The sequence below is a fragment of the Lontra canadensis genome, unplaced genomic scaffold (assembly GCF_010015895.1).
Source record: "Lontra canadensis isolate GAN:19392208 unplaced genomic scaffold, GSC_riverotter_1.0 scaffold27, whole genome shotgun sequence".
Lineage (NCBI taxonomy): Eukaryota > Metazoa > Chordata > Mammalia > Carnivora > Mustelidae > Lontra > Lontra canadensis.
In genome coordinates, this window is record NW_022631021.1 from 12,511,014 (window position 1) to 12,583,102 (window position 72,089).

The 72,089-nt window shown below is 37.3% G+C and overlaps 1 protein-coding gene across 4 annotated transcripts; it reads left to right on the plus strand.

Annotated features, from left to right (window-relative positions):
* The first annotated feature begins 12,626 nt into the window (after positions 1-12,626).
* LGSN (lengsin, lens protein with glutamine synthetase domain) lies at positions 12,627-41,142 on the plus strand. Of its 4 annotated transcripts, XM_032864458.1 has the most exons (6): positions 12,744-12,813; positions 25,475-25,600; positions 26,253-26,379; positions 27,083-27,280; positions 33,458-33,624; positions 39,554-41,141. In XM_032864458.1, the coding sequence occupies exons 3-6, from the start codon at positions 26,292-26,294 to the stop codon at positions 40,751-40,753; spliced, it is 1,653 nt and encodes a 550-aa protein (XP_032720349.1). In that variant the 5' UTR covers positions 12,744-12,813; positions 25,475-25,600; positions 26,253-26,291; the 3' UTR covers positions 40,754-41,141. The 4 variants fall into 4 exon arrangements, with proteins under 4 accessions (XP_032720346.1, XP_032720349.1, XP_032720347.1 ...); XM_032864455.1 differs by lacking the exon at positions 25,475-25,600 and having other exon boundaries at positions 12,627-12,813; positions 39,554-41,142; XM_032864456.1 differs by lacking the exons at positions 12,744-12,813; positions 25,475-25,600 and adding an exon at positions 12,822-12,923 and having other exon boundaries at positions 39,554-41,142.
* The last annotated feature ends 30,947 nt before the right edge of the window (positions 41,143-72,089 follow it).

The following is a 72,089-nucleotide window of genomic DNA, read 5'->3' on the forward strand; positions in this document are numbered from 1 at the left end:
TCAAACTGTATTCTTCAAATGCTTACCTAATAGTGAAAGATCAACTCATTTAAGTTTCCTTCTATTTTTTTTTAACTAGAGAAATTTTTTTTTGTTGTTTAAATTTAAGAAAACTTTCAAGAATCAGAAACAGATCTTATTTTCTCATTCACACAGAGTTAACCGTTATCTAATATTAGTAATATTTCTCTACAAGTCATTCCTTGACTAGTGGGCTCTGATATATGAGTCATGCATGACTCAGCGATTATTCTGGATTTTTAAATGACTTACCATTTATTTAAGTGAGTTTCAGAAACATTATTAGTCATTCTGAGATGCAGCTTGCACATTTCCAGTTATGATTAATTAAAAATAAGAACAGAACAGATATATACTTGGTAACTTTCTGCATTTTCAAAGGACTTTGGCATAATTATCTAATTTTATTTCATAAAGCATATAACTCATCAGCTGTAAAAAATGGCACCTTGGTTTAGAGATCCCTTTTAGGACATACTGGAATAAGTTATTTTGGAAAAAAAGAATTAGTTTGTGAATGAAAAAAGTGAATGAACTTACGGGAAAATGGATTACAAAATAAACCGAAGCAGTCTCAGATGTGCTTCCATCTGAAACGGTTTCCCTTTGGGCTTTGGGTACATTTGGGAACTCTGTACCCCTGCCCATGTTTGAGATCCTCTGCTTCTGAACTACATCGTTTCTTACTTCTAGTTTACTTTCATTGTGGTAAAGTACATTCCCGGCTAGTCTCTTAAGAAAGAAGGACAATAATGAAGAATGCTATTGCACTCTAAAATTGCATATTTGAACAACATTCAAAACCTTACAACTTAGCTAACCACCCCCCCACCTTATTAAAACATGTTAAAGAGGAAAGAAAGAGGAAAGAGGGATGAGCCTAGGTTTCATCTCTTGACTGCTGATGTAATAATTCTTTAATTTTTGTGGGATAATGGTATATGTTCCAAAAGTTCATTTGCAAGTTTCTTGATTAAGATCTGGAATATATTTTCGCACAGAAGCAAAGTTACAGATGATGGTTGGATTCCCTTTAAGCCAGTTGCTACAGAGGACCATCGTGTGTTTTGATGAACACACTGGACTTTGAATCAGAATACTGACAGTAGTGTGTACTTTTAGTCTTCTATCTTTCTAATATAATCACATTGGTTAGTTTATAGTATTATGTGTTTTTGTATTATCATGAATGCAAGTGTTATTGATTGCTTAGCCAAATATTATACTATCATCATTTTTCCTTTACTAAACTCTTTGTTTTCACTGGGGTGAATTACAGTTTACTTCTTTCATTTGCTTATCTCTCTGTAAGCTAATTATTAATTTAACCCTACTCTCAATCAATAGTCTGAATCCCTTAATACATTCAGACCCACCAGATATTCTTACAAGGCTCATCCTTTTGAAGAATGTCTCCCAGATCTTCAGATGTGCTTCCATCTGAAACAGTTTCCCTTTGGGTCTTGGGTACATTTGGGAACTCTGTTCCCCTGCCCATGTTTGAGATCCTCTGTTTCAGAACTATATCGTTTCTTACTTTTAGTTTACTTTCATTGTGGTAGAGTACATTCTCGGCTAGTCTCTTGAGACAGAAGGATGAAAATGAAAAATGCTATGTTTTTTGAATGTCTTAGTATATCATCACACGTTCTCCATAGTTTGACTGGGTAGGAGATTTTAGATTTCTTTCCCTCAGAACTTCAAAAGCACCATTCCATTTTCTTCCACATTATAGCTTTTCTGTTGAGAAGTTCGAGTCACTCAGAATCCTTAGTCCTTTTTTCGTAACTATATTTGTTTTCTACTGCTGTATACTAAATTACCACAAATTTTAGAGACTAAAACAATGTCTGTAATTATCTCATAGTTCTGTAAGTGAGAGGTCAAAATGCTTTTGGCTGGACTCTGCTTTTAAGGAGACACAGGCCAACACCAGCCTGGGCCCTCAAATGGAGGCTTTGGAGAAGAATCTACTTCCAAGCTCTTTTAGAATTTTTGGCTAAATTTGACTTTCATTCGTAGGATTCAGGCTCCCATCTTCTTGCTAGAGCTCAGCTGGGGGCAGCTCACATGGCTTGTCAAGTGGTCTCTTCTATCATCAGTGAGCAATGAATGGTGTCTTGAATCTTTCTGGTGCTTTCCATTCTGATTTTCCCTTCTGCTGCTGGCCAGAGAAAATTCTCTGCTTTTAAAGCGCTGATGGGATTCGATTACCCATTTGGATAATCTCCATATCTTAAAAATCTGTGATTTGGAATTTTAATTGCATTAACAAAATTTCTTCATAGCAGTACCTAGATTAGTATTCAATTGAATAACCTGATGATGGAAATCTTGGGGGGGCCATCTTTAGAATTCTGCCTACCACAGTAACTCTGTACTTAGAAGTGAACGAATTCTATAGTTGCATAAATGAGTATGTATCAGGTAGGGTACTTAGTAATGGAAGTCAACTCTGATACGTTTAAACAGAAAACAAAATTGTAAATACATCAGACAGCTTTCAGAGTCACCAAGGGAGATGATACTGGCCCCAGGAAATGGAGAGAAACAGGCTATAGCTGGAAGAATAGCACCAAACTGACCCTACAAAGGTATTTGCACCACTGAGCACTAGGTGATGTGGCTTGTCCCTGAATCACTCATGGGACACCAAATCCTGCCCCTTCTGCCTCCGGAAACTGGATCTTTCAGCTGCTGCTATCATGTCCAAAAAGAAGTCTTCCCTGTCCCTGCTCCATTGCCCAGTAGCTTTTGACTGAAAATCCTAGCAGCTCTGCTTGATTGGCTGAGTAGAGGACCAATCCCTGTCCCTAGATGAGGTGCATGAAGGTTAACTGTAGGGTAAGAAATGTGAGAATCTGATATTTTCAGCCTCTGTAGTGAGAATTATTCTATTGTTTCCACGAAGACTCTCAAATAGGTCTTTTTCCCCGACACAGGAAGGGTTCTAGATTCTGGGCAGTAAACAAAATGAAACAAAACAGCACTGATATCCATAATGGGATGAGTGAACAATGCTCATTAGGAATCTAATTAAATTGATCAACCAAATCGAATATTTGTACTTTTAATATTTTATTTGTACTTTTAATATTCCCTGATGACAACATTTAAATTGCCCTAGTTTTACTAATTTTTTTCTTACAGTTTAATTCCTATATGGGTCTCACATCATGTTCTGAGATATCTGGGCTACTTCTTTTCTCTTTTGGACTGAAAAAATGATTAGGAGATAGTGAGGGCCTGGAGAACTGACAGCTGCTCTGGAGGGATGGGAAGGTCCTCTCTATCCCTCCCCCTCCTCTCACTCACAGTAATATCACAGTGCCCTCAATGTCATCTTGCTTATTTTTTTGAGATAATTTTAAACTTACAAAAAAGTTTCAAAAATAGTACAGAGTTCCAGTAGGCTCTTCTACATTCTTCTTCTTTTTAAAAAATTATTTATTTAAATTCAATTAGCCAACATATAGTACATCATTAGTTTCAGATGTAGTGTTCGCTGATTCATCAGTTGCGTATAACACCCAGTGCTCATCATATCACATGCCCTCTTTAATATCCCTCTCCTGGTTACCCCACCGTCCCACTCACCTCCCCCTCAGTAATCCTCAGTTTCTTTTTCCGAGTCAAGAGTCTGTCATGGTTTGTCTCCTTCTCTGATTTCTTCCTGTTCAGTATTCTCTCTTCCACAATGATCCTTTGTGCTATTCCTTATTTTCCACATATGAGTGAAACCATATGATAACTGTCTTTCTCTGCTTAGCTTATTTTACTTAGCATAATACACTCCAATTCCATCCATATCAATGTAAATGGTAGGTATTCATCCTTTCTGATGGCTGAGTAATATTCCACTGTTCTACATTCTTCTTAAGTTTGTATCTTATGTAACCACAGAACATTTACCAAAACTAAAAAATTAATCTTGGCACAATACTATTAATTAGAGAATTTACTTGTATTTCACCAGTTTTTCCAATATTCTATATTTGTTTTAGATCCCACCTTGTGTTTAGGAATGCCATCATTTAAATTTTTATTCTATTTTATTATTCCTGATACTCTACACACAGGAACTTTACAATTCTTACCTGGGCCTGTCATGCTAGATGCTTAGTTGGAATTAATGTGTAAGGTCAGTTTTCTAGAACAACAATTACAGCCCGGAAGTGAAAGGGTTACATAAAACTTGGGATATACCACAGGGAGCATAAATAAGTGTAGGGCACCCCCCCAAAAAAAATAAATGTAGGGGACCCTGGGTGGGTCTCTTTTCTTTATTGTATTACATAATCACGGAATATTAGAATTGGGAAGGATCTGAGAAATCATCTTACCTCATCCTCATTTTGCAAAGGAACCGAGATCAAGAAAATTAGGTGATGTGCCTTTAAGGAACAAGGCTTCATCCAGAACTCGGGTCTTTAATCTGCTGGCTGTTCCACTACAACAGGAGTTCTCAGTGTGGTCCAGGGGCTCCCAGGAGCCCCCAGACCCTTTGAGGAGACTATGAAGTCAAAGTTATTTCCATCCTCAGATGTTATTTGTTCTTTTCAGGCTCATTCTCCCACAACATACAGTGGAGTTGCCCAGAGGGCTGCATGGCATACAGTACAGTAACAGAATGAATGCAAAAGCCGAGATGAGATTCTAGTGATTTTTGACTTCTAGATATTAAAAAAGATTTGCAAAATGTAAAATGGTGTCAAGCTTCTATTACATTTTTATGCTTTGGAGAATAAAATATATTATTTATATTAACATATACTAGGTTCATTACTATTCTACTTTTAAATATGGTAAATGCTGATTGACATATTTACATAAATGAAAAGTCATGGAATTTCCAGTCATTTTTGAGCACTGTCCCAGTATTTGAGCACTGTCCCATTAGTAAGAGAAGAAAACATGGATAATACCAACTAGCAAAGTTATTAAATTAATGGTGTCTTAACAGTGTATTCTGTGACACTCCCCTTGTTTTTTTAAATAGAGCTCTGGCTGTTTTGGAGTAATTTTTAACTCATTTCATGTGACTGCAAGCTCCTTATGCACCTTGGAACTCAGATTTCATGCTCCTACATTCATGATTCACTTGATTTAACTTTATAGAGTTTGGCTAAATATATGAATAATAATTGAGAATGCTGTATTAAAACGATTTTGAACTAGTTTTTTACTTTATCAACTCTACGTAGTTGTCAGGTCCTTTTTTCAGGGAGTAGCATTGTTTTGTACTTATTACTTAATGGAATTTGTAGAAGGGTCAGATAACAGGAGAAATTCCCTTTCCAGAACACATGAAAAACCAACCACAAAAATCCCCCATTCCCTTCCTGTGTGTGTGTGTTTTAAGATTTATTTATTTGAGTAAGAGAGAGAGAGAGAGGGAGAGGAAGATAGAGAGAGAGTATAAGCCAGGGAAGGGGCAGAGGGAGAGGGAGGGAGAGAATCTTCAAGCAGACTCGTGCTGAGTGTAGATGTGGACACAGTGTGGGGCTCAATCCCAGGACTCTAAGATCATGAACTGAGCCAAAATCAAGAGTTAGCTGCCTAACTGACTGAGCCCCCCAGGAGCCCCCCACCCCATGTGTGTTTCTGCTTATTCATGAAATCACTGATCCTCTACTCAGCCCTACCCAAAGTATTTTTTTAATGATAGATTTAAAATCTCAATCCTGTAAACAGATCTCTTGTTTCCTTAGAAAATGAGATGTTTCTGGGCAGAATTGGGGAGAGGAGACGTTGGGTAGGTGGAGGGAATTACCGGAAGCTGTTGTGATCAGGAGTTCCAGAACTACTGAGAGAACCCAAATGTTACTCTTCACAATGTTTGGCCACACTCTCCGCGACTGAGGGTGTCAATGGCAGGTTCTCTGCTTGTCTGTCACAACTGGATACATGTGAACGAGGAGCAAACCCAACAAACTTCTAGAACGACAACAAACCTGGAGAAAGAAAAAGTGGGAGTATCTTTCTGTCCCTGTTGTCAAGGCCTCCCGCTGACCCAAAACTATGATTTTGTCGGAGGGGAGATGTTTAGAAAGACAATTCTCTCCTTCGTACTCATTTATTATTCTCACAAATCAGTTAGGCCCTTAGTCACTTTGGGCATGTTTTATCCTATTTCTTTAGCAGTCAGTGCTGGGAACTTTGGGTTCTCATGCATTGTTTTGTAACATATAATACACACAAATATGAAATAAAACCAGAATTATTGTGGTTTCATTTTCTCCCACTTTTCTTTTACAATGAAAGAATGGGTTTAATCTTGTACTCAATTTGCATCTTTTTCTCCTCCAGTCCTGTTAAATGATTCATCAGAAGGCGGTAACTTAGTGGTAACAACCCACTGCTTCCCCTTGGTGGTACTTAGTAAACTTGAGCTGCTGCAATCTGTTCTCATAAAATGAATCCCATCATTCCTTTAATCATTTTAGCCACTGTCCTCTTGATCCACTCAATTAGATCACCTCTTTTTGGCAGAGAAGTGCTGGCGTTGAATAGTCTTCCCATACGTAGTCTCAGAAGAGGGGCAGCAGAAAGACTTGAATCATAGATTCATGGCTCAGTGGCTGTAGTCATTTGCCTGAAGCAGTCCCTGAATATAGTAGGTATTGAACAAGTGCTTGTGAATGAGAAATGTTGAATATGGACTTAGGATAATTCACGGTTTCTTCCCATCTATCTCTTCAACCCTTTCTTAACATTTGGTTTCTTAGACACTGATTTTTACAACAGTAAGACCTTTAATGTATCTCATGCTAATATCACAGATTTGGCTATATACCATTTTTCCAAGCACAACAAGTGATCATGGTAGCTGCCTACTGAGTTGCCTGTGATGGCAGCTCTTCACCACACAGGTGCTGAACTGTATCAAATAAGGGGGTGAATAAATGGACTTGCAAAACCCTGAGAATTTCCTAGCGTGACTTAAAATATATACACATGAACATGTGTGAATGAAATAGGGGATACCGGCAGAGTTTCCTTTAACCTCTATGGCTCCTGATAGGCTTGCGTAATTGCAAAGGGACAAGGGTAATTAAAGTTTCCTCACTTTACATAGATGCATATATTTATGCTTTCTTGGTTCTGTGTTCTTTTAAGCTTGAGTCCCTTCCCATCTTGCCTTTGTGGTTAAGGGTGTGGATTTTGGGGTCAGGCTATCAGAGTTCAGATGTTGCCCCGCCCCGCAACCTAAGCTGCAGGGCTTCAGCAAGATTTCTGTGCCTCAGTTACTTCATCTGTAAAATGGAGGTAATAATAGTACCTCACTAATTTTGGGGAGATCAAATGAGTTAGTATCTGTGAAGCACTTAGACGTTCACCTGTACACACAGAGAACTATGTAAGTGTACTTATTTTATCTATTATAATATTGCAACAGTGTTAAACATTTGTAAAATTCCTAAAGGTTTTGTCATAATTACAAGCTTTTACAACTAGAGTAGAGGAAGCATGTGGATACTCCAGCTTCATCTAGATCACAGTTCCAAAGTAAAGAGATTGAAACCCACTATCTAGGCAAAAAGGCTTTCATTGAAGAAGCTCAATTAGTGGGCCAATGAAAAAGGTATCCTTGGAAGGTTTTTTTTTTTTTAAATTTTCTTCTTTTTCTGAAGTATATTTGCCTCATTAAAGACACATTACTTTAAAATGTAGGATGCTATCAGAAATTTGTTTGTGATAATAGCATGAAACATACTCATGGACTTGAGATATATACCATTTAGATTATCACTTACCATCTTTCATAACAGCTAGCGCACAATGGAAGTCAAATTTTTCAAATGAGATTATGTCCTATTAGAGCCTAATATCTTTATTTTTAAAAATATTTTGTACATAGATTACGATTCTAATTTGTAGAAAAAATTATTCATAAGTCATCTAGATTTAAGTTAGAAGGTACAGCTTATCCTTAACTCTGTCTACTATCTAGGAGGCAATGTGGTGGGAATGTTGCATTCAGTTTGTGAATCGTCCTTAACTAAACACCGCTATAATGATTCTCAATAAACCTGAAATAATATATGTTATTTTCTAAAGTAGCAACCCGGTCAGAGAACACTCAAGTGTTTGGCATGTAAATTGTATGAAGGGCTTTGACTTTACCTAAAACATAATCATAATCATGAATACAAATTGTCGCTTCTGGGTGAAGATGTCTGAAAATGGATGTTTTTAGTCCTTTATCTAATGGAAATGAAGCACTCGTGATAACTTCAGTAGTTACAGTGAAAGACTGGAGAATGGAGGTTCTCACTTGAGACTAAGTCATCATAAAATTTTGATTTAGAAAAGCACAAGAGACAGTTTTTTGGCAATATATACTTAATTCTCATAACAGAAGTGTGGTGTTTTTTTCCGTAGGTAGTAAATTCAGTGTTTCTCATACCCCATTTATTCATTCAACAGAAGAATATTGATCTCCTATTATGAAATAGGCAGTGTTCCAGGTGCTCGAGTTACAAAATAGAATCGAAACCCTCTAGAATTCACAGCTTAGGTGGGAGATATAAAGGCAGGTAAAATACTCCATGATATGATAAACACTCTATAAAATTATGCAAAAAGATAAAGTGACTAATTGGACATAAAGAAATTACATAATACCTCTTAATCCCCCTCCCCCAAAAAAAGAAAGAAAGAAAAAAAAATCAGGTAAAAACAATTGCAAGAACTGATTTTTGAAGAGAGAGAATATTAGCAATTCATCTCCCCCAACACACTAATTTTCAGTTTATTAAAGACACATATGCCATGGTTTAAAGAGTCAAACAGTTCCTCATCCCACTTCTGTTCCCCTTCCCAAGATGTCTAGTCCCAATTTCTCTAGCTGGATCTTTTTGTTTTAACTCAGTATCTCTAAAAATTGCACTTATCTTACTATTTACTCATCTTTAATTTTTTGGCATTAACTATGGACTTCTCACATTGGATAAACAGCATTTAGCTCTCTTTCCTTGATCCTCCCTAAATACACATGCACAATTCCAATTCCACAGTTGTTCTAATAAAACACTGAAATTTTATTAGGATCAATATTTAGTATTTACATTACCATGAATATGTAAAGCTGTCCACAGTTGAGCCATGTGGGTATTATTACAAGATTATTTTTCCTGGCCCATATCATTTTTTCTTTTCTGTGAGGTTATTGTCTTTTTTTCCCCCCAGTTGCTTATGTGTAAGGATTCTATGTATACATTAAAAATTCAGTTTCAATTATTCCCCATTCAGACACAAGAGTTTTTTTTTATGAATTTGTCCTTTTTGAAAATTATTTCTTGAGCCTTTGTTGTGAAGATATCTGACAGTACTTTACTCTTGGTATTCAGGTATCATTCTGAGATTTTACCTTATCAGTTTCCCAGGGATCCCTTTATTCTCCCCCATGCTGGATCTGCTGTTACTTGGAATTCTGGTTTTCTTCTGTATTGGTTTCCTATTTTGGAAAATCATATGCATCATTAGTATTCTGAGAAAGGGTATATGAGTGGTATGTGAAACATATCTCTATTTTGTTCATTTGATCAATAGTTTTGACTCAGTTTAGGACTATGGGTTAGGTATTTTTCCACAGAATTTTGAAATCTTGTCTTCATTGTTTTCCAGTTTCCAGTGCTGCTATTAAGAAGTCTGGGGTCTCTTGTATGAAGAAATACATTGTATGTGTTAGAGTTTTGAAATTTTATAACGAGCCTTGATCTGTATGAATTTTAATCCATTTAGCTAATTTCCCAGTGTACCCTTTCATTCTGGAAACTCATGCCCTTCAATTCTGGGAAATGACTATTTTTGAAGATACTTTCCCATATATTTTTCTCTATTTCCTTTTTCTGAAACTCTTATTATTCATATGTTGAACCTCCTAGAGTGGTCATTTCTTCTTCTTTTTTTTAGTCCTTTTGTTCTTATTCTTTCATTTCCTTGCCTTTTTTTTTCTTTCTTCTTTCTGGAAAGTTCTACAATGCACATTGCATTGTTTCTTGACTTTTTTCATTGATAATTTAAGATTAGCTTTTGGAGGTTTGTTAAAAGTTTGTTACAATTTGTCCATGTGCTTTCTACCACTCATATCTTTTTTCTGTTGTCCCCATTTCTATTTTCTTTTTCGCTTATGACCTTTGGTTAGATTTTCTTTTTCTTTTTGAACAAACAAAAGTAAATGCATATATTATATCTGATATGTCTCTCTAAACGGTCTCATCCATTTTTTAAAGAAAAGTTTATAAAGATAAAGGAGATCTTTTATCTTAAACAATCAAGTAAAAAAATTGGTTGGTTAACCAGGAAAGTCAGCTGAAGTAAAGTATCCTAAAAAGGAGTACTTATTTAAAGACATTCTTTTAACCTAAGTCATGTAATTATACACTTATCAACCAATCTATTGCTTCTGGATCAGTACTTTGTTTTGGATCAATACATTCATTGATTTGAATCTCATATTGTCTCTCATAGTGCATCATGTAAGAATAATATAAGATTATTTGTTTATTTAGTGATGTAAGATCTTAAGACAAATCAAAAGAAAATTCTATATTTTAATAAATTAACTTTTTACGGGCATATTACTTAAACAGAATTTAGCAACCATTTTTATTAGACATGTACTGCTATTTACTGAATCTTTCATGAATGGGATTTGTATCCTTCTGAAGGAGACTCCAGAAAGCTCTATGTGAGGGCACAGTGAAAAGACTGCTATTTTTGAACCAGGAAGTGGGCCCTCACCAGACACTGAATCTGCTGGTGTCTTATCTTGGACTTCCTAGCCTCTAGAACTGAAAGAAATATATTTTTATCATTTATAAACTACGTAGTCAATGGTATTTTTGTTAAAACATAGAAAACTAAGACATATAATTTTCAAGTCCTTCTAAAGCATTTGTCTTAGTTTTGAAGCAATGTTAAACATCTTCCTTTGAGTTAGTTTTAATTAAACTGCGCATTTGCAATAACTAGTGCAATTTGGGTAAGTAATTTTGAAAATAACTATAACTAATTTTAGTAAATATAGAATTAGACTGGTGGAAGAAGTCGTGGAGGGGACTTGTTCAAGTAGCTTATCTTGAGGTTTTGAGTGAGGAATATCTAAAAACTATTTGACTGGGAGATTGGAGATGACGTGGTACAAGTCTAATGAGTACAACAGAATTGGATAGATGCTCAATGAATAAGTTGTCACCGGAAATTAGAATCTCTGAATTGAGATTTCACTGACTTTTGGTGTGCAGCTCATGCCATTATTGTGCAGATAAAATTGCTCTGCATGTGACATGAAAACTCTTACAAATGAATAATAAAGGAGTTCTAACAGCTTAGTTAGACTTAACTATTGATCTGCCCTATTTTCCAGAAATGTACCAACTCCCTGTTTTATGATATGACAAAATTTTAATTTTATCTTGCTTATTAGAATGGGATTTATGAATTAAGGAGGTTAAAGAAAGAGGGTATGTTTATGGGTATAAATGGTATGTAGGATGTTATATTTTATATAAATAATATTGATTACCTGAAAACTTCAGCTATGTACTTTTTTTACTTTGTCCTGATTTATTGAAGTTTTTAAAGAAAATCAACATTTGGATTTGGATGAGATTACAAAAAATCAACTGAAAGTAATTAAACAGGTCCAATTTGATTTTTTAAGTTTTAAGAGAGAAACAAAAAGCTTTTTAGATACTAAATTTTGTAATTAAGAACAAAGAACGAAATTTGTCAGCGGTATAGCAACTACTGTAAACAGTGTGTTTAATTCTGTATTATGGCTTGATTAGAAGTAGACACAGAGGGTGAACTGAAATTTATAAGGTAAGAAAGAGACCCAAAGATGGAGACAGGGGAAAGATGAGCAAAGATACAAAGGGAAGAGTGGAGTTGATTACAACAAACAAAAATAATAACTATGCAACTGTGGAAATAGAACAAGAGAATCAGGCCTGGCTGATGGGCTGGAGTGCTAAGCTGGACAAAGTCCAGGGTGGAAGTGATCAGCTCTGGAGAGTGTACACTCATACATGGAAAATACTTAGAGAGGATTTGATTTGATTTAGAAAAACCGTCTACCCTCCCCCAACAACTTGAAGTGACAATTGAAGTCAGCAGAAGCATAATTTCAAATTCTCTTTGAGAAAGCATTCCCTGTTCCTTCCAACTGAGCTGGGGTTGTTCCTGGGACCACGTGGGGCAACCTGTAGATGGTTCTATGTTCCTTGTGGCCAGCTGGAAAGGCTTGGGTTTTGTCAGAGACTAACATTTGTAGAATTAGAAAGGCTAAAGAGAGATGGCTGTGATTATATAACGAACGACCAGAATTAATTTAGAGGCGAGAAGGAACCCTAGAAAAAAAAAGGAAAAGAAAAATGGGAATTACAAATGAGTGGGTCTTTGCCATTGGTACAAATCTGGGTCACTGACAGCTGTATTTTTCCATTTGTGCTTTGTCTGTGGACCGTGATTGCATAGTTGTCTAATAAATGTGTCATCATCTAAGTCTAACAATAGATTCATTCTAGAATACAATTGTTATATAACAAAATTCAGTATGTTGGAGAAAAAGTCAAAATCAACACAGTTTTAAGCATTGTAATGTCCTTTGTTTGTAGGGATTCAGGCATAAATGAGCATTTGTCATTTGACTCTTCTAGTGCGTTTCCAGCATACTGTGCCTTGGGCGTGACACATCAGAGTCCAGTGTTTATCTTTTATTACGTGCCAGACCCCTCTGGAAAGAGCCTCCATGGAATTCATCATCTGCAGTGTTTGGTTCAGGTATACATATAAATACATGTTGAATGCATTTGTTGGGGATATTGTGGTTTCCAAAGTCGACTTAAATAAAAAAGTGTGAGATGAATGATGAAGGGGACCTTCTGCAGGAGGTATGAAGTTAATAGTTAAAATGTTATTTACCAAAATACTGACAGCAAAGCTTTTTATTATTCTATGTTAACTATTTGAGTGCCAGTATGAATAAGGGCAGCATGATTATACTTGTTTTATGTCTGCTTTGGAGAAGTTTGTGAAGAAACTCTACTAAGCATTGAGTTTATAAATATAATAAAAGTGAAATTCAGAGTTTGCATTAGAACAGCTCACTTAGTTTGAAAGATCATTGAAAATAACTTCATTAGGCACTAGGTTTCAGAAGCATAAGGATGCTATAAAATTCTTTTATGCCTATTTTGGTTGTTACCAAGAGCATGATCTTTGTTTTTCTCAAAGCTTTTGTCTCATTGTATTAAAAATGGTTTGAGGTTAAGTGGCTAAAGGTGAGAACCCATTTTCAAATTATAATCGAAACTCACGGCATTTTAAATAGTGATAGCCTCTCATCTGCTCTTGAATATATTAAAACACTCAGTTGTCAACATGTAGCATTTCTTCCTAGTTTTTAATGTGTATGTACCCAACATCTACTCTTATATTTCTGGCAGACCATTCTGCAAGACTGAAATGCAGACTGCGAGGCATGCTGTGGTCAAGTCTGGGAGGATGTGGGTTTTCTTTAGATGAAATTAAGAAAATAAAATACAAGAAGCAAAACTATTATGTGCAAAGCACAGTGGTAGACCAATGCCCTGTGTTTGAAACAGTGGCAGAAAGAGAATAGACCTGATCCCTGCCCCTCCATCTCGTGGAGAAGACATCTAGAAGATTAAGGAAGAATGGGGTCACTGCTATGTATAATGAGTACGGGCAGCTTGAGATGGAGACAACAAATGTACTTTCCATAAGGAAACTGGGTAACAGTAGGTAAAGAAGGGACTCACTGGGGAGTAGCTGTGGCTCGGCAAGCAGTGTCCTGTCATTGTCAGAGGCATCAAATGACAGACATGTTTGTTTCATAGAATGAATTTATCTGAAAGTAAATTTGTAGCTTCAAATGATGGCTTAAAGAAAGTAACTAGTATGTACATTAGTACCTTTTTTTTTTTTTTTTAAAGATTTTATTTATTTATTTGACAGACAGAGATCACAAGTAGGCCGAGAGGCAGGCAGAGAGAGAGGAAGGGAAGCAGACTCCCCACTGAGCAGAGAGCCAGATGCAGGGCTCAATCCCAGGACCCTGGGATCATGATCTGAGCTGAAGGCAGAGCCTTAACCCACTGAGCCACCCAGGTGCCCCTGTACATTAGTACCGTTTTGAGATACTGGTGTCTAACTATTCAATGTCTTCTTGGTCTAGGTTTTACTACTGGTGAGCCTATGTCAAAACTGTGTTTCCTATCTCCACCTCCTATAGTTTTAGCCAAGGATTCCAGGTGACCCAGATTTTGTGAAAATCTTTGAGAGTCACAATCTCCCAAGACCAGTCTAGACCAATGTTGATGGGAGAGTAGAAAAACTAGCAGTATGATTTGAAAGGACACAATTTTCACAGCAAAGGACAAACCCTGTCTCTTGGGTAGAAGTTCCTTGATAACTGGGATGGAACATTATATTTAAGAGATACAATAAAAGTGAGACTTGATTGACCCAATTCTCCATTGAATAGCCCCTGTGCTGCCCTGTGTAGGGTTGTATTCTCAGGAAGGGAAAGACTATGGGAGGTGGGAGGGAGGTGGTGTGTGACATTCCATTTCCAGTTAACTAATATCTGGAAAGGATGATGGTTTTGTTCCATACCAGATGCTCTGGTAACGTGAGCAGCAGCAGCATGAGGTTAGCTGCAAAAAACACAGCAGCTGAGGAAAGGCTTGATGAATCAAAAGGACAGGTTGTATGCGTGAAAAAATATCCCAGGATGATTACTTCCCCAACCGGAACAAATTCCTCAGTAGAAGCTTCAGTGAAAATGAATAGTTCCTAGTCTCAGATTTGGCATTTCCCTAAAGAATATTTTACTGAGGGACGCCTGGGTGGCTCAGTTGGTTAAGCAGCTGCCTTCGGCTCAGGTCATGATCCCAGCGTCCTGGGATCGAGTCCCGCATCGGGCTCCTTGCTCTGCAGGGAGCCTGCTTCTCCCTCTGCCTCTGCCTGCCATTCTGTCTGCCTGTGCTCTCTCCCTCTCTCTCTGACAAATAAATAAAATCTTTAAAAAAAAAAAAAAAGAATATTTTACTGAGATTCTCTATTCAAAACAATGTTATAAAGTCATGTATTCAGCCAAATTCTTAGCCGTAGTAAACAGAAAATAGATCAAAACCACATTCCTATTCCCCAAAGTAGACCCTATGGGTGTATGAAGTTGCAAATTGAAGAAAATGGCAGCACATCATGATAATTAAAATCTATTTATCAATAAAGCCTTGTGTGTGGTCCTGAGCTGATTGATACACCAAGCAATTTGGGGAAGATCTGTTCTCTGCCCTGTGGCTGATGCTCATGCCTCAGTATCTGTGAGGTAGACACAAAGGAAAACATCTGCACAGGTAGACGCATAGAGGTGATGTTTCCATATTGCAGGAAGAATGGATTCCATCTGGGTGAGACCAGAGGTTCATTCTGCTCTGTAGCCTGTATCATCTGTGTGTATGTCTACGTGTGTGTGTGTGCGCGTGTGTGTGCGTGTGCACGCATGCGCATTGTGTTGTTAAGTGCAGCTCTGTGGGAGGCTAGGACTGACTTTCTAGAAGTAGGACTCAAGGCTAGGGTTTTTCCTCCGGCAGCTTACCCAAATGTCCCCTGCTTTATGCTTGTCTGTGGAACTCTATAAAGATCTCCCGATTCTATTTTTATATTTTAAATGTGTTTGTGGTCTCTTAAAATTCAGTTTTGTTTTTAGATTCCAAGGTTTTTAGTTCATTTTATATTTGTTTTTATTTACCTCAAATTTATCTCCCTTTAAGTGCCAAAATTAGGTCTGTGCTTCATTCACGTGCAGTGGTTAAGAGTATATTCCTTGAAACCGGGATGCCTGTATTTTAGTCTTGGCTCTACTACCTATTGGCTGGGTGAGATGGGACAAATCATTGGATTTCTCTGTGCTTCATTTGGACATTAATAGTACCGACCGCAAGAGATTTTGTGGAGAGATTAAATGAATTAATGTGTGTTCAGTGCTTAGAACATAGTGAGTAACAGGAGTTCCTCGTCACATATACTTCATTATGCTGTGGATACCAGTAATCTCTCCCCTAAGTGTTCATTTTTATAGCCTTGTAGAGTTTTGCACCTTCTTTTACACAGTAGAATTTTATTTGCCTTTCTGTATGATAATAACTATTCTATGCGGTGTACATGTATATAAATAAACACATATTGATCCACTTCTAGACCATTAATGTTTTCCTGGGGACAGTAACTAGAACTATATTTAGTATTCTAGCCCTAAGCACATCATATTTTTTTAAAAGATGGAACACCTTCCGCTGTCACATTTAAAATATTCTTTTTGATGAGGCCCAATTTTTTTTAAGATTTTTATTTATTTATTTGACAAGAGAGAGAGATCACAAGTAGGCAGAGAGGCAGGCAGAGAGAGAGAGAGAGAGGGGGAAGCAGGCTCCCCGCTGAGCAGAACCCGATGCAGGGCTTGATCCCAGGACCCTGAAATCATGACCTGAGCTGAAGGCAGAGGCCTAACCCACTGAGCCACCCAGGCGCCCCGAGGCCCAATAATTTTATCTGCAGCAGCATATTAGCTGGTATCTTCACTGACAGTTCTATAATGTTCTTGGATCTTATTTCATACCATATTATAGAAATCATGGCCATAAATATATATTATATACTACATGTATGTTTAAATTTTTCTACAAATCTCTCCCCATTGAAGCAAATTTGTTGCTTTTCTGCCCATCACAAAGCCTTCAAAAAAAGACTGATCTTATTTACACAGATATTTTTGAGACAAAATCTTCATTTCTCTGGAAAATACAGAGATTTCTTTTTCAGTAAAAAAGAAAGCCAGTGCTAGCACCAAGTTCAGGTAATAACCAAATTCTTGATCCTTAATTTTTTTAGCTCCGTTTATTGTTTAGCTTCATATTGTGAAAATGACATGGTGTTGGATGTTTATAAAGTCATTTTTCCTTCTCTGAATCTATTGGCTAGGTACACTTGTCTCATATGGAATGTTCTGTTGCAGATTTTGCATTGCCTTACTCCCAGAGGCGAGATTTGCTCGAGGTTGCTGCTGCTGTTGCATATTTTGCCGTCTCGCTGGGAATGGAAGTGAGATTCAGAGCTTTTTGCATCATTTACAATGTGACATTTTGTTCACATAGAAACTTTTTACAATGATGGTTTCTCTATAATTCTTGGGTGGAGGTGGATATATAGGTGGAACAATGTTCCATCTAATCTACTAACTTGGATCTAGGCTATTTTATTGCAAAAGTGGTGAGCATATGTGGTGGAAGAAATGGAAATTCTCTGGGTCATTCCTGACATTTGATTATCTAATCCTCCTATTCCTTCCACAAATATGTTCGAGGATGAGAAACTTGACACATATCCAAATAGCCCATTCCATTTTTAGCCATGATATTAAGTAAAATTCTGATTCTATGTAACTTCCAAGAAATTTATCTGTGTTTACCTTCTGTGCTTAATTTTACTTCTAAAGACAGGGATGCTACTGAACTCTATGTTGAATTGTGAAATTAAAAAAAACACACAAAAAACCCACTTGAATTTCCCTCTGTCTTTTATATAAAACTGCTCAATATTTACTTTTTAGGCAATATTTTTGGTTTTCAATATTTTGTTGCCTCTAAATTTTGTACGTAGGATGAAAAAACAAAAGAAGTGTTTCCAAGTACACATTTGGCTCCTGCTACTTTCTAGGTGTGAAGTCAGAGGAGTTACTGCAACTTTGAGAGACTTAGCTGCTTCCTCAGGAAGATGGTTCCACTAGTACTTTCCTCATTCATATAGTATACCTATACCACTTTTTATTATGTATTGTTTTTATGTTCAATGAAACAACAAGTAGCTCATCTTTATTTCTTACAGAGCATCCAGACTTATACCTGGCCTCTTTTAGATATTCACTAAGTACTTGCTGAGTAAATGAATGAATTTCATACAAAGGGTGGCCCCAGTAGGTCGCCTGTCAACAATGGGTATGAATGTACTATTCCTACTCTCTTTAATTTCTCTTTTTGGTGTATTTCAATATGTGGCTAGTCCCAATCAATATTGACACATTAAATCATTACTGGGAACAATTATTAAAGAACTTATATTAGAAAATGAACCATTATAAGAATTATTTGGAATAGTAGAAACAACTCTTTCTGAAAATATTTGCTTGTCAAAAATATAAAGGTTAGAGGGAAACAGAGGACTCGTATTGTTTTTTAAGTTTTCCATTTTACTTTATGAGCTTCTGACCTTTGAATTTTTATAATGAAGAATATTACATTTGTAATAAAGAACAAATTACAACAAAACCCTCAGAGATTCTATGTATTCAGATGAAATCTCCTAAAATGCAATAGAGTTTAAGGATTAAAATTCTTTACAAATATACAGATGAAGGTCCAGTGTTAAGGATAAGTAGATCTGTGATTAATGTCTCCCTAAGAGTGTTTCATTTTTTAAGTTGGGAAAGGGTGGTCATTTGGGTCCTTGTCCTTAGTGATCTCAGGGACTCTAATTTAGTGTAAGACTCAGGTGACTTTGCAGAAACAGCTTGGTTGAAGGAGTGAATCACTTACTAGGCCATAAAGAAGTGCTCCAAGTTTTCAAATAAGTTTCCAAATGATGCTTATTTATCTTGTTGGTGAACCAGAGAACTGAAAAGGAGAATACTTTGGTCTGGTCTTGAGTAAGACAAGAAACAGGACAGAATCAAAGAAAACATATTTAACTACCAAGATAATAGAAAGCAAATATTTTGTCGTTTTGGTTCTTTTAAATTTTAGTTTATATTTTCCTTAGTGTTTAAAAACTTCTTTTGAAATATCACATGTTTTAGTTATGCTATGAAGAAGCATAGGAAATAAGATTTTGTTTATGTCTTAAAGGGAGTAATCATAACTTTGAAGATAGGTGTGGCTTTGAGAATAAATACAGTGAAAAAATCTTCAAAGAAAGGTGGAATTAATGGGGTAAAGGGACAGAGTCATTGTGGAGCAGCTTGTCACCAGCAGAGCTTCTCTTCTCTTGGCTCTTCAGAAAACTGAGGGAGTCCATGTAATACTTTGTCTAGGGAACGTGTTTTGATTACATCAGCCTACTGAATTATCATCAGGTTCTATTGGACATTCAAAGATATTTCATTTTGAATCATTTATGAAGGAGAGATGTGAGTCAAAATTTCCTTCTGGTCTTATACTTCAACATGGTAGGCATTGGTTGCCTTTCATTTATCAGAAAGTATTTCTTGATTCCTAGTTTATTCTAGCCAGTATATTTAGCTCAATGCTACATCTAAAATGCTAACTTATAGGGATCTCCAATCCCTTGTCAGTCTTTCTTGGTCTCGTTTTCTATTCCATCTATCTTGGATTCCATATCTCATTATTTTAGTCTTTCTTGCAAATATCCTCAACTTATTTTTGTCATTGTCTTCCTAAGTTTGTATCCTTACAAAACCTCTATCCTGTGTTTTTCACTTCTCTGAAAGAGCTTTGCTGGAAGAAAAATAGTTTACCTGTGCAGATTTGATGCCACTATAACTTAAAAATCTCCGGTTTCTGTGGGGCACTGAACAGTTTTGTTCTTTGAGGGTTTTTTTTTTTTTTTTTAACATTCTCTGCTATGACGATGGCAAACCATTTGCATTCTCTTTAAATATTTAGTCTTCCATATGTAAACTGTCTGAGCATCTCCTAGCAGAGAAAATTGGAAGTTCTGCAACTGGCTAAGAATAGATAAGAAAGATCAAGGGTTTAAAATTAGTTTCATTTAAAGATTCTGCCACTTACTAGGTAAACTTAATTGTCCTGAGGCTTTGTTCTGTCATCTGAAATTCCTTCCGTCCTCTCCTCCACCTAATTTTCCTTCCTCCTTAATTTTTCTCTTCTCTCCTTCTAATATTCCCTATTTTTTTTTTTTTTCCTCTTGTGGAGGAGGATACAAAGTGAATCCCTTCATTTCAATTCTAGTTTCCGTCTTTTTTACCCTTTCAAGGACCTTTTTTAAAACCTTTTTCTTTTCTCTTCAACACCTCTATTAACTCCTTTCACTGAGCATTTAAACATGTGTAAGTCTGATCTTCCTAAAAGCAACATAAATTTTTCTTGGGCAGACCCCTATGTACTTTTCCAGGGGTCGTTGTGTTTGTCTCCATCTCTTCTTACTTTTCAGCTGTATATCCTGACTGTCTCCATTTGACTGTAGAGAACATTTCTAGCGTGCTTGTCATATGTGGACCCTGGACTAAGCACCTCTCGTTCCTCCTCAACTCACAGCCATCTGGGTGCTGCTCACATTCTTTCACTGAACCTGCCTTTTCCAATGCCTTTAGGCACCTGGGTTGCAAAACACAACGGACTAGTCTTAATAGCGACCTTGTTTATAATTTCAGTAGCAGGCCTATTGGTGTTCCCTTCTTTTAATGAGGCTTTTATCTTTTGCTATCAATGAAACCACTCTGTCCAACTTTTTCTTTCACCTTCTGGTCATTTTTTTCTCTGACTGCTTTTTAGGATCCCATTCCTATGTTTACGTAGCACACATTATTGTTTCTCAGTTCTGTCTCAGTCCTCTTATTTTCTCAAGCTCTGCTCTTTCTCTTAATGATTCCAACCACTTTCAGGGTTGAGCTTTTTTCTTTCCATATCATCTTTTGGATTCTGACCCATATGGCCACTGCTTGCTGGATGACTTCAGATGATATAGTTATTGTAGATTCCATGTACTTAGAACAGAAGCCAGCAACTCCTCCCTCAGGTCTCCTCCTCTTTCTGGGTTCCCTAGTCAGACACCTGACTGTCACCTTTGACCCGCTGTCTCTTGCACTTCCTATATCAAGTCAATCACGGAACTGCCAAATCCACCTCCCAAATCTATCTGTAGTAAGCTCATTTCTCCATCCCCAGAGCCGTAACCATAGTCAGATCAACCTCATCTCTATTTTACATTGCCCAAGTGGATATTGGGGCTGTAAGTAGTTCCTTGTATTTTGGGCTGCAATGATTCCTAATTCTAGAAGGATGCCTAAATACATTCTTGGCACTTAAGGAACCACAGTTCTTAGGTTAAAGTTATCACTGCCTTTTGGTGTAGAGAAAAAAGTATACAAATGAAGAGTTAACGATAAGGATTCTGAGAATTATTTTACAAAGCACTAAGTAAGATCTCTTAGAGGAGGCTAAACATTCATCACTTATGATGAAGAAGACAATAATTATGAGTTATTTTGAATAGATTACAAAATTCAATAAGGGATCTACTTTCACCAGGAATTTGAGAATATTGAACATCTTTGAATGGAGTGGCTATAGCAAATTGTCCAAGGGGTTAATTTTGAGCTGTGACAAGAGGAATAGAAAACTGTTTCCCTGGGACAGACTAGAAAATTGATAAGAGCCTAGGAAAGAAGAAGAGTGTGGGTCTTCTTGCACACTTGTTTTGCATGGATGGAGATGAAGTTTGTGCATGAAAATGTGCAGGGATTGGTGAGACTGGCCTTTGCAGGCCCTCAGAGAATACTAATTTGAATTTTTCCTGAAGGTGACACAAAATTGTGGAAGTATCCCAAGCAGAGAAATTATAAGACCAAAACTGTGATTTAGAGAAGCACTATGGGCAGTAGTCTGGAGGATGGGGAGAAGTGGAGAACAGAGGGAGGACAGTTCGGTGTAACCATTCTGGTAATCCAGGTGACGTGGATAGGAAATGGAATCACTCATTTTTAAATGGTGAATTCATTGGACAGAATTACCACAATGCATTTAGCCCTTCCCACTTCAATGTGTGCTGCTTTCAAGTTTTTACTATAACAGAGGCGGTATTGAACATGCATACAACTTTATATATTTAGTATTATAGTCTTAGAACAAATTGCCAGAAGTAGAATTAGTAGTTAACAGGTATGGATATTTTTAGATTAGTCTATGGGAGTTTGCGATGTGTTCTTTCAAGGATCTCTTCTGTAAATATTTTGAATACATTTTCCTCCATTTTTCTTTGAAGAGCACACATTAGGGAAACTGAAGGCACATTCATATTCTTTTACACCTGGTAATCATTGATCATTTTTTACCATTATTTCTAACAGAGATTAAAACTTTATGAAATTTTTTTTGGGTTGCTTTTTCTGTCATGCACCCCTATCATTAATGAAATCAGAGTGTTTGGTAAATGCTTTAATGATTATATTTCAGACTGTAGCCAACATACAGAGGTCAAAACAAAGGTTTTTAAAGTATTGATAGTAAAAAGGTAGCTGTTAGAGAAAATTAAAAGCAAATGAATAAAATCAGTGATATTTAGATTCTGAATAACACCAGTTAATACATTGAAAGGAAACTTACTAGGTCAAATGAGGGTCTAAATTTAAAGGTTGGCAGGATCCCTTTAGATGAAGCCTCTTTTAGTTAATTTGATCAAACCACTGCGTTGAAATGCAAAATGACAAACTTGTATTAAACCATAAAACAACTTTCAAAAGAAACAATGTGATGAGAAAAACTTGAATAATGAAAATTCTTGTGATATGAAACATTCTTTAAGGCCAGGCCCATGTATGAGACAAAGGAGTCATCTAATGGAATGAGAGCAGAAACATTTCTGAAGCAGGAAAAGCTTCTCTGTTGGAAATGTCAAATCAAGTTTGGGATCAACCTGTTGTAGTAGAATTTTGAGATTTTCTAAATTAAGCACGAATTAGATTTGCATATTTATGCCATGAGATCAAAATGAAATTGCATAACTGTGCTTATGCTTCCGGTTCTTCCAACCCGGTTTACTTCACCTCTGTCTTCAGCTTAAGTGTCGCTTCTTCTTTTTAAGCTTGCCCTAGTTTCCCTGGCTGTGTAAAGACTATTTATAAAATACTGTGCCTGTTTAATAATAATACTAGAGTCCGAGCATGAGCATATCAGTCACAGTACCCTCTCTGAGAACCCTCAGACTGCTTGATATACCCTAACCTCTCTGAGAGGTTCTCCTAGTTTATTGTTCAGAATCTAGAGCTATTCAGGTAAAGGATTAGGTCCTGACTCAGTAAGAGCCATCGCCCATGAGTTAGGGGTCCATGTGGTAATCTAGAATGAGGTATGTCCCCAACAGAGATCCCCAGTAATGCATGGTGCTTAGGTAATAATAATCAGGATTAACATTTGTTTAGTACTTACTATACATAAGGCACTGCTTGTCCAACATAATGGTGCAAGCAGGAGATTCGTAAATTGGAACTATATTACTGAATGCATGAGAAATGGTGAAAACTTTCTAAACTAGTCAGTAAGCAGGTGCTGATAAGAGTCCCTTAAGGTTCCTCCCAACTCTCTTAACTTCTGTGACTATCCTACTAATCCTCTTGGGCATTTGGGCCTTTCCAGGATCCATCAACTAACAGAAGTGAAATTTCCTCCACTTCTGGTAATAATGATGTGGGAACCTCCTTAGAGAATTCCCATTCTTCCTTGGCAGTCATATGACCTTGAATAAATCACTTAACCTCTGTGGACCTATATCTGCTTTGGCAAAATGTAGGTAATTATAAATGTTCTCTTGATGTTGTTATATTAAATGAAATATAAAGTATTGCCTGGTAATGAAAATACTTATAAAATATGAATATATTTGCTGGGTATATTTATATTTATAGCAGTGTCTACAGATAAAAAGAACAAGGCTCCAGAAGTACTTGCTACTTAGTGGGAAAGTCAGAACCCAAACTTTGTGAATCTTGGCTAGTAGGCTTTTTTACTGAAACATTATCATATTGTAACCAAATATAACTGAGAGATTTAGGAGAATGAAAACATTCTACTGGGGGCAGGGTAACCCAGGGATACAATAAATTAGGTTCAGCTGTTAGAACTGTGTCTATACTTTGATCATCCTTGTATATAAAAAAAAATTCAAAGGACTGAACTAAATGTATTCTTCATTTGAAAAAAAAATTCTTTTGAACATCTATTACAGAATCAGAGGCATGTATTATGACTTAGTTCTTGGGCTTTTATTGATGAAAATCTCAGGTTAGTAACTAGGTGAATTTGAATTGTCTTTGTTTTTTTCTTAAACTTTCCCTTTTGATCTGGTTTATATGAAAGCAGGTGAATGTTATTAAAATGAACTTCCTGTAAACGAGAATCTCTGGCATTTAGGAAGTGGAATGACATTTTGAAACTGGAAGACCTGTTTGTAAACTGCATCTCTCGTTCACTCTTGTGGCCTTGGACAAGTCATTCTGGGTCTCACTTTTCTCATTTGTAAAACAGAGATTCTATTTAGGGTTATGCTGAAAAATGTGCCTGACAAAGTGCTCAGTTTTAGCACATTGTTATTGAATTACAGGTTAGAGTTTAAAGCTGAGAGAAATCTTAAAGTCTGTTTCATTTGATTCCTTTAATCTGTATGTGAGAGGATCCCCAACAGGTAAAACAAACACAAATGTTAGTCTGTTCAATTTCCTTTCATTTTTATATACCTGACCAAATATTTCATTTCTAAATAAGACTTCTTCTTCTTCTTCTTCTTTTTAAAGACTTTTTTTTTTTTTTTTTTTTGAGAAAGAGTGAGAGAGCACAAGTGTGCGTGCAAGAGGTGGGGAGACTAGAGGGAGAGAATCTTCAAGCAAACTCCCTGCTGAGCCCAATGCTGAGCTCGGGCTCAGGACCCATGAGACCCAAGCCAAAACCAAGAGTCAGAATCTTAACTAACTGCGCCACCCAAGCACCCTTAAGCAAGACTTCTTAATAAAGTTAGGGTCATGTATTGGTAAAGACACAAAAAATGCAATTACTTAATGTGTATTTCTGGCAATGTCATTTTAGAAATGGTGACTATGTACAATAGGCAACCAAATCACTTTCAGAATTCTATCAGAAGTGTATTGGAAAAATATTTATTTTTAAGATTTTATTTATTTATTTGATAATAAATAAATAAATAAACTACTATATCTCACAATAAGTATCACATCATCCAAATATAAAATTATTTGGAGTAAAAAGGACCACAATTTTCTAAGATGTGAGATTTTAAAATGACAAAAAAGATTTTGTCCTATGAAATATATCTTTTTAAGCATAGTAACAATAATAACAAAGTGTCCTAATTACACATAAATACCAGTTAAATTATTTTTTCTCCTTTTAGCTTTTGGAGGCTGAATTGATATTGACAAATGAGTACAGCTGTTCCCCAGAAACCACTCTGGACACGTATTTAGAAGTTGCTCCAAGATATGGAATCTTTCAGAATCTGCTCTTCAAAAAGATAATAGCTCAAAACATTTTAGATTATAGTTTTGACCCTGCCCCTGCCCCTTACTTCCGCTGTCTTCAAACTACAATGAGAGTTTGTAAAAAAAACATAAAAATACCAATGTCAGCTTTTCTTATTCTTATTTGTTTTTCAGTGTTAGCTTTTGTGTTCTGGGAAGTCAGGGGTGATTCTGCCCACTGTTGGTGCAGAGATGTCTCTCCTCTTCACTCTCCGCTCCTGCTTCACTGCCCTGCTCCTTGCTGGGAATAGTCCTTGACAGGTCCGTCTACCAAGGAATTCTGTCAAGGATTAGAACTAGATTGTAAAAGTTAGATTGTTTTGTTTTAAAATATCTTTTAGATTTTCCTAGGCTATAAAGCTGTTTGAGTATAACACTTGTTTTACATATGCAAAACAGTATTTTATGAATGCAACTGTTTTTTGAAGTAAATATTGATGTAGTAAGGATGGGGTAAGAGAAAAGAACAAAACTGAATTCTTCAGGTACTTGTGCTTCTGATCAAAAGATTAGAGATTCTAAAAAAGATGGAACTCATAAAAAAAGGACTTTGTAGCTGAAATGGATTTGGTAAAATATTTTTAGGAATTGATAATATAAAATATCCCAGAGTAAAAAAAAAAAAAAAAAAGAATAGAAATCTTCACTTATTGGACAAGATCTTAATTTATTTAATGACACTACTATGCCATATATAAAAAGGAATACAGAATATCCTGACTATAAGCAGAATATTGGGCTTCTTAATTTTGAATTATTCAAGAGCACATGGAGGTGACAAAATTTACCTCATTATCAAAGTCTTTTATATGCACTTGAAAACTTAGTTCTCCAATTGTCATACTTTCTTGACATGCAAATTTAGTTGCATGCAAGATCTGTTATTTGCCTTTTTGTCTATGAATTATTACAGGATACGAGAGATGAAAGTAATGAGACTGAAGCCAGCAAGATGAGTAAATTAAGAAGAACAAGAAAGAAAGTCACAAAACATGTTTTCTCAACTGAAATAGGAGAAATGGATATATCCAACTCAAAAGGTATCTTAGCTATTATGATCTCTCAGGAATATGATGCCAATAACAATCTCTATTTTGTTCTCCTTTTCATAAAACATTTTCTTTTCATCAAAGGGAGAAGCAAAAACAAAGACCTAAAATTTATTTCTACATAGACAACATAAAAGATAGCAAATGTCAAGGTATAACATAAATATGTAAAATTAACCAATCAAAATATTCAGAATTGAAAGGGAGCAGAAGTAGGATGGCAGTGAGGGGGAAAAAAAAGAAAGAACACAACAGAAGGATCATATATTGAAGAAGAGAAGCATATTTCTGCTCCAAGACCGAGTGTAAAGATCATTACGATGGATTTGGGAGACCATAGTAAAGATGTGGAACAAGTTTTCGTATCACATGTTGGATTTCCAACTAAACTCAATAGATTCTGAAACAGTGCTGAAACTAGGAGATAATCAAACAACAAGAGACTTAATCCAGGAACAGTGGTGTTCCAAGGCAGGGGTAATAGGAATGGTCAGTGCACGGTAATGGTAAAAAGCAACCAGAGTTTAAATTTTCTACCGACAACACACCACTTTATGGCCCACGACCAGTGCAGGTCATTCCCACTGCCCTTCGTTTGGTATGTCACTGCCCAGGAATAAATTATTTTCTCATGTTAAAAGACAGTTGAAAACAAAGGCAGTGTGTTTTAACATTATTCCATTCTTTATTAAAGAAAGGATCAGAAACCAAATGGTGCGCCACAAGTTGGAGGATGTGAGCAAACCACTTGTGGGAGCTGGCTCCGCAGACTCCTATCTGCCACAAGATGACAAGGACTCCGAGAATCAGACAACAGGGATAAAACCATCACCCCTCAAAACTTCAGCCAGTGCTCCTTGTCGTGAATTTAACACAAACTCCAACCATACTGGTAAGGGCGCAGAAACAAACTGACAGGAGATTCTAGCCACTAATCCCAAATTTGTATTTAAATTAATGTTAACGTGGCATGGATTGAGGAATGGTCATCTGGGAGTCAGAAGAATTTATATACCTATTGTTTATAAAGGGCTATATAGTTTTCTTTAACTACTAGGCTGCTCATCTAGAAAATGGAAGGGTTGCAATGGATGATCTTTCTAGTCTTTTCTAAAAGTGAAATTTTGTTATTCTAAGTTTCTGGCTTATTAACAGTAATACAACGATTTTGGCCTATCAGTGTATTGGCCAAAAATCTCTGGGATCCAAGTTGAGTGAAACTAGTTAAAATGAGGTATTTATTCCATAAGGGAATCCATCATGAAAGGGTTGAATAAACAAGGTTTGGAAAGACAGAAATATAGCAGCATGTGAACTTAGAAGGACAGTGTCCACCAGGCTACCCTCACTAGTGACACCAATTGCAAGTTAGGGAACTCCCCAAGACTATCCCTAGTTTTGATAATTTGCTATAAGGACTCACAGAAGTCACTGAAAAGTCTTATACTCAAGGTTATGGTTTATTACAGTGAAAGAATACAGATGAAAATCAGCCAAGGGAAGAGACCCAGCAGGGAGAGTATAGGAAAGTTCTAAGCATAGAGCTTCCATTTGTCTTCTCCCAGTGGTGTCATGGATAGCACCACTCTTTTGGCAATGATATGTGACAATATATGTGGGGTATTGACAACCATGGGATGCTTGCCTGAGTCTTGGTGTCCAGAGTGTTTTTTTAGGGGGAGGACTCCATAGTGGGGTTTCATGTGGCTGACCTCAGTCTCTGGCTTCCCTGGGAGTCAAGCTGATATCACATGACTCAAAGCTCCCAGAATAAATGACATTATTAGATTTTCTAGTGTGACCCAGAAGCCCCAGGTAAACTAAGACTCTCTTGTCAGGCAGGACATTCCAGATTATCTCCCAGGAGCCAAGGGTAAAGAGGTCTCCATTGGCAAGGTTAACTTCTTTATGACACACAGGGCTTAAGGAGGAGCCAGAGCCTGGGAAGTGAATACTGTCAGGATTCCATATGTCAACTGGGATGTCTCAGCTGGTTTCTCTGATTCAGATTTTGCAAGGTTGAAGTCAAGGTGTTAGCCATCTGTGTTCTTATCCAAGACTCTAGGGAGTGCTCAGATTGTTGGGAGAATCCAGTTCGTTGGGGTTGTAGGATTGCTGACTGTCCACTGGGGTGGCCCTTAGCTCCTGGAAACCTTGCTCTGGTCTGGTGTCTCAGGACTAAGACAATCCCTCAAATACTTAATGTTTGGAACCTCTTGAAATTCTCCTTTCATACCTCTTTTCTGCCTACAGCTGGAGAAAGTTTGCTGCTTTTAAGAATTCTGGATAATCCAAGACAATATCCCTATTTTAAGGGTTATAGCCTTATTTGCATTTGCAAAGTCCCTTAGGGCCTGCAGTTTGACATATTATACAGGTTTCAGGGTTTAGGATGTGAACATCTTTGTGGGCTGTTCTGCCTACCACAGCGTCTCTCATCTGTGCGTTTCTGTGTGCGTTGGCTTTGTGAAATTCTCCATGAAATGGAGATGAATGAGCACTGACAGCCTAGCATCAGACGCTACCAATCCAAATACCACAGGGGCCAGGTAAATAATGCAAATGACTGAGATGGCTAGTGGAAGGAACTAGTCAATGGGGCTGGCTTGTGAGAAACTATCGCAGAGGTTGACAACTGGCCCACAGGCCAGATTCAGTCTGCTGGCTGTTTTTGGTAAATAAAGTTTATGTATTGTCTATGACTGCTTTCGTGTTACAATGGCACAGTTGAGAAGTTGCAACAGAGACCAAATGGCTTACAAAAGTGCAAATATTTATTATCTGGCCCTTTAGAGAAAACGTTTGCCAATCTGTGGATTAGAGGAGACATGCCCATTTCAGGCCACCTCAGACCTCTAGCCAGTGGTGACTATGGAGAAATAACCGCTCAGTGTTACCAAATTTAGTTTCTTTAAGAGAAGCTTGAACTCAAGATTTTTGTACAAAATTTTCAGAAATATATAGGTGTTGACTATTAAAAATGTTTTCAAACACTGGGACAACTAGTAAGAAAGTATCTCCAGACCACCTTGGTTCTTCTGCCATTTGTGACCCTTGTTTTATATAGACTCAGCCATAAAACAGATGAAATTGACCATTTCCTAGTCTTATATCAAAAGAATCTGAAGAACAAACTCATGTGGTGAGCTCTCTTTGCACCAACAGACTGTGACTAAGATAATGGGTATCATTATTAACCTGACTTGGTTCGTTCAGAAGCTCCCTCCTTTGGCCCCAGGCTAGATTAAGCTTTTTACAGGCCCAAAGCACCAACAAGTTGATAGCTTCAAAAAAATCATCAATACAGAATTTAAAGATAAATATGAAAATATACTCCTCAATCAGTGTTAAAATTTTGACATTGTGTTTTCTTCTCTGTGATACCACTTTGCTTTAAAAAAATTTTTTTTTTTTTCAAAGAAAAGCTCCTCCTCCCCACTTTTTTATTGTTTTTGGTTTTGTTACTGCTTTTACTTGGTTATTCTGTCACCTGGGCTAACATGATATGGCTGGAGACTGGGGTCACACTTGCTCTGAGAGGGTGTCTCTCAGACTAGCCACGTGGATGAAGGAAGGCAGGCTCTGGGAAAGGAGTTTGGCAGATCATCCCAGGCATTCCATAAACTCAGTGTATTGCAGAGTACATTCTTGAATGTACTTTTCTCTTTTTGAGTTGGTATTTCTGAAAGCTCAAATGCCTATTTCATCTGCCTTTTATAAGTGACCATGGCTTGTTCTCTATGACTGAAATAGGTCCTATTGTCACTTGAACACAGACAACATTTCTCCAAGGCCTTCTAATTGCTATAGAGCTTTGAGGTTTTATTTTAACTTTTAACTTTTTTTTGTTAGTGTTTTCTTATTTTTTTCCTTGTAAACACTCACAGTAGGAAAATTTTCTCTGTAAAAGCAGATTGATTTAATTTATTGGTTCTCTGAGGGGATGGGAAAGGAGAACACCTCCCAGGAACCATATTGTAAGAAAAACAAATGAGTCCCTGAACTAGCAATTATCTGCCCGCTATTCATCATGTGCATCTGGGAAGGTCTGACCAAAAGGTTTAATTGTAACTAACAAGTATGATTTATTTGAAGAAAAGAAATTCAGACAATGATTCAGTAAGATTAGTTGATTCCTTGAAAATGAAATTAGATTGGATAGAGTTCTCATATTTGGTGAAAGAATTAAACTTTCAAATGAATGAGATGGTACTTAATATACTCACTGAAATATGTGATACCAATTCCACTAGTTAATTAGACAAGGTCAAATCACCCAGGGTGTATTAATTAATTAATTTACCCACACACCCCCTTATTAAAGGAATAGTCATTGAGCATCTATGATATGTCTGTATGGCTGCAAGTACTGGGGATATAGCAGCCAGTAAACTTGAGCGCCTTTTCTCCTGACATCCTTGAATTGACATGCGAGTGGGGAAGGACAGAAAATAAGCACATGATTTTACAATATGGTGGGTGGTGATGAGAACTCTGAAGAAAATGGAAATGGGATGATATATTATTATGGGTTGAATTGTGTCTCCCCTAAATTCATAGGTGTTTGGAGTCTTATCCCCTCATGCCTCACATGGTGTTTGTATTTGGAGATAGAGTTTTAAAAGAAGTAATTAATGTTAAATGAGGTCTATAGCATGGGCCCAAATCCAGCATGACTGGTATTCTTATATGAAGAGAAGATTAGAACACGCACAGAGGGAAGATCACGTGAAGAAGAAAGCAATTTATTAGCCAATGAGAGAAACTCTCAGAAGAAACCAACACTGTTGACACTTGGACCTTTGACTTCTACCCTCTGGAACTGTAAGAAGATAAATTTCTGTTTAAGTCACCCGGTCTGTGGTATTTATTATGGCAGCCCTAGCAAACTAATTCACGTACTTACTGTCCAGCTATAGTGCAATTTGACAATCTTCAAGTGAATCAGAGGTTAGACCTGTTTATATCGTGATTAGGTCTCATAGAATCAATACTCCAGATGATTACATTTATTTATTTTCAGCACTTTTAACAATGACAAAATATACCACCTTTGCATTTGATGGTGTATGTATTGACTATAGCTCTCCCATTCAATAATATAAAGCTCTATGAGGGCAGGGCTTTTTCTGGCTTCTTCCTAGATATATGTCCGATATAAATAGTACATGGTAACTAAACAACCCATCTTGAGTGGACGCATATTTTCCTTATTTTAAAAGAATGCATATTTATTGTAGAAACATTAGAAGATACAGATAAAACAAAGAACTAATGAGATTGTCTGTGATCGTATTACTAGTGAGCCAATAAAATGTTTTTGTTCTTTTAGTAGGAGACGCTTACTGGTTTTTTTTATGTTGTTAAAATATTTATAGCTTGTATGTAATTCCTTATTATTTTTAGAATACTGCTTGTCTGAAATTTTTCATATTTTAAAATGCTTATAAATTGTATTTTCTTTAAAGAGAATTGTTCAACTTCGGCAGAACACTCAATACTTCAGGATAGTTTGGGAAGACAGCAACTGCTAATTTAGCATGAAACATTGAAATTGCTACAGCTTAATTGTTTGTGTTAAATGGAAGGTAGTTATAAAGCCTCAGGAGTCTCAGAGTAGCCAAATGTATCAGTGACAGGACATTATCTCTAATATATTTGTATAGGTGGAACCAGTAATTTGTTTTCCTCATGCTTCATGTACTTAAAATCTACTTAATCTCTGTTTTTAAACTGTCAATCTTTATGTTTATTTTTAAAGCCAATTATATCTCAGAAAAGGATATTCAGGTATCACTTTAAAATTATAGGTGCTCAGCATCAGTAATGTGACAGATTGATGGATATTCAGATTTAGGCATGATCATGGTACCATTACCAAGGCTAGAGTAATTGTGTTCACTTTACGTATTTAAGAAGCACTTATATGGTGCTTAATGTCTGCCAGGAACTGTTAAATAACTTGTTTAATCATCACAACAAGCCTATAAAGTGGATAATATTGTATCAATGAGAAAATCCAGGCTCAGAGAAGTAAGGAAGTGTCTAGGGCACAGGCAGGATTCTGAGGGAAGCAGATGGCTTTGGTGTTTATGCTGAATCTCTACAGTCTGCTGCTACCTCTTCTGAACATTTGGATGGTAGCTAACATTTGTGGTGTGTACTGCGTGCCTGACCTTTTAAATGCTTTGGATATATTCATTCATTTCCTGGTAATGAGCCACCCACTGGGAGTTAAGAGGTTTGGTTTGTAGCTTCAATTTTTGACAATGAACTGAGAGTGATTTGGACTACCTCACTGCACCTCTCTGGGTGCAATTTGCTTGCAAGCTAGCAAATTTGTTAGCTTAGGTGATTTATTGCCAAACTCTCTTCTAGCTCTGAAGTTTTAGAATTTACAGTCCATCTTAAATACATATATATTTAGGTTTCTGGTTTTCAGTCTAGATTTTTCATCTCTTACAGTCTCATCCTTGAAAAACAATTTGGTTTGCACATTTATACTGATTTTTAAGTTTAAATTTGACAGAGACATATAGATGCCTTAGATTCAGATGTCATAAATCCCTTTTGGCAAACAAAACAAAAACAAAAAAATGCAAATCTGCACAAGGTAAACAAAACCCAACAATTTTGCCTTTAATCATACAGGAACCTTTAAGTAGTACCAGTTAGTGAGAGAAGCTCAGTCTTTTCAGGGATAGTTATTTGTACACAGACTTGTATGGTGCCTAAGCTGTCACGTTATGCAAATGTATCCTAATTTCCATAAGCAAAGGCATTTACAGTAAGTATTTGCATATGATATTGCTCTATGCTTATTCTGATAACGTTAATTTTTGCTTAACCCCAAGTGCTTTATAAATAATCGCTTAGACTGTTTAGAGACTGTGTTCTTGGGACTATGGTAAAGGCAGGGTAAGAAAGGTAAGATCTCTACCTATAAGTCAATGACAAGAGTATATGATGATTTTGTTAACAGTCATGATGACAAAGTCACTCTCTGTAGTCTTCTCTTGCTTTTCCATTCATCATGATCTAATGACTTAGGGCATCTTCTATCCTACAGATAACACCAGGGACAGCACTGAAATTCCGACCACACCTCATCTCTCCTCTAGAATGAAGCACATTAAACAAGAGATGGCCAAAAATCACCTTCAGTTTGTGCGATTTGAAGCAACAGACCTCCATGGTGTGTCCAGATCTAAGAGTATCCCTGCACACTTTTTCCAAGTGAGTTTTACAAGTAGAGTTATGAGTGAATGTAATTTCATGACCATGAGCAAGCAAATGGTCCTTCCTACTCTTCCTTATTTTCTTGTAATCTATACAGTAATTAAGGCTGAAAACCAGTAATTTATTTTGTTTTTTTCCCTTGTCCCTCCCCAAACACATTACTGCTCCCTAAGGGGCTGAACATACACTTTCAAGGCCCAAATAGCAATTCCTTTACCCAATAGAAATATAAAACTAATTAAGACTGGTAATTTTAGTCTTTCTGCCTTGAATAATTTCCCTCCATAGAATTATCTTTTCTCTCTTACTGCAATTATGGAGATTATATTTGGGTTGACATGAGAAAATTGCAACAGAAGACCCAAGAGCAAATATAAAATGAAAAAAAAAAAAGATTAAATAGAAAGAATTTGCTAGATAAAAAACATATCCCTTTCAGCTTCTAATTCTGATAAGAAAATACCCTATTGTTGTTGGATGACTTAATAAATACCATTAAATTCTTGAAAATATTGTATTTTGGGATATGTTTTGAGACTTTCTGAAATTTTTCTTCAGTTTATGTCATGTATTTGTTTTAATGACCGATTTATTGTGGCACTGAAACATTTGTTAGAAGGAAGGGACATCAATCAGTATTATATATGAAAGTACAAAAGTTGAGCCACCTCTAACTTTATTTCTAAGGTATAGATTATTTTTATCACTTTAATATAAAATTGTAATTTTCTCATTTGTTTTATGTTGAGAAAAAGTGGGCACCTTCAAAAATACTTTTTAGTTAGATTCTTTTTTTTTTTTTTAATTTATTTGACAGAGAGAAATCACAAGTAGACAGAGAGGCAGGCAGAGAGAGAGAGAGGGAAGCAGTCTCCCCACTGAGCAGAGAGCCCGATATGGGACTCGATCCCAGGACCCTGAGATCATGACCTGAGCCGAAGGCAGCGGCTTAACCCACTGAGCCACCCAGGTGCCCCCAAAAATACTTTTTAAAAGAATTCTAACAGGTTCAAATTTGTTTTTAAAAAATGCTCAACTTCACTCATCATCAGAGAAATGCAAATCAAAATGACAATGAGATATTACCTCACACTAGTCAGAATGGCTGGTATCAAAAAGACAAGAAATAGCAACTGTTAGCAAGATGTGGAGAAAAGGAAATCCTTGTGTACTATTGATGGGAATGTAAATTGGTGGAAACACTATGGAAAATCACAGGATGAGGGTTCCTTAAAAAATTATAAGTAGAAATACTATACCATCCATTAATTCTATTACTGAGTATTTACTCTGATAAATGAAAACACCAATTTAGAAAGATATATGTACCCCTATGTTTATTGCAGCATTATTTATAATAGCTAAGATATGGAAGCAGCCCAAATATCCATTGATAAGTGAATAGATAAAGAAGACGTGGTGTTTATATGCAATGGAAAATTTCTCAGCCATAAAAAGGATGAGATCTTGCCATTTGTGACAACATGGATGGAGCTAGAGGGTGTTAGGTTAAGTGAAGTAAGTCAGGCAAAGAAAGACATATATTATATGATTTCACTTACATGTGGAACCTAAAAAAACAAAACAAAACAAATGAACAAACAAACTGAAACAGACTCATGAATGCAGGGAACAAACTGATTGTTTCCAGAATGGGTGAAGGCAATTAAAAGGTACAAAACTTGCAGTTAGAATTAAGTCACAGGGATGAAGAGTACAGCAAAGGGAATAGAACCAATAATATTGTAGTAACATTGTATGGTGATAGACGTTGGCTACACTTATCTTGGTGAGCACAGTATAATGTGTACAATGGTCGAATCACTGTGGTGTACACCTGAAACTGATAAAATATTTATGTCAACTCTACTTAATAATAATAATGAAAAAAAAAAAAAAGGAAATGGACCCCCCAAATTTGTCTCTTAAGAAATCCTTTAGACCTGCTTGCAGACATTATTTTCTCTTCATCCATGCAAGAATACATGTTGGTTAATTTTGACAAGAAAATGTGAAATTTCCTGTGAACGGGCCAAAAATCTAATTTATACGAATTTCTTTCAATCAATAAGAAAACACAACTGACACCTCAGGCACTTGCCAGAGACCTCAATATAAAACTGCTTGCTATTCAGTTTTTGTCAAATCTCAATCATTTATTCCACTAATGGCATCTCAAAGCTACATATTTAGAGTATTATTCTAGTTCCTCGAAGAAACTCTTTTATGAACATATAATTTAATATGCTCCCTCCACTTGCTGGGGATTGATAAAATTGACATAAAAAGAAAATGTCGGCAATTCTTTTTAAAAATACTATTGAAAATACTTTCCATTATCTCATTCAATGTCCAATGTATTAGAATCAATTTTTTTCTTCTGGAGTTTATTCAGGGAAAAAGTTTGTCTATCATAAGAATTTTAATATAACTTATCATACTTCTTCTCATTTGCTGTATTTATTTTTTGTCTTAATTTGCAAATACAAACTCACTTTCTCCTTTTATTACCTAGTCATTATTTTATTCTTATTTAATGATTATAGAGTATCTATTTATTTTTTAACAAAGCACTTTGAATTCATTTTGGAACTTGTGAAGGTATAGGTAATAGTGAATATTTACATCATGAGTATTTGTAATTAAAAATTAAATTATTCATTTTGTGAAATTCATTGCAAATGGACATAAAAAATAAGTTCAAGTGTGCAAAACAATATGAACAACATGAGTCTGATATAAATACAATTCTGTATGGAGAACTCATTAAACGAAGAGTGGATCCATGATTTGAATTTGCCTATAACATAGTGAAAGTAATTTCAATCTTTCTAAAGTAATTTTTAAACCTTTTTCTATTTGTGGAAAATAAAATGTCAATTTAAAAATTATTGTTAGACCATGCAAGGAAATACAGGAGGTAATATAACCCATCTTCTTCATTTATACATGAATGAAGGGAGGCCCAGAAAAGTTAAGGAAAGTGTTCTCAAACTACACAGGCAATTACAGGCAGAGTTGGGATGTCCACCTCTGATTCTTCACTTCCAGTTACAATACTCCTCCTTCCCCTTCTCCTCCTCCTCCTTCTTTTCCTTTTCCTTTTTTTAAAAAATTATTTATTTAACAGAGAGAGAGATCACAAGTGGGCAGAAAGGCAGGCAGAGAGAGAGGGGGAAGCAGGCTCCCTGCTGAGCAGAGAGCCCAGTGCGATGCGGGGCTCTATCCCAGGACCCTGACATCATGACCTGAGCTGAAGGCAGAGGCTTAACCCAGTGAGCCACCAAGGCACCCCAGATGGTATCTACTTTTTAAAGAAAACTTATCATATGCCTGGCACTGTGCTAAATGCCTTACAAACATTAGCTGATTAAACCTTACAACCAACTGTCTCTGTTCTAGCAAAAGACTAGTTTTTATTTAAATTATATGCAGATAAAGTAGATTCTTTCTATCTTTGATCTAATCAAAACATGATGTATTGCAGCAGAATTTATAACTAATTCTTCGGTGGCCTTTACTGTGATCCAAATTTCAGTTATTGTAGAGATTTGAGCTATTATGCTAGAGTTTTTATTGAATCCCTGGTGATCTATATTAGAGTGTGAAGTTGTCCCAGTACTTTGTATTTATAAACACTTGTGAAGATAACTTCATTAGTTGTCATGAGCAAGACATGTTTATGTATATTTATATATTTCCCACTACTAATAAAGAGTCGTTTGAATTCAGAATGTTCAAAAAAGAACAAAGAAAATGACAGTGTTAAAAAAGAGTGCTCAGAAATATACAGATTAAATAGTTTGAAGAACAAAGTGCGACTTTTTCCTATTCTTTAAATCTGTGAAGACCTAGCGGAATGAAATGTAACAAGTTCTTCCCTATTGTTCACAACCAGGTGAATACAAACACAGATTTCAATTGCAGGAACTCTTGGAAATCTCCTGAATAAAATACATTACCCTTTGTTTTAGGGATATACAGAACTAACATATGGATTTCCAAACTAAAATTGAAAAGTAAGGAAATATCATTATTTCTTATAGTAAAAATTCAAATGAAAGGATTTCATACTAAAGTACTCTGAAATGCCACAATGCCTCTATGTGTGTGTGTGTGTGTGTGTGTACAGGTCATTGAGGGAACTGAAAAAATTAAGCAGGCACTGAATAGTGCTTGACTTTCTCAACTTTATTACTGGCAAAAGCAGATTTGGATCAGTCAAGTCAAATGGCATTTGAAAGTATTTTTGTACAGATGTGAGGAAGTGTGGGGGCTCACGGTCAAAGGCAGAAGAGGGACCAGTAGCGTGGTCCCTGTTAGCATCTGTCTTTGGTAGCCATGCTCTTTGGGACTGGAGGTAATAGAAGAAACAATTTGGCTTATAGAATGTTAGCATGTTAGCCATGCTCTTTGGGACTGGAGGTAATAGAAGAAACAATTTGGCTTATAGAATGTTAGCATGTCATGATACGCACTGACATAATGGGAACCAAACCTTACAGTTAGCTTCTCCCCTACCATTACTGTAACCTTCAACGCATGAAGCTTTGTTATATTGCTATGACATAATTTCTAGAAACCGTTTTAACATGTCTGCTCAACTTAATAACCTCATCATGTCCCTATTGTCTGGCACATAGCAAAAGTTAAATGAATGACCAAATACACGGACCCCAAGAGGTCTATGGCTAGAAAGTGCCTTAGCAACCATAGAGCCTAACACGTTTGTTACACAGACATGGAAGCCGACTCACTCGGTCCAGTGATTTGTGTAACTTCACTCAAGTGATGAATGAAAGAGTTAGGCCTAGAAGTCAGACTTGTTGACAGTTCGTGGCTGACTTGAAGGCGATAACACGTTTTGGAACTATAGCTTTGGAGATCTAAGTCCACGCTCACAGGCCAAGTTTCAGGGACTGTGAGGCTGTTATGTATTCATTCTTAGTGGGTTGTATAAGTGGATGAAGAGAGGAGTGCAGCTGTCAGCAGCCCTGGGACCTCTGGATGACAGACCAGGGTCCTTAGGATGACTATTGTGTGTGTCCTAGGACTGACCACTGTTAAGTTCCTGGAAGGACTGAAGATTTTCAGTTAACTATAGGGATTACAACAAAATAAGCCAAAAATAAAACCTTAGCTGAGATATTAGCAACTATGCCATAAAATAAAAAGTGCTTTAAAAAGAACTAGGTTATGATCATTTCAAACAATTTCACAAGGCTTTACCTTTGTCATTTGCTATAAAGACATTTCTTTTATTATTGTACCTTTTATTTAAGGATTGCTATTTTCAGATCCCAAAACATATAAAGCCTTCCAGGCTAAAAATATTAAGAGTTGTTTATAAAAGTAACTCGGGATTTATTTTAAAATATTTTAAATTTGGGGGCCCCTGGGTGGCTCAGTTGGTTAAGCAGGCAACTCTTGGTTTCAGCTCAGGTCATGATGTCAGAGTCGTGGGATCAAGTCTGAGTGGGGGCTCCCCATCAGCAGGGAGTCTGCTTGAGGAAACTCTCTCTCCCATTCGTCTGCCCTGGCCCTCAGCGTGTCTCTGTTTCTCTCAAATAAATAAATACTATCTTTTTTTTTTTAAGATTCTATTTATTTATTTAACAGACAGAGATCAGAAGTAGGCAGAAGTAGGCTGAGCAGAGAGCCCGAAGCAGGGCTTGATCCGAGGACCCTGAGATCATGACCTGAGCTGAAGGCGGAGGCTTAACCCACTGAGCCACCCAGGCTCCCCTAAATAAATACATCTGAAAAAAAAAAAATATTTAGAATTTATTTGATATTAAGCTAATGTTAACCAATGGATGTGAAAGACATTTTTTTTCCCTCATGAGCAATGTGTCTCCCCCACCCCCACCCTTTCCTTTGCTTTCAAGCGTCCAAACCTGATTGCTCTGACCTTTAATTTCCTCAGGAAAAAGTGATCCACGGCGTCTGCATGCCCCGAGGTTATCTGGAACTGATACCGAATCCTAAGGACGATGAAGTCGATCACATAAGAGCAACGTGTTTTAATAGTGACATCGTCCTGATGCCGGAGCTCTCAACCTTCCGGGTTCTGCCATGGGCTGAGAGAACTGCCAGAGTGATATGTGACACGTTCACTGTGACTGGGGAGCCTCTTTTGACTTCCCCACGGTACATCGCCAAAAGGCAGCTGACCCAGCTGCAGGACACTGGCTTTTCCCTGCTCTCCGCCTTCATCTATGATTTTTGCATTTTTGCTGTGCCCGAAATTATCAATTCAAAGACCATCTCTTTCCCTGCTTCAACACTGCTAAATAATCATGACCAGCCTTTCATCCAGGAGCTCGTTGATGGTTTGTATCACACTGGAGCCAATGTCGAGAGTTTTTCCTCCTCTACCAGGCCCGGTCAGATGGAAATCTGTTTTTTGCCCGAATTTGGCATCAGTGCAGCTGATAATGCATTCACCCTCAGAACAGGTGTCAAAGAAGTTGCGAGGAAATATAATTACATCACCAGCTTTTTCATCGAGACCGGATTCTGCAATTCAGGAATTTTGTCTCACAGTCTCTGGGATGTCGGGGGGAAGAAAAATATGTTTTGCAGCAATTCTGGAGTCGAGGAGCTCACGATCACTGGGAAAAAATGGTTGGCAGGGCTCTTGAAGCACTCTGCTGCTCTCAGCTGCCTGATGGCTCCTGCTGTTAGCTGCCGGAAGCGTTATTCCAAGGAGAGTAAACACCTCAAGGAGAGTGTGCCTACGACATGGGGATACAATGACAACAGCTGTGCTTTTAATATCAAGTGTCACGGTGAGAAAGGCAGCCGGATAGAAAATAAACTGGGCTCCGCGACTGCAAATCCATACCTGGTGCTGGCGGCGACGGTTGCTGCGGGCTTGGATGGACTTCAAAGCAGTGACGGTGTCCTGGCCGGTCCCGATGACAGCACGGACTTCTGTCAGGCCAAATCTGCCAAGATCCCTTTGAAACTAGAAGACGCTCTTGTAGCACTGGAGGAAGATCAGTGTCTGAGACAGGCCCTGGGGGAAACTTTCATTCGCTATTTCGTTGCCATGAAAAAATATGAGCTGGAAAATGAAGAAACAGATGCTGAGAGAAATAAATTCTTAGAATATTTTATTTAGACTAGAACCCTTAACTATTCTTTTGGAGATGTGTTTTTTAAGTAGCTGATCTCCCAGGAAGAAAAGATTGGATTTTTATAATCAACGACAGAAGGACTACATAGGCTTTCGCTCTTTTTTGTCCCAATGGAATATTTGACCGATGAAGTGGGACTGCTGAGAGGATTCTGATAGTAGAAGCAAACAATAAAGTTGTGGTGCAGCTGTAATATGCAGATTTCCCAGGTCTTGTTGGTCAGTCATCGTTTCTGCTGTTTATGTTGACCTAGAGAGAAATATTCAGTTATTTCAGGCAACAGATACATTCATATAATAAAGAAGTCTTAAGAATTACAAAGCAAAATGTAAATGACTGAAAAAAAGAAGAATTTCAATTATACACATACATTGTGACTGCCAGGGAGACAAAAATGCTTACTCATACAGTTTCAGTAATCTAGATAAATAGAGCTCTGTTACCTGCCCTTTCCCAATCCTTCTGCCATTACCCCTCCCATTGGCTCACCTGCCAGGAATGTGGCTAGGGGAACACTCTTGGGAATGGAGCTCATGCAAGATGGAATAACAAGGAGGAAGCTCTGCTTTATGGAGCAAAACTTGCCAGAATCATTGGGATCTTTCTAAATATGTAAGTTTTCAAAAATATGTCATGATGACGAGTAGAAGGTTTCCCAGTACATCCCTTCTTTGTACCCTTCTTTACTGGCTCCTGAAAGTCCTGGGAAGTTCAAGCCTACGATGTCCACAAGAAACAAATCCATAAGAAATAAAATTTGATGGAGAACAATGAGGTCAAATATTTGAAAGTCATGAAAATTTTTCTTTAAACAATAGCTCATATAGAACCCCAGATATAAAACACAGGTGGAATGGGTGTGTGCTGGGGGATACGTGGGCTCTTCATGCTTTGTTCTGTTCTTCAAAGCTATGATTTCAAAGGCACCTGTAGTGCTTTGTGAAGTGTGAGAACAACAGTCTTCATAACCAGGGCTATGTTTGCAGCTTAAATATATATTTAAATGAGTGGTTCTGCTGCCCACAGAGGTCGCTATGTCCCCAAGAATATTAAATGTTCCAGACCTTCATTTGAATGAGATAATATTGTAATTATCACTAAAGTTTAGCCTCTTTGGGGAAGAAATCCAAAATCCACTGACTAGCAAATGAAAACCCTATTCTCTTGCTTAGGATCAAACAGGAGATTTTATGTTCAATTAAAACTGACAGTGGTCTCAATTTAGATAGCAAACACAAAAGCAGAGGATTAGACCTGGCTCAGATCCTCCTATTTGAATTTGTAGTACCCAGTAGCTTAAGTAGGAAAAGTAATCTGTCCTTCACTAATTGCTCCCCTCTTTGCTCCTCTGAGCAGAAGAAGTGTGTCTGGATACATAAGAATAATATTCTTGGTGGATTAAAAGGTAGAGGAAAAGGTAGAGCAGGGTGGGTGGAGAAGGAAAGGAATTTGCCCTGAATGGTCTGAGTATGAAATTCCTCTCATTCTGTCATGGGAAGGATAATTGGGAGGAACCAACCCCATGACGGCTTGCTAGTTATTTGCCAATACCCATTCTCCCTCTGTTCTCAGGAGTACCATCTAAATGTGTCAGTTGGGAACACACTATGGAAAATAAAATCACATTTCTGAGTTCCCACTGGGGCTGAGCGTGGCTGTGTTATTAGAGTCAGGCCAAAGAGCTGTAAGTAGAAGTGTTGTATGGAAGCTCTAGGAAACTTCTTTGAAGGACAGATACTCTGTTTCCTGCCCTTTCTCTATCCTTCTGCCTTTGCCCTTCCAGTTGGCTAACCTGCAGGTGTTGTGGCTAGAGTAATGCCCTTGGGAATGGAGCCCATCTACAGTGGAGTAACAAGGAAAAAGCTCTGCCTTGTGAAGCAGAGCTCGATTTGCCTACATTCAAATTTTTACCTGGGAGAGAAATAAACTATCTGCTTTAAGGCACAGTGATTTTGTGTCTTTGTTATTGTGACAAAACTTACCTTCCTTCCTGCTTCTGTGACTGTGTGTATATGCATGTGTGTGTCTGCGTGAGTGCACATGTCTCGGTGTGTGTGTATGTATGTGTGTGGGGAAATATTTGAGGCATTTGGAGATGAAAGAATAAAGATAGAATAAACAGTGAAAGACCATTTCCTCAATCTTTCCACATTTTTTTCTTTTTGAGAGAGACAGAGAGCAAACATGTCCTTGTATGCAGGAGAGTGGGCAGAAGGAGAGGGAGAGACATAGTCTTCAGCAGGCTCTTGCTGGTCATGGAGCCTGATGATGTGGGGCTTGATCTGGGGATCTTGAGATCATGACCTGAGCCGAAATCAAGAGAGGCAGTCACTTAACTGATTGAGCCACCCAGGTGCCCCTTAATCTTTCTGCTTTTTGAGAGAGAATCTGAATTAGAGCGATCCACACACATTAAAAAAAACAAAACAAAACAAAACAAAACAAAACAAAAAAAAACAAAAAAACAAAACTGTACTCTCTCCCAGCCTAACAGAGCTGTATAGACAACTTGGTCATCCATGGGCCTTCATGAAACATGGCTAGTGCTTTGGTTTGGCTTTTCCACAACAAATAAAAGATGCTATAAAAATTCTGCTAATCAAGTTGTTTGTAGCCCCCCTCCCTTACATCCTATTGGCATAACTTAAAACAACACAATACTCAGGGTGGCGGTGTGTGGGAATTATGTAACTAGGAATAATACCTTCAGTGTTAATTGTACCACAGTGAGTTGACAGAAAATATTCAGCCATGTGTTATCAATCAGTTGGTGTGGCCATCTTAGCAGAGATTTCCCTTAGGTGTGTGCTGATGTATATTGTTTTGTAAGGTAAACCCAAAGTAAACATGGGCCAAAGTTAGGGGGCTAAAGAAATACTGGGTAGATGTAAAACATTCAATCATCTGTCTTTTCTATTTCATTTATCTGTTCACAGGCTTTCTATTTCAGAGGGGAGTTTTTAAAAAAAATGTTATTTATTCATTTGAGAGAGAATGAGAGAACACCAGCGGTGGAGGGGAGGGTGTGCAAGCGGTGGGCAAGGGGAGGAGGGGGGAGGGAGGGGCGAGGAAGAAGCAAACTCCCTGCTGAGCAGGAAGCCTGACGTAGGGCTTGATCCCAGGACCCCGATCATGTCTTGAGCCAAAGGCCGACACTTAGTCAACTGAGCCACCCAGGTGCCCCTCTAAGGGGGACTTTCTACTGATGCCTTTACCTTTTTAGCCTCAGCAAGAGAGCCAGATACTCACTCAACAGCATTTATTTGGTACATTTTGTGTACTAAGCCTTTGTACCAGGCTTGACTCAGAAAAAGATGAGCAGACAATGAAAGCGTTTTGGATCTGTTTATCTTCAGCAGAATAGAATCTTTTTTTTTTTTTTTTTCTTGGTAGACCTAATGCTGAAAAAAACTATTTGGAAGGCAGCTTTATGGCTTGAAAAGGATGCTCTATGAATCTCTTTACAGAAATTACTTTCTTATTTTCATTTACTATAATTGTTCTAATCAAAGCTTAGGGGAAAATGTGATTACTGAATTTAAAGTTGGTTATTAAATGAGTATACATAAGAAATGTAAATGAAAAACTATAATGTTTTAAGACTAGAAACTAAAACATTAGTATCATAGTGAGAAGTTTCTATTTTCAAGGACACTTTATGATCTAAAATTTCATTTTACAGTGTCTGAATAATAACGAAGCTTGAAATGATGATTTGAAGGCAATGAAAGATCTGAAAACTTTAATATGAATAAAAATTGAAAGTGCACCGTAAGGTCTGAACTTATCAGCAATGTACAACAGTTTACTGACTCACCTCTGGTCTCCTGTTTCACAAAATAGACTTTCCAATATGTTTGCATTGTAGGTATTATTGGACAATACCTTTAATCTTGGATTTCCTATTCGAAGTGTCTCCAAACATTACATACGTACACAATGGCCTACATCTTCTGTTAAAGTGTTTCTCAGATTGCCTGTAGTGGGCAGGATGGATTTCCCAAGTAGGATGTGAGTTCCAAGAATGAAGGGCACAAATCTTATTATTATTTGTGTTTATATTTTTTATTCCTTGCAAATGTTCTGGAATTCAATACATGTTTAATCAACCAACCAATCATTCAATCAATGCATACGGGATAAGCAGAATACAGTTCTATGTACAGTATAATACTGTCACACATATTCTCATGCCCAGAGAGAGTAGCAAGTAAAAATGGGGACAGCTGAGAGTCGATGATGTGTGTGTGTGTGTGTTTAAAGATTTTATTTATTTATTTACTTAACAGAGAGAGGGAGAGAGAGACAGCAAAAGAGGGAACACAAGCAGGGGGAATGGGAGAGGGAGAAGCAGGCTTCCTGCAGAGCAGGTAGCCCGATGTGGGGCTCGACCCCAGGACCCTGGGATCACGACCTGAGCCAAAGGCAGAAGGTTAATGACTGAGCAACCTAGTGCCCCCTGATTTGTGGTTTGTTATTAGCCCTGAAATTTCTGCCATTAGATGAATTTCTTCAGCTTCTCCATTTCTAGGAACTCTTGAGTAAACAATTAGATCATCTTGCTGGGGATCATAAAAACAGAGAACAGAGTGGAGTAGTCATCATGCTTTTTGGCCACACTGAATCCTTCAGTAACTTTGTTATATTTGTAGAATCCCTCACCTTTTGTCTCCTGTCACCCAAGGTGGAAGTTAGAACCTCAGTTTTCCAGGTTTTCTTGCAGTCGTGGTGCAGACTCTGTCAATCAGATGCAATCATTCAACCCTCATGGACTCCACTTTGGGTAGATCTGAGGAGGGAGCAGTGACAGAAATTCCTGTGGTAGCATCCTGGGGTGGCGTTGGTGGGACAGTTTTTGGTGACAGTGGCTTAGGGTCTCTGTGCAACAGTCAGTGTAGCTTCTAAACCTGATTTTCTGAACCTCCCAGATTCTGTGACTTACCTAATATCTCTTAATAAATTCATTTTTCTGCTTAAAATAGCTAGAATTTGCAAAAAGACCCAAAGACAGTACATAAGGGGAAAACTTTGATAAGGGGAAAAGGGATAAAAGGCAGAGAGTGTGTCTTAATATGAAGAGTAAAACAAGTTAATGTTTATATTAGATTTAGATTAAACAAAGTTTTATTAGGTTTCATGTACCAAGCATCATCAGGGATGCTCTCATACTTGCTGCCTCATTTGACAGTCTCTACAATTTCAGGAGCATGGCATGCTCATTGTTGTAGGTGTAAGAGAGGTAAGACTCAAAAGTTAAGTGTTGGCAGAACTGAGGATCCAATCCAGCCTTCCATCCTTGGAGCATCATGGTCTCTGTGTTCTACCCAAATGTCATTCCCTACACAGTTCCAGCCGAGAACAACCCTGAAAATGAAGTTGCCCATCATATTTTAATGTTAAAGCTTTGGGGCACCAAAGTGCAGGTAGACCCTTAAATAAACATGCCTTCCCTTTTTGTTAATATGTGGTTCAATTTAATGTCGTTGCACCAAGTTTTAGTCAATATGTTCGACAACAAATAAATACCAGCAAACCAGATGTGGAATTGTTCAGCTAATAGATAGCAGATACCTCGACCCAGGCCAGAAGATCTCATCACAAAAGAGTATCAGGTCATAACAGCATCTATTTCAGAACTATTCTTAAAGAAGAATAGTAATTAAAGCCTTAAACAGTTTCATAATTTTTTGAACATAAAAAACTGAGGTTTTGCACAGTCCTTAGAATTTGAACTGAAATTATTTTGTTCCATCTTCAGAAATATCCTTTGACAGACAAGTGTTCAGCATTCACCGAGAGCACAGAAGATTTGATACTTTTCTCTGGCTGCTTAAGGAATAAAGGATAAGAAAGCACATTGATTTTTAAAACAGTCAGCTCACCTGAAGGGAAAAGGTGTAAATTAAGGTGAAAAGAGAATCCGCTGAGTATCTGGCACATGATGAGAAGGTTTCTTTTTTTCCTTTAAGACTTTTCTTTCTTTTATAATTTGATCCAGTTGATTAACTGAACATTTATCTGGAAAGGAAAGAAATGTATAACTTTAATTAATAGCTGTACAAAGAACTTCCAATATGCGATTCATTGAAAATGAACGAGTGTCTGCGGATTGGACATATACAAGGGATTTGCTGAATAAATTGTTACATGTGGAGAACTTCGCAAAAGTAAGCTAGAGGGCGGCAGCGTACCGTCAAACATTCAGAATCGGTGGTTTGGAATTCATCACGAAACCTAATATTAAACATGAAAGTAACCAGATCTTAAATGAATGGAAATTGAAAAAAAATGTATTAGACATACTAACAGTAGAAATGCATTTCCAATCACATGACTTGCATTTGAATATATTCAGGTTAACAGATATTAAGTACAGGCTCAATATCAGGGCCGGGGGGAGAGAAGAAAAGAGCACTGTAAGGATATAATATTCCTGACACTGAAGGGTAGATTCAAGAGCCATTAGAAATATGAAACCATGGAAACATTAGCTTCATTATGTGATGCCTGAAATTAATCCAGATTTTTAAAATTCTGGATGACTCTACAATGGATTTGGAATAAATAGTTCTGAAAAGGACTAAAGAAGAAATGTTTAATATTTAATAAGCTATGAAAGGAATGATAAAAAAAAACCCTAGCTATAATTTGTTACTCATTTGGAGGTTCATTTCAATGAATCAGACTATAAAAGCCTCTAAAACATCTATAAATTAAATAAATTCCCCGAAGTGCGAGTTTTCTTTCTGAGATTACTAGAAAACACATGCCAACTCACCTTTTATGATTAAACTTTAGTGTCAGAAGTGAAAAAATGGTGGCTCAATTTTAGATTGTTATTGACTTAGATCCTAAACAGCCTTTCTATTTAACTCACTAAATAATTGTTTTGGAGAGCTCTTTGTCCATGAATTACTGAAGAGGAAAGTGCAAAACTGAACAATAGATGTTTCATTCTCACGAAGAATTTTCAACTTCACTGAAGGAGTAAGACGTATTTTTCAATGTCTATGAATTGAGGACAGATAGTGTTGCAGGAGATAACAAAACAGCATAGAAGAGAATGCTGTCGATCTAGTAATACTAAAGTCTGTCTGTATCTTGTTTGTATGTCCTTGACTCCAATCTTTATCTCACCAGGATGGACTGGGTTATCAGGATCCATGTCTCCAGGACATGAAGAAGTGCAGCTGGGAAGGAGAGAAGAAACAGCAGCTGCTCTTCCCCTTCCTTCATTCCCTGACAGGGAACTGGCTTTTCACCTCTGCTTTGTCACCTAATGTAAGACACATCTCTTAGATATTCTCAAGGTCCTGCCCTTCTGGCCTTCTCAGACTCCAATGCTACCAATTACCCTTCTTTCCTGTATCTCCTGTATGGCCTGTTCTTGATGTTTTTTTCCCATCAGAATTTAAACATGTTGACACATTTCTAAAGGGTGTAATACATGCACATACATCCCAGGAGTGGGAAGAAACTGAATCAATCCCAAGTACCATTCCTACTCTCCAATTTTAAATTAACTTTTTGATTAGGTTACACACCCTTGCTCTTTTTTTTTAATTTTTAAAAAATTATTTTAGATTTTATTAATTTATCAGAGAGAGAGAGAGCATGCAGGTGGGGTGAAGGGCAGAGGGAGAAGCAGATTCCCCGCTGAGCAGGGAGCCCCATGAGGGGCTGGATCTTGGGACTCCAGGGTCATGACCCAAGGTGAAGGCTGAGGACTGAGCCACCCAGGTGCCCCGCCCTTGCTCTTTCTACCTCCTGTTGTCATTTACTCCTGACAGGTCCGTACCAACGGACTACTCTTACCAACGTCAACAGTGACCTCCCTCCCTCTTGTTAAATCTGATGGCCATGTCTCCTTTATGTTTCAAGCCTGTGAGGCAGGTAGAATTTGATAGAGTTGACCTCTGCCTTTTCGTTGAAATGGTTTTTTCTTGTAAGAGGCTCCAGTTTTTCTTCTCTCTCATCACTTCTCAATGAACTTCCGTCTGTCTGATATTTATTGGCTATTATTCAGGATCCTTCTCCTCTCTCTCAAAAGTCCTCTCCTCATTCTAAAATGTGTCCCTGTAACATCTTATCTATTATTAGTTTTACTTTTCATTGATTAACAGTCTTGGTTTGAAGTAATGGCAACCACATTGAACTTGATTAAATAAAAGATAAGTTTGGGGGTTTTTTTCTGGTACATGTAGAAGTATGCCTCATGGGTCATAAAAACTTGGATGCAGTGAGGTCCCAACAATGGGTCTAATCAGGGACCAAAACACTGCAGATAAACCAGGACAGCTGTTCTCATCTGTGTTTCTCTTCATGCCAGCATTGTGCTTTCTCTCTTGCCATAGCCTGGCTTTCTCTGTTTCTTGCTCTGTGCCATGGAGAATGGCTCTGGGACCACAGACCAGATTCTTATCTCTCATGTTCAATAAGCCCCTGCCTGAAGCAGAACTTTCCAGTTCTGACTCCAAATTGTCTGGTTCAGTTTGGCCAATGTGCCCACACATGCAGTTAACTGTGGCCTGCAAGGGAGAAGTGACAGTGTACAATCATGACTGTTTTCTCTATTACAACATGGAGGGGGGCACAGAGAAGGGGGAATCCTTGCAGGATGACGGGAAAAACCCAGTGAGTGTCCATGGTAAGTTACATCACTTCTGTTGTCATCTACAAGCAGATGACTGGCAAATTGATTCCTCAAAAGGCACTTCCACTCGAATGCCTCCCCACCGCCCCCCCCAACTCAAACTCAAAATCCAGTATTTAACTCATGACCTTTGGCCTAAAAATCTCCATATCAGTCCTCTATTATTCTTTCAGTCTTCACTGCTCTCCTACTAGAAGAGCTCCTTGTCATGCCAGGTTACTGGTCATTTGCTGCCATCTATAGTCTAAGCCCAGGAGACCTGGTGAGACATATGGTCTCTTCTCTTCAAATAGTCAGGGCTCCCCCTCCCCGCTGATCCCTGTCATCTGTCCACATTAGCATTGCTTCACCTTTTTCTGGCCTGAAGGGTCTTCTGAGTCTATCATGTCCTCCATCGCCAATGAGCCTACACAGTCCATTGGGCAGAGTCAGCTATGACTTCACCCCATCCCACACACTGGTTCACAGCTGGTCTGCCATTTCTTTCTATGCTTTTGGCATGTGATCCTGGGCAAGTAACCTAATTTCTTTGAGCCACGTTTCTTTGGTTGATAAAATAAGGATATCCTCCTTCATCACAGCAGGAGGCCTGTTATAATAATTCCTCCTCCTGCCCCCCTTTTTAAGTTAAAAAGACTATAGGAGCGCCTAGGCGGCTCAGGTGGTGAAGCATCTGACTCTTAATTTCAACCCACATCATGAATCTCAGGGTTGTGAGATGGAGCCCTGTGTCTGGTCCCATGTTGGGCTCTGCATTGGGCATGGAGCCTGCTTAAGATTCTCTCTCTCCCTCTGCGCCGCCCCCCCCCACCCAGTCACGCTCTCTCTAAAAGAGAAAAAAGCATCCGACTCTTGAGCTCAGCTCAGGTCTTGATCTCAGGACTTCTTTGTATATTCCTTTAAAAACGTTTCTTTTTATTTATTTATTTACTTATTATTTATTATAACATATGTTATATGTATTATATGTATTATAACATATGTTATAATAAATAATAATAAATACATATTTATTTATTATAAATAAAAATTTATTCTTTTAAAAAATGATCCTTTAAAAATTCCTTTAAAGAAAAACACTAAATGAATGATCATATGACTTGGTCTTCCAACAGTTAACGGAAAATTTTGTTATGAGTTAGATGAACAGAAACCTAAAGCTGAGTGGGGAATAAAGAAATGTCTTGACTAAAATCTGCAGAGAGCATCTGAATTGGACCCCACATGCAGCCTACTTCAAATCTTCTTGGCTTCTCTTTCTAGCACAAAACAACAACCTAAGGCTTCGATTGCAAGGTTGCTTGCCACAGTTGGAGCTCCTAGAGACAGTGGGATAGAATGATACTCTCACTTCAGAGATACTCATTTTTCATATTCATGTACCCAGTCAAAGAGATTTCATGATGCATGGTGGCCTTCTACTTTGTTTTGGTGTTTTGGTCAGGGCACAGTAATTGTTTCTGCGAGTCCTGCGGTTCCCAGAGCTGCTACTCTGCCTCGCCGGTATGAGAGAGGAGGAAAAAAAAAAAATAGTGAGGCAGTTTTGAGAATCATGTTGGTTACAGGGACGCCCTAAAACAGTGCCGCCCAGAGCGGCTCAAAGGGATCCTTGCAACAGCAGAAGCGTCATCTCCGAGCTTTCCAGAAATGTGAGCTCTCAGGCCCAGGAATGTGTGTTTTCATAAGCGCTTTAGGCGATCCCTCTGCAAGCTCAGGTTTGAAAAGCACTGACCTGCAAGATTGAGACCTGCCCAGGAGTTCGGGAGATTTCCGTAAGCCCCGAATCTAAGAGGAAAATACACAAAGTCTTTGCGGCTTTTGAGAAGCTACTCGCCTGCTTTTAGTTCCTCGTGCCCCTGGGGCTAACATTTGCTATTCTAAACTGCTACAGAGCCAAACAGCTGTTCTCACACCTAGGATATCTTCTTAATACTCTAAAAAGGCTTTTACATGCTTCAAAAAAGTACGTTATCTGCTGTGCTATTAGGTCCAATGTGATGACTATTAATCACGTTTTCAGCTAAGACAGTGAAAAGCTTCTTGACAGGTGAACGATCTTACTTCAGTTCCTCACTTCCTCGTTTAAGGATGGAGAAAGACTCTATATGAAGAATAGTTTCAGGGCACCTGGGTGGCTCAGTCGTTAAGCATCCGCTTTCGGCTCAGGTCATGATCCCAGGGTCCTGAGATTGAGCCCTGCACTGGGCTCCCTGCTCAGTGGGAAGCCTGCTTGTCCCTCTCCAACTGCCCCGTGCTTGTGTTCCCTCTCTCCCTATCTCTTTGTCATAAATAAATAAAATCTTAAAAAAAAAAAAAAGTATAGTCTCTGATTGAATGGCTCCCAACTTACTGGGTTTAGGATATTAAGAATACAAGTTTGGCAGGACATTTAACCTTATTAAGCTATCTGATATTCGCAGCAGGTAAAATTTTTGCATGATCAAGAAGTTACATGGCATTTGTTTGGTACTAGTGGGGGTTATGCAAAGTCTCTTAATTCTCTCAATGCCTCTTAGTTCTCTCTGATAATAAGCACATTTTTCTCATAGGACAGAAACAGCTAGGTCAGGATATACATTCACAATAGGAAACACATTGTATACATCACATTTGTCCACGTTCCTGTAAAAGATTCTGAAATTTCTGAAATGCATTGTCCATATCAGATTCACACACACACACACACACACACACACGCACACACACAGGAAAGAGAGAGAGAGAGAGAGACATGTATTTATCCATAATAGATCTAAGCCTCTACGTAAAAACATACACAAATGTGCGATTTGCAAAATGCAGTCATTATGTCTACTGGGACAGTCTAGTGCAGAATCCTCCATGATGCAGTCTGGAATTAGAATCTTGGCTTGAGTCCCAGCCCTATCTCTCATTATCTCTGTATCCTTGTGAAGATTTTGTAAACTTTCTGTGCTCAGTTTCTGCATCTGTAAAAGGAGGCTCAAAATAAAATCTCAAAAGTCAACGTGAGGATTAAATTAGTTAATGCATGGAAAGCCCCTGAAATAGTGTCTGATATTTGTTAAACATAAAGTAAATATTTGTAAACAAATCATAGTATTATTATTATTTTTGTGACAAGAGAAAACACGGATTTCCTTTTATCCTGTCCCTGTGGTTTGAGACCTTCCCAGCTGGCGGCTATGGTTTAAAAAAAGGAGTTTTCTTAGAGACATTTATGGTAGGTTTGTATAAAGGAAGCACATATGGACACCAGTTTTAGGTTTTAACCCTGATGTCTTCTGGCCTCTATGTTTGTTTTCCTCTTTCCCATTGTAAATAATTCCTGGACAGGATTATGGGAGTGCCCTCCTCTTCCCTTCTCCTCTTTTCCCTCCTCTTCCCTCCTCTCTTCTCCTCTCCTCTCTTTTCTCTTTTTTCCCCTCTCCTTTCTTTGTTTTCTTAGTGTATGGTTTTTAAAAATTTACTTTATTACTTGTAATACACTTCAGAGGTAGTCTTTTTTTTTTTTTTTTTAAGATTTTATTTATTTACCTGACAGACAGAGATGACAAGTAGGCAGAGAGGCAGGCGGAGAGAGACGGGGGGAAGCAGGCTCCCTGCTGAGCAGAGAGTCCAATGCGGGGCTCGATCCCAGGACCTTGGGATCATGACCTGAGCCGAAGGCAGAGGCTTAACCTACTGAGCTACCCAGGCACCCCATCAGAGGTAGTCTTTGACTGACAGAAAATATAATAGTATATCAGATTCAAGTGGTCCTTCAAACATTATTCTTCATGGTTATATTTTATACACATGTAAGAAGAAGATGACTTTTGCAAGTGGAACTTTCTGGAAGAAATCCCACGTAGTATGGATTTTCATCTGCCTGTGAAGTTGAAAGGAATCTTTCTAGCATAGTAAATCATGCTGTGTTTCTTGAACAATACAAAGGACTGAAATGCAAGACTATTCATTCATTTGCTTACTACCAAGTACAATTTTCATGTTAAGTCAAAGAAGAAATATGCAGGGTTAAGAGAAAGGCAGATTTGAATAATTTATATAAAGGACAAAAACCTAACACACAAAAAAAACAATGTTTGACCTGGGGTTTCTCTGAAAAGAGCTCATTTTATTAGATTTCCAGGAAATCAAGCTCATTCTAAAGAGTAGCCTTTTAAACAAAAATTGTTCTCAGTGAGGAATATCTATAATTAAATTTAGAAATGAAATATTATGAATTAACAACAGCACTGAGATCAAGAAACATAATATTACACATTTTATGTTTCCTATATAATTTTCAAATCTGAAAACCTTGTAAGACTTTCTTTCCTAAAGACTTTAAAAAAATCATCTGCAGTCTAGTAATCTATTTTGTGCTACCTCATTTAGTTCTACATGGTTCAAATAGTAATTAACAGTCTTTTCTATATAGGAAAAAAATGGGTAAATTAAGATATTCAAAGTAATCTCGAAGTATTTATAAAATATAGTTAATCTTAAAACGAATGATCACCTTGTTATTTCTCCTTTCAAATTTATATTATGAACGTTGGTATTAACACTGTTTTTTTGTGAGAACAAAATCTTTCATCTTTCTTCCTAGGAGGAAGATTAGCAACACACATCTTATGCCAGGAACTGTTCTCCTGAGGTTGTTTTTTCATGAATTCCATACAGAACACTGCTTGCTATTGTTCATGGTTGGTTAGAGCCATATCTCAGCCTACGAAGGACTGCTACTGAGAAATTCACAATGAATTAATGAAATTTCAAGTTTTGTTACCATAGAGTGACACAATAAAATCCTCTGGGATCCATATTAAATCAGAGGGTTTCACTATCAAGTGACTCAGTTGGTTTCATGCTACTGCACAGTGAATAAGAGTCTCTCGATAAACCCACACCATGAGCTTCTATATATCGTACAGTAAATCAATAGCATTTTACAACAGAATTATATGGTAAGCTTCCCTGTGCTTTGCTCTAAATCAATGGAGATTCACAATAGGATTCACCTTTTAGCTTCTATGAATTGCATGGTAAATCAAGTATCTTTATTTATTTTAAAACTGGAGAGTTGCTATTACATTAGGCAATACAGCTATAGGCATAACATTTCTGAATAAGAACGAAGTCTTATTTCCAAAACTTGCTTCAAGATCATGAGGCAAGTTAGTGAGTTTCTCAAGAATAAAGGTAGGCGTTTCTAGGATGTCAGTTATTGGGGCCACTTGGACAAAAGGAGCAAAACTTACTGGAAGGGGCAAGACAATTTTCTGAACCACAAACTCATGAAGAAACCAAGGGCTAAGAAATCTTTCTGTTGGTGAAGGGTAAGATGATGATGGGAAAAAAGATTCACAGAGAATGAAGAAGTTGTAAGATGGGAGAGAATGGGATGCTTGTCAAACATTGTTTGAAAATCCCATCCAGCAATTACTAAAAATTTTATTCTTTCTTGCCAGAGAGAAATAGTTACTTGATTCCATAGTTTCTTTTTTATTTAGAATATTTTAGGGGTTGAGGAAAAACCATTTCTAGAGAAAATATTTAACCGATCTGGAAATATTTTCTCAATTCTGAAAACTTCATGCCTTTTTGGCACAATACTATTAATTTGCTATAGACTAAATTTAAATACGGTGAGTTCACATTAGGTTTTAGTGTATGGTAGGGGGAAAGAATTATAAGTATCAAATTTGATTTTAAAGAGATTTTCACTTACATGATGATCAAATGAGGTAGACCTTTCAGAAAATCCAGAGTGTGAGTCTTCCAAGCAGATACAGAACAAACATTTTAGGAATGTGAAAGATACCAGTTATTTCTCACCTTTCTTTTAAGGATGAGGAACCAGGCCCAGAAAATTTTGTATGACTTGCCCAAGGCTGTTAGTTACTGACAGAGCAAAAATTATATTAGGGTCTGCTAATTTCCAGTCTTGTGCTTTATTTTCCCCCTTTTTATGCTGTACGATGTCATCTTCCTATTATCTCATATTTAAATAGAATTTTTGTGCTGTCACTGGAACTTGTAAAATATTTTTGCCCTTGAATATGCCCTTTTATTTGCATTTTGCCATGTTTTAAAGCCCCATTGGTTTTCTGCCTAGAGGAATTTTGAATTAAATTGCCTTTTGGATTCTAAATTTGTTTTAAAACTCATTTCGAATTGGCTCATAAAACTGTGAGCTTGTCCTGCTTGAGTTTGGGCCCATCCCCTGATTTAAATTGACTTAGACATAAACTGGAGGTAATTTCCAATTTTTCTCTACTTCCCAATCACCAGTCAGACTTCCGCTATCCTGTTTTACGTTCTTATGACAGAAACTGAAGAAAGTTTCCCAACCCTTGAGGTGATTTAGAAAATCTTGGACTGGATTCAAACACATTAAGAAAAAAAAAAAAAGGAGTAGTGGTAGATTTTAGATAAAAAGTATATTCAGACTTGTTCCAGGAAAAAAATGCCAGCAGGTGTCGATGACGCGTGGTTCTCAGTCCTTTATCACCTCATTAGCTTTTGACTGCCTGACCCTGGGTGCTTATGGCTATGTCAGAATCGGCTTCTGGCTTCCTATTTTCTCCCAGGAATCTGAATCATTCCTGCCCGCTCAACTTAAAGCTTTTACTGACGATATCCTTTGGGAATTGGAGTAGCGGAGAAATACTATGTAAACACATTGGCTCTGTTTTGGGCACTGTGACCTCTAACCTTCAATGACCTTTGAGATTTTAATTCCATCTACTTTGCATCCAGTCCAGCCTGGAGCTCCTAACATTTTTGCCTTCCTTCCTCTCGTTGAAGTCCTGAAATACGCAAGGGGGCAAAGTTTTAAACAAGAGTTTGCAATGGAGATTCCATGAGCAAGCGTGTGAGGGTGTGTTTCAGCGTTTGTGCGTGGATGCATGTAAGTAAGTTAGAAATCGAAAATCATCCACGTATTTTTTTAAATGAGTGAAAGGAAATGCTTACACTTAGTTTATATCTGTTGGGCAAAGGAGTGAAATTAGGATACATTTCTCTTTGTCACTTCCGCTTTGGATACTTTAGCATCTGATTCGGTGGAAGGCAGGCTCTCTAGCAGCTGCTGACCCAGTTCTCTGCTCCCTGTGGGGGCTACACCCAAGCTGCAGAAAGATATCCATACGTCATCATTCAGGTGACAACTCTGACTGCAGCCCAGAGAAAGGAAGAAGGCACGGAGAGAGCGCTGAACTGGGGGGAAACCAAACCAAACGGCTCTGACTGATTATTTCCACCCCTTAGAGCAGGGATTCTCTCTTTGGCCTCACCTTGCAGTTATCTGGGGAGCTTTGAAAAACCTGATGCTTTAAGTGCCACCCCAAACATTCCTGCTGAGATTGATCTGGGGTGGGGCCTGAGCATCAGATTTAAAAAAAAAAAAGAAAAAGAAAAACGCAAAACCAAAACAACCTCCCAAAGTGATTCTAATGTGCAGCTGAGTTGTTCTTAATCTTGGCCTTAAGGACTTATTGACTATCAATTCTGCTTTTGATTTAATCAATAATTCTCAGACCTGCCTGTGAATGAGAATCGCCTTGGGAGGCTGTTAAAGACACAGATTCCTGGCCTCATCTTGCTCAACTTAACAGAATTACTTGAGGGTGAGTCCCCAAAAATCTGCTTTTAAGGAAATACCTCCTCAGTGATATTTTACACAGCCAGCTACTTGAGAATTGCTTATCTGTCCTGACAACTGCGGAATGATTTCTATTGGCTTGTGTCCTTGAAGTTCTGTGGGGACCCCCGTTGACAGTATTGTTCACAGCTGAGGAGGAAGGGTTTCCAGTTTACAGAGAAGTGAAATTTACGCTGGAAATACCTTCCAAATGGGAAGAAGAATAGGAGGGACTATAGAAAAGGAGGAGAAAATCTTTGTGCCATTTTAATTCTGTTTATTGATAAACCAGTCTTGAGGTAAGTATAAATCAATCAAGTGAGTCTCTAACGATGCAAAGGAGCTGGATTTGCATCCTGGGGCTGCCACTTACCCTTGTGTAAACTTCAGCAATGAAATAGACGTAAGAAGAACAAAACTTTTGTGGGGTTATTGTGAAATAACATATGTAATGTGTCTAGTACAGTCTTTGTGTGGGAGATAGTAGTAAGAGGCAGCCATTACTTTTATGGCACATACATAATTTTTTTTTTCTGAGCAATAATACATGTAAAGAGGGTGGCAAGGAGAGAAGGATAATTAAGCAGAAGCATATCAAGCCTGGAACAGTCGTAAAACTTAATTGCCATCGATTAAGAAAAACAAAAAATTCCAAGGTTGTTTTTTATCTGAGTCTTACTTATTACACTGCTTTTAAAAATGTAGGCCATTTCAAAAATGCAATTTTGTGTTTTGAAACATTTTATTTTAAAATCATTAGTGACTTTGATTTAACAAGAACATATCTATCCAAGAACATATGCAATTATCACTGGTATTATAATCATCATTCACGGAATTACTTTTGTATCCTAGATATGCAAAAATAGCTTAAAAGATAAATTTTTGGCTTCATTATATTGAGTTTTCTTTTTTCTTCTCCAAAACCCTCTAAGTTCCTTAAATTACAGGAAAACATAATGAGTGAATTTGAGTCTGATATTTATTAAACAGGCTACCCATTTGATCTGATGTATCAGTTTTAATATATTCAAGCCTCTTATAGACTATGCTAATACGAACAGCAGGCTGGCTACATTTCTTTGGCTTCATTGGTAAAGCCGATGATTATAAATGGCAAGAAGACTTAAAATATCTCCTGATCTGGCAATAGGAAACCATCACATGCACTATCCTCATAGCCTAGTTTCAGAGAATGAGAGAACAAGGAAGGCGTATTTTTACCATTGCAGAAGTTCCTTTTTTTACTTAGTATGGACCCCACACACAATGTCCCCAAGACCTATGAGTGAGTCATAATATCGTTATCCTTTTATAAAAAATGTAGTACTGGTGACCTACTTAAAAAAGAATCATTGGTAACCACCATAGGCCCATAAATGCACAGACAAATGAACAGAAGAAGACTTCCAAGGCCCAGGGGTATAGGGATGTGAGAACCATAAACATCAGTTCTCAAGGGCAGTAAGTCCAGTGGAAGAATGAGTGGAAGATGTGGACTTCACACAATAGCTTAAAGGTATGGAGTGAGAGCTTCAAGTTTCAAGAGATACCGCAAAACAAACTTAAGAAATTAATGGTTTCAAAGACAAGGAAAGAAAGGAAGATTTCAAAGACTTCTCGGATGAAGGACATTTTATAACATTGTATAACATCGTAATGTTGATGGGGAGTAGCTTATGAAATGTAATTTGTATTTGATCAAAGTTATAGAATAATTAGCTTAAGTATGTGGTTTATTCTCCAGTGGTGCACCCCATTTCTGAGAGATCCCCAGAATGGGCTGGATAAGAGCAGTTATGCATTAAGGCATGCTAAGAGGCCCACACATTCTTCTGACATCCGAATAGCAGTTGTTCATGGGAGCTTAACGTGTTTTTCATTACTCACACAAAAGAGTAAGATCTCTGAGGATTGCATTCATATAATTAACAAAAAGACAGATTCCTCTAAGCTGGAGGATTCAGGTCTTCTCAGTGGGTGGGTTCTCCAGAGAACTTTTCAGAGAGAATAATGAATAATCCAAAATCCTATTAACATTTGAGTTCTCACAGGGTGGCATACACCTAGTCATTCTTGATGAGGGGGGTAATTTAGGTAACCTAAGCAGAAATCCATCCTTATGTCCCCTATTTTGCTTCTTTGATGACAAAATAAGTGTCTATCATCTTTTTTTTTTTTTTAAGATTTTATTTATTTATTTGACAGAGGGAGAGAGATCACAAGGAGGCAGAGAAGCAGGCAGAGAGAGAGGGGGAAGTAGGCTCCTCGATGAGCAGAGAGCCTGATGCGGGGCTCGATGCCAGGATCCTGAGGTCATGACCTGAGCTGAAGGCAGAGGTTTAACCCACTGAGCCACCCAGGCATTCCATGTCTGTCATCTCATAAAAAGTTTCATGTGTTTATGTATTGATGTCATATATACAGAGTATCTTTTCCTTACTCTATTTTTCCACTAATAATATGGATATTTAATCCTTCTAACACAAAGATGAGTCTTTTTTTTTTTTTTTTTTTTAGATTTTATTTATTTATTTGACAGAGAGAGAGATCACAAGTACGCAGAGAGGCAGGCTGAGAGAGAGGGGGAAGCAGACCCCCCACTGAGCAGAGAGCCCGATGCGGGGCTTGATCCCAGGACCCCAAGATCATGACCTGAGCCAAAGGCAGAGGCTTAACCCACTGAACCACCCAGGTGCCCCCAGATGAATCTTTTTGAAATATAGTTCAGATATTGTCACTCTCCCAAACAAAAAACATCAGGGACTCACAGCTGCCTATAGAACAGTATTTATATTCCTTAGCCTGTATCTATCATCTCCGCACCCCTTCAAAGACCCCATCGCCCAGCTAAACTGAACTATTCACAATTTTTAATTTTCACTTGGTATTTTTGCACTGTTGTGGCTCCTTTGCTTTTGGTACTCCTTTCATCTGAAATTCCATTTGTCCACAGCTTTATTTGCCCAGGTCTTGTATCCTTCACAAGCTAGCTATAGTATTCTTTTCCATTCCATCTCTTACTTTCTTTAAGCTACACACTAAATTAAAAAATACATTTTTTTAAAACTCCTAGACTAGCTTGCACAATAGGAGATTTTATAGACTCACAAACCCAGTCAGAATCTTGTGGGTAATAGTGTAACATCTAGACTCAAAGGAGTAAACATTTTCTCACATTTAGTGTGAACAATCTCCATGTTAACGATCCAGTGTCTTTTCTAAAAGGCATATTTGTTCACTTCCCTGCCCATAGCAGGAAAATCCTTGTTTTGACAGTGTCCATTATTAACAGTCAGAGGGGGAAGCTTTTTGATATTTCTTTTTAGTTATTTCATCTGCTACTCTGATTTTTTATATCTTATGGTCTAAGTCAGTTCAGGCTGCTGTAACAAATACCATAGATGGGGTGGCTCAAACAACAGACATTCATTAGTTTTGCACAGTTCTGTATGCTGAGAAGTCAAAAATCAAGGTGCCAGAAAATTTGGTTCTTGACGAGTGCTCTCTTCCTGATTTGCAGATGGCTGCCATCTCATCTTAGTATATTTTTTAGTATATTTGCCATCTTAGTATATTTTTCCTGTTATGTTTCCAGGACAAGTTCTAGGTGTTTTGGAGGATGCCTGAGACTTTGGCCCAAAGGACTGTACTTAAGTTACTATTTATTCTCTCCATGTCCGCAATCCATGTCATTAGAAAATGAGAACCCATTCTATCCAAACTCCGAGAAACAAATAGGATAAGGGTAATGGAAGAATAACTATACTCTAATTATAGGCTGTAAAACATTTCCAGACAAAACAGAATTCAGAGGGCCTTCCATTTTCTCAGACGATAAAAGGTAGGATATTAGAGAAGGTGTTATTTATGCTGAAACCTTCCAACCAGGAGAACAAAATTTGCTGTGATAGGTGGGTCAGGGAAAAACTTAAGAATTCTGCATGTTTAGCTGGATGACCAGACGAAGTCCATCACATTCTTTGCATGTTCTTATTTGAAAATCTACCAGACGGTAACCTCTTTGAGGACAGGTGCCATATCTTATTCTTTATAATTCCTGTAGACTTTGTATGGCCTATGCACTCAGAAAATAATTGCTGAACTAAAAAATGAAAACTGGCATTCTGTATAATATGCTGGAAAATGTTTAAGATTTTCAGCTGAGTTTCAGCCTGGTTATTTACTAGCTGCATGATATAGGTTAATCATTTAACTTAGCAAGTTCTTAGTTTAGCCATCTGTAGAAAGTAAGTTATAAGTGATACCTAATGTACAGTTTATTGCAAGGATAAAAGTTCATTAAAAAAATTCCTGTCCTCAGTTTGTACTCAGTTATTCAACAGACAGTTAATGATGCTTGCTCTGTTTCAGACACAGTTCTATGATCTTGGGATACGTCCATAAATAGAGGTGACAACAACTCCGTTATAGAACTTGGATTCTAGGGCAGGAGAGAGAAACAACCACGAAACCAATCAACCAATCAATCGGTAGCTCAGGACGTTGAGTACTTTTTTCCTCCTCATGAATACCATGAGGAGGAAAAAAAGAACAGCGGTGAGGGGATTGGAATCATGGTGGTTCCCTGGGCTCAGGAGCCACATCGTGGTGTCAGATAGGGTGTTCAGAGCAGGCCTCATGGTGAGGGTGAGATGGAAACAAAGACTGGAGAGAGGTGAGGGTTTTAGCTAAGTAGGTACCTGGAGGAAGGTTCTGAGTTGACCAATGTCCTCAAAGGAGCAGTCTGGGGGTTCTCTGGTGAGGCTGTAGTCATGTGAGCAGGCAGGGAGAGGAGCAGCAGATAAAGTCAGAGAAGTAAGGGGGAATGTTGGCAGAAGAACGTTTGGGACCTTGTAGGCCCCTGAAAATATTTCAGCTTTCCTCTGGATCAGACTGAGGGTTTGAGCAAAGATGACATGGTCTGACTTCCATTTTACTCACATTTAGTGCTTTGAATACAGTGGACCCCCAGAACACATCTGATGATGCTTGTGAATTGAAATTTGTATTTCTTAAATGATAATTTATGATTTTCTTTAACCAGAATAAAATTTTGGTTGCATCTGTAGCATGCCAAAGTGATAAACAAAATAAAACAAATACAAAGAGATTTCTGTCAGCTTATTGACAACCTTCTAGGTTGACTGAATAATATTATAATTTTTAAAGATTTTATTTATTTATTTGACAGAGAGAGAGAGAACACAAGCAGGGAGAGCAGCAGAGAGCGAGGGAGAAGCAGGCTTCCAGCTGAGCTGGGAGCAGAAAGACATGGGGCTGAATCCCAGGACCCTGGGATCATGACGTGAGCCGGAGGCAGACGCTTACCCCGCTGAGTCACCCAGACGCCCCTTGACCAAATATTATTAATGAAATATTTGATTTGTGTTTTCCATAGAGTTATTTCTTAAAAAGTGAACAAATTTTGCAAAAGCGTAAAATCTCTTCTCTTCCTAACTACTCTGGACACTTACGAGAAATTTTTAGAGAATTTAAAGTACTTTATTTTTTTGTTAAAGTAATGTTTTTCTGTGCGGAGGCATTTTTCTGATCTATATCCGGTAGCAATGACAAGACGGACTTTCATTCTCTAGTCACTGGCGTGCGTTCCCTGTGCTGGCTGTACTGGTTGGGGTTCCAGGGCGTTGCCCTTTCCCTGAGCTCAAACCATGAATCCAGGCTTCTCTGTTGCTCATACCGTTGGCGTTGTTGCAGAAAAAAAAATCAGATTCAGCGTCAGAACCTTCAGAGCTTTTAATTTTCTTCTCTACTAGCGCCACTCCTGTCTCCCAGCAACTTGCTTACTTCTAATCAGAAGAAACCCTTTGAATTGTTCTTTTCTTATTTTCAAAGGGTCCTGAGGGTATAGTTGCAACAACTATACTGGTTACAATTTAATTAAATGACATTTTTTACTGAATAAATTACTGACATCCACAGACATTTAGTCTTTAAATTGTCTTTAAAAACTCAAAAGGAAAAAGCCTTTTACAAATTTCGCAAATGCTCACAAAAGACAGGTTTGAATACCTTTATCTTTAAAATCATTTAGTGCACTTTATTGACACATCTTAGGTCCGTCAGATGACAACAGTCTCTGAAACTTATTTTATGCTATTTAAAAATAGTGAGGATGTATTTGATTCGGTGAAAAGAATATTAGATTTATTGAGTTGTCAATGGAATTATAATCTTGTTTAGATCTCTGAATTTAGTTTCAAAGAAATAATATACTAGTACATTACTTGGTTATATTTATGTTACACTCTGGTAGATAGGCTAATGGTCCTCCAAAGATCCCACATCCCCTATCTGGAACCCAAGAATATGTTACTTTACATTGCAAAAGGGACTTTGCATTTGTGATTAAGTCATGGATCTGGAGTTGGTAAGATTATTCTGGATTATCTGTGTGGAGAAAATGCAATTACAAGGATCCTTATAAGGGGGAAGCAAGAGGATCGAAGTGACAGAAAGTAAGGTGGTAAGAGAAGTGAAGTGAGTCACAAGCCGAAGAAGGCCAGCAGCCTCCAGAAGCTGTAAGAGACAAGGAATGTCCGCAAGGAAGCATCTTTGAAGACACCTTGACTTCATAGTCCAGTGAAACTGATTTTGGACTTCTGATCTCCAGACTTGTAGAATAATACATTTGCGTTGTTTTAAGCTACCAAGTGTGTTAATTTATTACAGAATAATTGGAAACAATTAATGCACTGCCATATAACTAAAACAGACCTACATTTAAAAAAGCTGATAGCACACTACTTTGGGTGTTCAATATTTGATAGCACACAAGGAAAACCAGAGTAAGAAACACCATCCACTACGGTTTTCATGTAATTAATATAGACGCAGAAGTAGAGGACTACTCTAAAAATCTTGTGAGTATCCCTACACAGTTGCAGGGATAGCCAACAGTTGAGCAATCTATTAGGTTATCCTGGTGGTTAACATGCTTGGATGAGATGTCAGAGACACCTGTAGTTACAACTAACAAGAAGGAAAACTCATCGCTGAGGTCCCTTCTGTACACTCTTCTGGGGGCTTTTATCCTTTCAGTGCTTTCTCTATCCAATTCTGCCTTCTGATTTATGTTCCACTTGCCAAATGTAAAACATCTGATAAGTTCATTTTGCATCAATATTGTGCAGTTTAATTTGTTGAATATAATCAGAGATGTTTATCCTTCTGGAGAGATATTTCTCTCTTTTGAAGAAACCCAAGGGAAGAAAACACCCATGGGAGAATTTTAAGCACCATGACATCTTTCTCGAAGAGAAATTGAATAGGACTGGGGTGTGGGGAGAAGTTCTCAGTTACCACACTTTGCATAGAGTACAAGTCCGAAAGTGATATGTGTTGAATTTTTAAAACTCTCAGTAAGTGTCTGCTCAATATAGCAAAAAATTTAAAATATAGTGAACTATGTAAAACGGAATATTCCTGTAATAAGAAATCATGTTAACAATTGTTAGTAACAGTGGTGTTCCTTTCTGATATTATTTTAGAGATATATTTTAATACATCTGATGCTGCACTTTATATTTTTAATCTTGCTTTTTTCACTTAACATTGTATCATGAATATTTCTGCATGTCATTGAGAACTCAAAAGTACTCTGTTTATAAAAAAGTAAAACTCTTCATTTTTTAAAAACTCAGAGTCACATTTAATTTGTTGTTTTATAAAGAGGAAAATCTTTGCTATATTCTTATTTCTAAGATCTGCAAATCCTTCCGGTACCGGTTAGGCTAAGCGTCACTAGATTAAAGTGATCATGTTAATTATCACTAAGTCAGTAAATAAAATCAACTTTAAAGTTTACAACTTTAAGCAAACAAACATCATTTTCTCTGACAAAAATTTTAACATGTAGAATCTTTGTGAGCATTCCTAGTGTCAGAAAATGCCAAGAGTTGGTGAAAACATAAAAAATATTCAGTATTAGAATATGATGTTTTGAACTTTTTTTTTTTTAAAGATTTTTTTTTTTTTTTTTTTCAGACAGACAAATAACAAGTAGGCAGAGAGGCAGGCAGAGAGAGACAGGAGGAGGAGGCAGGCTCCCTGCTGAGCAGAGAGCCCGATGTGGGACTCGATCCCAGGACCCTGAGATCATGACCTGAGCCGAAGGCAGAGGCTTTAACCACTGAGCCACCCAGGTGCCCTGTTTTGAACTTTTTAAATAAACAGATTTAGAGGAGAGAGACAATAAGAAGAGTTTATTTTAGATTTTGTTGTATTTGTGAGGCGTATATTTTCTTTCTTCTTTTCCTAATACTAATGTATATTTTGTTTTATAGTCTCAAAAACCCTCATGTCAGCAATTTTTCATTCTCTCATGCTTTCTGAATACACTTTAATTTTGATAAAGACTGAATTAAAGACTTTGGGTGCTTATAACATTTTTCTCAATAGAGTTGCCATAATTTATTTTGCTCTTTCTCTAGTTTAGACATTTAAATTGATTCTTGTTTTTCACTCCTACAGATAATGCTGTAGTAGCTCCTTCATGAATGAAATTTCATTTATATTTGTAGTTTTTTTGGGGTGCCTGGGTGGCCTAGTCATTAAGCGTCTGCTTTTGGCTCAGGTCATGATCTCAGGGTCCTGGGATAGAGCCCCACATTGGGCTGACTGCTCAGCAGGAAGCCTGTTTCTCTCTCTACCTCTCCCCCTGCTTGTGTTCCCTCTCTTGCTGTCTCTCTCTCTATCAAATAAACAAATACAATCTTAAAAACATATATTTGTAATTTTTTCTTTAGGAGGGACTTCTAAATCATAGGTTATTAACATTTAAAAATGATACATAATGTTTATTTGCTTTGTAGAAAAGTTGTAACATTTGAATCGCTCATCAGCAAGTTATAAATGTTTTTATTTTATTGTACCATTGTAGAAATTGAATAGACAATTAATTGCCTATTCATTAAATTTGATAGGCAAAGAATGGTGGCCCATTGTTGACTAACAACATTGTTTCTTTGGTTATTGGTGAGAATTAATTAGTTTAGTGGTTTATTTGAACTTCTTTTGTGATTTATCTGTTCATTATTAGGAATAAGGGAGATTATTATTTTTTATTTTTGATCTCTTTATATAGTAAGGTTATTAAGCACTGAACTATCATATTTTCCCAATCTCTCCTTTGTCTTTTATGTCTATTTATTTGTGTGGATTTCCTGTGTTGAAATTCAAATTTTATGTAGTTCAATGAATCCATCTTTTCTGTTATAATTTCTTTTATTATTTTTAATCTCAGAGAGTTCCTTCCTCAAAATATTAGATACCATTTCCTCAAAATGTTACATACCATTTTTAAAGATTTTATTTATTTATTTGACAGAGAGAGACAGATCACTCCTCTCAAAATATTAGATAAATATTCATTAATATTTTCTTATAGCTTGAAAATTTAGATCTTAAATTATTGGTCTTATTGATTTATTTTACATGAAGTCCACTTAGAATTTATTTGAGAGTGTGTTAGGAGACAATCTTCTGTGAATCTTTTATGATTCTGCACATGTTGCATGAAAGGCACTAAATGTTCTTTGTTTCACACTCTTTTAAAGGATGTTTGTATAGCAAACAGCTTAGAAGAAAGACTTCGTGTCTCCCTCCAGAGCAAAGGGCAGGCATACTTAACTGAATATTATAAAATATTAAGGTTCCCTAAATTCAGAGTTTCTCTCTTCTATTGTAAACCGCCATGTGTGCAAGCATCAGTCTGGGCCCACTTGTGTTCCCTCTGTGGGACTTGGGGGCAAGGAAAACCAATGCAAGTACGCTTCAGCTCAGAAGGCTTGCTGAGCTGGGAGTAAGAAAGTCCTTTTTCTCTAATACAGATGGCATTCATGAAACTGCGGCAAGCTTATTTGTTGGTTTGCAAATAGGGAATAATTTATATACTTTATTATTCTTGATAAATATACTCTTGAATTTTAAATAATGGCTGATGAAATACTTGGTCATTAAGTAGGTCTATATTATTTTATTATATATATATATTTTTTAAAAAATTTATTTGACAGAGATCACAGGTAGGCAGAGAGGCAGGCAGAGAGAGAGGAAGGAAAGCAGGCTCCTTGCTGAGCAGAAAGCCTGATGCGGGGCTCCATCCCAGGACCCTGGGATTATGACCTGAGACGAAAGCAGAGGCTTTAACCCACTGAGCCACCCAGGGGCCCCTATTTTATTATATTTTCTAAACATACTTTAAAATATCTATGACATGGTTTGCAGTTTTAAGCCTTTGACAGTGTGAATGTTCTTTTTTTTTTGATACTGTGAATGTTCAATTAAAAAAAATTAAGAAGCTATTTTCTTTTATCCAGGTTTTTAGATTAAATTAGTATTTTGAGATCCAGTTGATTGCATTTATAAAGAATTTATTAATAAAAATATGTGTTCAACAATTTTGAGACATATTCCCACTTAAAACTGGTTAAGCAATAGGTCATATTTAATCAGGGCAGCTAACCTCATGTTTTTTTGGATAATGAACCAAAGCATAAAAAATTCATTTAGGACATCATGGACGAGGTATTTGCAGATGATGAAAAAACTAATAAACATTTAGAATTCTACAAATTAATATGGCAAGTCAAAATTTTCTCAATTAGTATATATGTGTATATACATGCATTAGACACACATATGCACATCATTTTGACATATATATACATCAAAAGATAATAACTGACAGCTGGCAGAAATTATGATGCTATGATATCAAAATAACTGAAAGGAACTGAAAATCTCAGCAGATCATTTTAATGTTCAATGTAAACAAGCGATGCTTAAATACTTTTCAATATTAAAAAAGATGACATATCTATTTTGTTATTATGTTTAGAAACTGATCATTCTCAGTTTTTTTTTTCAGTAAAAGATAATATAAAATAATACAAAATGTAATTTTAACTGTCAGCTTCTGCTGCAATACTAGAATCCCAATATTTCCATGGTTTACAAGGCCAATAATTTTTTCTCTCGTTCACATTGCATGAAGGCTTAGGGTTTGGCTCTAGGGTTGTACTGAGTTAGAGTAAGTGCAAGGCTATAGGTCAGGTTCAGGTATTCTCCAAAATCCTATTCATTTTGAACCTAAGATGGCCCCCATCTTAGACTCTTACTCCCCCGCCTCACAATTCATTTGAATACTTCAATTGTGCCTTTACGTTCTTTGTAATGCTCGATGATTTTTAAATGTATTCTTTTAAATTTATTTTATTTAAAATAAATATTACCGAATTACCAAAAATAAAAAGCTGCTGGAAGGAACAGCTTCTGAGATGGATCTTTCTCCTATTAGTGGGCACAGGAGCAAGAAAGACCAAGTGAAAGAATGCAATTATATTTGAAACTTCTCAGACATGACAAATATTGTATCTCACTCATATCTCAGTGCCCAAAACCCATCATGTGACAAGCCCCAATTACGTAGGCAAGGAAAGTAAACTCCGCATCTTTAAATTGGGAGGAGAACAAATAATTGTGAGTAAATAATATTAATGCAGAAAAGTGTTCATGATACGTGGAATAAAGATATAAAACTCTTACTAACTAGAATCTGTATAACCACTGATTGGACCAACAGTGTATTGCTGCTGGACATCAAAAAGCCCTTGTCCTTGTCATTTCTATCTATGGTTCTGTATTTCTGTTGTGTCAATGTACTCTGATGCACCCCTTCTGAAATCTTACCTACAGTATAAGGTCAAAGTTGAAAAAGCAATCAGGTTTTATGTTGTTTTAAACTCTGCATTATTTAATGCAGGTGAGAACCATGTTTATATTGAGCCAATATGTAATTTATATTATAATTTTCATTCAAAAACATGTGGAAGAAGGGCATCTGGGTAGCTCAGTCAGTTAAGCGGCCAGCTCTTGGTTTTGGTTCAGGTTATGATCTCAGGGATGTCAGATGGAGCCCCGTATGGAGGCCCACATAGAGCTCGGTACTCAGCAGGGAGTCTGCTTCTCTCCCTTTCCCTCTGCCTCTCTCCTCACTAGCGTGCTCTCTCCATCTCTCAAATAAATAAATAAATCTTTAAAATTTGTGATTCAAGAAGGGAAATAAAAGTTGACTTAACCATATGCCTTCTCTGTTGATATCCCATCCAAATCCTCTTCCTTCCTCGAGGTCCTGTTAAAATTCTGTCTAGGTAATGGAAGGTGCCTCCAGGATATAGCAATCTCTTCATTGCACTACAGTCAAGACTTCCAATTTTTTAGTCCAAAGATTGTGCTTTGATCAGTAAATGGATGAAAGAAAAGAAGCTTGAGAAATTAAGAGACATAATGAAGTTATGTGTCTGAAGCTATGGTTGACTGACTATTCCCCTGCTCTGAGCACAATAAAGACAAAATATTTTTCCCATTTTAAATTCCTCATTGTTTTTGGTGCCAGTATTTTAGTAGCCCCACCAAAAAATTAGATGAGATCAGTGTGAAATTTACTTAGAAATATGTATATTTTAGACATATATATCAAACATATATATCCTATATTTATATGTTTGTATCCCAACGTACACACATACCATACATGTACACATATACATATTCACACACATAGGTAATATATTAATTTTATCTCAGAAGGTAAAATGGAGTTTCAGGATACTTATAAAAATAGGATGTTGAGTCTGATAAAATTGGGGACTACTGTACATAAGACTGTGTGTAGGAGGATAAGTTTAAAGAAATATCCTCTGGCATCAGGACCAAGGGTGGATTACAAGCAAGAAACAGAGAACTGAGACAAGAACAAAAGTGACAAGGGCTTGAACAAGGTAACTTTTATCTGTTTTATAGACTAGGAATCTTGAAAAGTTTTATTTGAACAGAGGGTCACCACTATTCTTAGCATCTTGAGAATCAGTATTTTAAAAATGATTTTAAAAATTATTAAAGTTTGGGAGAAAATTTAAAAATACAGAAAAATGAAACAAGTTACCCATGATTCCTTGTACAGTGATATTTACTGTAAATATTTTTGTTGACTTTTTTCTGTAAATTTTCTAAGCATCTAAAAATATTTCCAGAAATGATTTTTGGAATGAGACAAATACCTTCATTATGCCCCCCCAAATCAGCTAAAGCAGAAGTTACTGCCCTGAAAATAAAGTCTTCCCTTTCTCAGTGTCAATTCCTAGATATAATTATCTTACTATTTTTGTAGTCCTGTTGATAAGATAGCACAAAATACCTGGAATTCCAACTGATAGGGGACCTCTTGATCTGTCTTTCCTGTAATTTCTGTGAGTGTGTGGTGTGTGTGTGTGTGTGGTGTGTAGATAACAATGACATGCAATAAACTGTACATTTAAAAAATAATGTTTCTATATACGCATATGCCTACTAAACCATACCATTACCATAATCATAATAATGAATAATTTAATCTTAACTAAGGTTTGTTTTTTACCAAGATATTCTTTTTTTTTTTTTTTAAGATTTTTATTTATTTATTTATTTGACAGAGAGAGAGAGAGAGAGAGAGAATGAGAAACAGTGAGAGCAGGAACACAAACAGGGGGCGTAGGAGAGGGAGAAGCAGGCTTCTGGCTGAGCAGGGAGCCGGATGCGGGCCTCCACCTCCCAGGACCCTGGGTTCATGACCTGAGCTAAAGGCAGACGCTTAACAACTGAGCCACCCAGGCGCCCCATTACCAAGGTATTCTTTCTCTTCTTTTTTCTCCTTCTTATACTCCTCCCCAGGCAACCATTAATTGACTTTGTTTTTCTAGTTTGCCTTTTTTTAGAATTTTATGTAAATGGAATCATTTATATAGTGATGTGTTCTTTTTGTTTGGCTTCTTTTACTCATCATAATCATTTTGAGATCCAAAAGCTTATTTCATAAACTATTAGTTCATTTCTTATTATTGTTGGGTAGTGTTCCATAGTATGGATATCCCACAATTTGTTTATCCATTCACTTGTGAATGGACATTAAGTTTGTTTCAAGCTTTTAACTACTACTTACGAGGCAGCTATGAATATTTGTGTATGTTCTTTGTATGGACATGCACTATTTAATTTCTCTTGGATAAATACTCAAGAGAGGACTGGTTGGATCGTATGATAAAGGTATATATGCATATAGATGTACAAAAAAATAAGTAGAAGAATACACACTAGATGGTTAGGAGTTAGAGGGAAGAATGGGAGAAGGAAAGAAGGGGACTTTCACCATATCTACTCTTTGTTTTTGTCTACATTGTTTGGACTTTTAAAGATAATTTGTTAATATATTTCTTCTGCTAGAAAACCCCCAATATTATTAAATTCTTATAAAAAATAATTTTGTTATGAGTGTCTGACATTCCCAGCCTCTGCCTTCTTTCCTCTACAGTGACTCAGCTTTTTATATTATCGGATTATTCAGTAGGATTTTTATTTTTTTTTTTTAATTTTTTTTTTTTTTAAAGATTTTATTTATTGATTTGACAGAGAGAGATCACAAGTAGACAGAGAGGCAGGCAGAGAGAGAGAGAGAGAGAGGGAAGCAGGCTTCCTGCTGAGCAGAGAGCCCGATGCGGGACTCGATCCCAGGACCCCGAGATCATGACCTGAGCCGAAGGCAGCGCTTAACCCACTGAGCCACCCAGGCGCCCCAGTAGGATTTTTATTAAGTTGAGATTTCTTAAGAACACATTAATAGTGTTAGAGAAGAGTGAGCTGTCAGGTTCTGCATATGTGTGTATGTGTGTGTGTGTGCATGTGTATATGTGTGGTAATTAGAATTCAACGATTTTTTATTTTTTTTAAACAAAACTTAATGAAAGGAGTCTGTCTGTGAAGATACAATCTTAGAGCACACACCTGTTGTTTAGATAAATAAGCATAATCCATGTGTATTATCTTTTTTTTTTTTTTAAGAGTTTATTTATTTGACAGACAGAGATCACAAGTAGGCAGAGAGGCAGGCAGAGAGAGAGGAGGAAGCAGGCTCCCCACAGAGCAGAGAGTCCGATGTGGCTCGATCCCAGGACCCTGAGATCACGACCTGAGCTGAAGGCAGAGGCTTTAACCTCCTGAGCCA

Coding starts and splice junctions, on each gene's coding strand:
- LGSN (XM_032864455.1), top strand. CDS start 12,631: ATGTCCTTTGTTTGTAGGGATTCAGGCATAAATGAGCATTTGTCATTT. Junction 26,380..27,082: donor GGATATATCCAACTCAAAAG/GTATCTTAGCTA, acceptor TCTTTATTAAAG/AAAGGATCAGAAACCAAATG. Junction 27,281..33,457: donor CACAAACTCCAACCATACTG/GTAAGGGCGCAG, acceptor TCTATCCTACAG/ATAACACCAGGGACAGCACT.